Raw genomic sequence first — 72,089 nt, 5'->3', positions numbered from 1 at the left:
TTTTTTTATCGGATCCGGATCACGTGCTCAACCCGGGAACTGAAGAGCCATGTCAGCAGCTTGGTGGTGGTACGGTGGTTCGCGGAGAAGATTTGTGGGAGGGGGCGTCTACAAAGATACATTCACCTGCCTGCATGTGGGACCCATCGGCCCACCTCGCCGAGAACGCCACCGGCATGTCTCACGTGTTCATTCTTCGTAAAGCTCTGGATTTTATGCCAACTTTGAGAGAGTTTCTGTTTCCTGTTCTGCTTGACAACATGTTCATATGTACCCGAGGAGTGGAGAGAGAAGCTAACCAGCAGGCCAGCAATAAATTAACAAGCTAGAGATAATAAAAATCGGAAAAAAAGGTTATTTGCTTCTCTAGAATATCTCCAATTTAACCAAATAAATTTAACAACTACAGATCAAAATAATTATCTGATGTCTTTGCACATGCATATGTACTTTGCTTAATATATGGAACCTTTTATTCAAAATAACAAGAAAAAGAGACTGCTTTGTAAGATTTTGCAACAACTAAGAAGCAGGGAATCGACATATGGAGTAGAAATTTTAACTCCTCTCCAAGTTTTTTGGTTTGTAGATGTAAGGTACATTTGGATGTTAAGAAAATTGTTTGAAAAAATTATTTTTATGGATAAATGTAGTTTCCCGTTTGCTTGTTTCATTAGAAAAGTAGCAAATTCGAAAAAAAATCAATAACTAATTGTGAAAAAGTTTTTTGGTTATCATGAATCCAGATAATCAACAATGATGTGGTGTTCTCAGAAAAAAAGTAAATGCTTAAAAGAAAAGTTTAGAGATAATAATTATGTTTAATCTAGTCGGTTAGCATCAAGCCACGAGCTTGTATTGGAGTAAAATAATTTATTCGTAGAATTTTTAAATGAGATTCTCTGTTGACGTACAATGTTCTCTCATTCCATGTCATGTGAAGAGATTGTTCACGTGCGCAAAGCTGCATGGTTGTTGGACATACATTATGCAGCCAGGCCACTCAGTAACACTTTTTGAGGCCCTCTATCAAAAAAAAACAAAAAACAACGACGACAACCACAACAACATTTTTTGAGGCCCCGAGGCAATGCGATCAAATAAATCATTAAAATGATGAAAAAAATGATTTTTTTTTTTTTTTTTTTTTTCATTTAGTAGAAGATGGAGCAAAGCTTATATTGCTGAAATATAGTATAGAGTTTACAGCAGAGTCACATAGCAGAGGACAAACTATCGTAGCAAACAATACAGATAAAATAATCTGTGTCCAGCACTCAGAATAACCTTCCCATATACAAACAAGCAAACAACATGCACAGAGGCCCTTTAATAGTTTATTCAGATCCCTATCCATGTAGTTCTGAACTAGCCCAATATATTTTTTGACATACTTACATCATAAGAAAGGCGTTCAGCATCCAAATAGAATCCCCCATCTTCCAATAGAAGTCACCCTGCAATGCCGTCTCGGCCATATGGTCAGCAGCATAATTAGCTTCACAAAAAATATGTGACACTAAAAATTGACGACACCCAGCTCGCCAAATAAGAATATCCTAGATCAACGGGTTATGCAGGTGCTCATTCAAAGAAGAATGATTAATAGCATCTCCCTCAAGCCAAATGTCCGTAGCTTGCATATCAAGAACAGCAATTCGAAGATCCATCCATGCAGCATAAAGTTCAACAAAGTGAACCGGTTCTTCACTTAACCTTTGGGCCATTGGCTCAAAGCATATTACCATTACAATCCCGAATGATCGCACCAACTGCAGCTCTACCCCCATTGCAGGCTGCATCAAAATTGATTTTGTTATAGCCCAAACCAAGCCCACTAAAGCCCATTAAAAAAAAAAAAAAAAAAAAAAAAAAAAAAAAAAAAAAAAAAAAAAAACAGAGCAGGAAGACTCCCGATCGGAGTCTTCCTTTTCTCCGATCAAGAATCGGAGTCCTAGGGCCATTGAAAGACCCTAGGACGAGCTCTATAAGAACCCTTCCCCTCTCCTCTATGGGTAGACCCTTCCGTCGCCGTCGATTTGCCGGAGATTTTTCTCCGATTTTCCCGTTTGAAGCCGTGACTCCTCGATCCGTGTTCGCCGCGATTTCTCGCCGGTGGTGGTCACCGGAGGTTGTGGTAAGGTCTCCTTCCTCTCCCTCTCTTCTCTCCCTTCTTTCCCGTGCCTGTGTGCACGATGGCCGGCGACGGGTGTCGCCGGATTTAGTTGGAGAAAGAAACCCCCCTGTAAGCCGCCTCTTTCCTCTGATTTTCCGGCGCCGACGGTCACGCCGACCGCCGGCCCTGGTCTCTCCGAACCCGGGAGAGTCGGCCGTTGCCGTCGGCCACCTCCGGCCATAAGATGGCCGTGATCGGCCGATCAAGGCACGGGGACCTCTAGGTCTCCTGTTTCGGCCCAATGAAAGCCCGGGAAGAAAAGAAGAAGAAGAAGGAAAAGAAAAAGAAAAAGAAAAGAAAAAAAAAAGAAAAGAAAAAAAGAAAAAAAAGAAAAGAAAAAGAAGAAAAAGAAAAAGAAGAAAAAAAAAAGAAAAAAAAAAGGAAAAAGGAAAAAAAAAAAGAAGAAAAATAAAATAATAATAATATAATAATAATAAATAGGATTTTCTCTTCTCTCTCTTCCATGAAGAAAAAGAAAAAAAAAAAAAGAGAGAAAGAAAAAAAAAGAGAGAGAAAAATAAAATTAATTAATAAATCATGAGATAAATAATAAAATATGAGAAAGAGAGTTTCTCTCTTCCCTCTCTCTCTTCAGCTTGAATTAGTATTTTTCTCTCTCTAAAATTGGATTTTCTCTCTCTACTTTCTCTCTCTAAAATTCTCTCTTTAGATTATCTCTCCTAAGATTTCTAGAATTTTGAGAAGAATGATGATGAATTTAAATGATCCTCGTGATGGATTTTTGATCCGTGATCGTCGGACGGTACACCGACATCCACTTTGATCAGATCAAGTATTTTTAGATTTTATTTCTCATGATCTTATTTAATTATCCACATGATAATTTTAACATGATTTGATATGATCAATCAGAATTTGTTGAATCATATTGTCTGAAGAATTCAAGATGGATTTTCTCTCTCTAGAATTTTCTCTCTCTAGAATTTTCTCTCTCTAAAATATTCTCTCTCTTGATTGATTCTCTCTCTAAAAAAAGGTTAGTGAATGAAGAAATTTCTTTTAATAAGTCTGATCTGATTCTAATGAAGAACATTGATCCATGATTGTCAGACAACGTACTGGCACCCACTCTAATCAGACCATGAATCTTTAGATTTGATCATCCATGATTTCCGATCTAGCCATGACTTGATTTGATCACATTGATTTCACCAATCGAGATATTGGACCCATCGTAATGTTGGATTGTGTCACCTGATCAATTCGAATTGTACCTCATGAATTCTCTCTCCTCTGATTTTCTCTCTCCACTTGATTTTATGAAATCGATGAAGAAATCTTGGTCCTATCACTTCGAATCCGATTTGATCTGATAGTCAAACTTTGGATCGTTTAGGTCTTAATTAGATTTTGATTAGATGAAATTAGATGATCGGACCCAATCTAAACCGTTGAAATATAGAATTCGTATTCTTTCTAATTATTCAAATTGATTCTGTATAGGATTGTGGATGTTTGATCATGGGATATCGCGATATGATCTACGAACAGAATTTTTGGAAGAAAATTTATAGAATTTTATGGATTTATTGGAATGCGTTCGAGGTAAGTAATGTTTCACTTTTTCTAGATTTATCAGCAAATTATAATGTTTTCTTCTGACATGATTTGTGAAACGATGCATGAATTGGATGACTGGTATTTTTGTTATGAAAATATCTTATTTGAAATGTTATGATGAAGCATGATTGAATATATTGATTTCATGATACATTATATTGATTGATTTCGATACTACATGATTATATGTTTTAATTATCGAAATTAGAATATGAAACATGATTTATGAAGAATTATGATATAAGAAACAATAAGAATTGACAACCTGACTGTGTTGAGGACCCCGCCAACGGGGGCATATACGTTGGCAATTGACTGTCCTGAGGATTTATGTCGCCAGTAAGACCAGCGACATGTCGCCAGATAGACCAGCGACAAAACCGCCAGTTAGACCAGCGGTTCCAAAGGACTTGGCTGCCAGATGATTCGCAGCCCACCGCAAGCAGATACGCGGTATTATGACCCTGCCACAGGGATAATGTGGTCATAGCTCATGGTTGACGAAAAGAAATTGAAGAACAAAAGAAATTGAAATCCCGAAAGAAACTTGAAATTTCGAAAAAGAAATAAATTTGGCATGAATTATATTGCATAATTGAAATTGATTTCGAATTGATGAACTCTATATGCTTATTTTCTATAAATGATTATTTACTTATATGCCTGATGAAATCTGTTGAGAAGTGATCGTTGCTTACCGGGCTGTCTAGCTCATTACCTCTTATTTTACTGTTTTTACAGATGTTGAAGAATTAAGATGATACAAGATATGAATGGAAGAGTGATCAGAAGCAGAATCATTATACTTTTATTTAGGTTGAAAGTCTTATTGAATTTGGTGTAAGACCTATGAATCATTGTTGAATTTATTAAGAATTGAAATTTAAAAATTTAGATCGTTATATTTTGGATTTAAATTATTGACTAATTATTCCGCTGTTGTTTTAGGTTAGTATGATAAGATGCCTTGTATGCTTATGGGAAGAGTTTTCTATGAGTATGCGGCGGTTGCCATGACCCTCGATTCACAATTTGGGTCGGGGGCGTGACAGATTTTCACCATCCCAGAGGGAGGGGGCTGCCAAAAAGTATGTATGGATGAAGAACCACATTGAGTTAGGCAGTTTAAAGCAACCCCGGTACCTTGATGGGCCAGTGGAATTTTCAATGCAACTAGTAGTTGTAGTTGGAATGAGATAGGAGAATACGTTTCTAACAACCTGTGATGGAGAATAAGAGTTTCGCTGCAACACTCTGTCATTCCGAAATGTCTGCAATAACTAAGCCATGATGGCAAGAACCGGCTTCTTCCTCCTCTTTACCCCAGTAGCATATATAACATCCACCAGATTCGGCAAAGAGGAAGCTCTGAAATCAATTCCCACCACCTGATTTAACCAGAGCCAGCAAGCTATGGCAAAGGGACATTGACATAGCACATGGTTGATATCCTCAACAGTTTCGGCACAATAATCACAACCCGTTTGGTCCGGGGTTAACACTCCCCCATTGCATAAAAAAATTTTATAGGGCAGCCTATTCCGCATAATTTTTCACCAAAAAAATTTTATTCGCAACGGTACTTCCGGCTTCCATATCCAACCAAATGGTTTGATAGGCTGCTGGTGGTATCTTTGAGACAGAAGAGGATACATCTCCTTAATGGGAATTTTTATGCTCCTATTAGATTCCCAAACATGGAAAAAATTGAATTGAGCCACCTAGTTAAGCTATAGAAAATTTTTTGCCTATGACTCTTGAAGAAAAAAAATACACCATTTTATGTGATTGGATCATGTAGTATAATTAATAATGGGATAGACATTCAATGTAGTTCAATTTTTTTTGATCAAAATATTCTTTCTCTCCTTTTATTTTATTTAGCTCATACTTGGCCAGTATGTGATAGATAATAAGTACAGAATATCATAGCAATCAACGGGATGTCATAGAAAATAATATGATATCATAACAATGGTATGATATCCTATGACATCCTTTTGTATCTTATAAATAATTATTAGAAAGTAATATTACTGATACAAGATATCATATCATGCATAAGATATCATAATATTATTTGAAATCTCATAGAATTCAGAGAAAATTATATAAGACATCAGAAAGTAATAATAGTTTTTTTTCTTTATTCTATGATATCCTGAACAATATATATAACTTTCTGTATTTTATTATTAGAATTTGATACTTCGATATTCGATCCACATTGAGCCACAGCGAAGTCCACGACGAAAAATGGAGTCCAACGAGAGCAAGATCACCCCAAACGGAGCTCAGATGGAGAAATACGATCTTTTGAAGTCGGCACGAGATCGAGGCGGTGGAGGACCGCCGGCGGCCGGCGGTGCGGCCGCAGGCGGCGGAGTGCGGCCCAGGTGGGGCCACGCACGGGGCGCGTGGCCCAGGCAGGCGTGTGGCCCAGTGCGGGCGCGCGGCCCAGGCGGGCGTGCAACCCAGCCCACGCGCGGGCCTGTGGGGCGCGGCTGGGCCCAAGCACTCGGCGTGGGCGCGGCCCAGGCCCAGGCGGCGCTGGGGCCTGGTTTTTCCAGTCCATAGCCGGGTTTGTGCATCGCCTGGGCATTTTCCAAGCGTTTCTCGCGGTTCACAGCACTATTCCATGGACCGGAGCGTGATTGGATGGTGTGGGTGGCTCTTGATCTTGATCCGACGGTCCAGAGGGTTATTTGGCTTTATTTAGGACTCCTAATCCCTCTCTAACATGTGATTAAGGCTTTTAAAAGGCATGTGCGTCAACGGTAGTGCTGTGGTCTGGTTTTCTGCTGTGGACGAGCCATACGGAACCCGAGAGAAGAGAGAGAGACCACGCCATTGGAGAGAAGGAGCAGGAGGCTCCTAGATAGCGGACGCCGATCACTTCAGGAGTTCAGGGGGGTCTTCCAAGAGAGAGAGCTTTTGTGAGGGAGAACTTTCTGTGAGATAGAAATTGGGTATACGAGGGTTGAGGGTAAGATCTCTTCTTGTAAAATTTCTTTTTCATAGTGAAGTTTGCATGTCCCGGGAGGTGAGCTCTTTTGTGGCTGATCCACGTATTTTGATTTTTTTTATTTTATTTCTTCTTTCTTCCTGCTGCATCGTGTGATATTAAAAAGATTCTGAAGGTGATATCCTGACCAGACATCCACCCAATAAGTGGTATCAGAGCGAGGTGGTATAAGAACGCAGATTGTAGCGGTGGTGAGCAAGACTGAAGATGGAGAAGATAGGATCAATCAAGATGGAGATCAACAAATTTAGTGGTAAGAGTAATTTTTTCTTGTGGCAGGCATAGGTGAAGGACGTGCTCATCCAACAAGGATTGATCGATGCTCTCTTGTGCGATGAGAAACCAACCATCATGGAGGTGCGGGATTGGAAACGGCTACAGATGCAGCGGTGAGTACCATCCGTATGTACCTAGCGGATGAGGTGGTGATCCATGTGCTGAGGGAGACTTCTCTGACGGTACTATGGTCGAAGCTCGAGGAGTTGTACATGATGAAGTTTCTCTCCAACACTCTTTTCCTCTAGAGACAGTTTTACCAATTACGGATGGCTGAGGGATAGAGTGTGCAGGAGCATCTAAGCCACTTCCAGAATATCCTCATCGACCTCCTCAGCATTGGTGAGAATATTGAAGAGAAGACCAGGGCGCTAATTTTGCTAGCGTCGCTTCACCTTTGTACGAATCTTTGGTGACACTCTTCTAGTGGAGAAGAGCACCATTAAGATGGACGAGGTCACCGCGGTGATACTCCAGAACGAGATTCTCAGAAGGGAGAATCCAACTTTGAGCTCAGGTGGCGGTAGCTCAGTTTTGATGGCTTCTGGAGGAGTAGAGGCGGTAGACGGAGCGACAGAAGATCGCGACGAGGACGGTCCAAGTCCAGGAGGGATTTGAGCAAAATCAGGTGTTACCAGTGTGAAGAGTTAGGGCATCTAGCTAGAGATTGCCCTCAACTCAAAAATCAGACGATGGCTACTGTGACGACGACCGACAGTGATTCAGATGGAGATATCTGATGATGTATCTACTTCTTTCCAGTAGTGGATATTAGATTCTGCATGTCTCTATTATATGCGTTGCATAGAGGAGCAGTTTGACTCCCTAGAGAACAGTGAGGGTACTGTATATCTATCGAATGGATCGAGCTGTGTGATCAAAGACATTGGGATGGTCAGCTGGAGGACACATGATGGTGCGTGAGGAGATTGGAGAGGTCCGATACATATCCGATTTCAAACGGAATCTTATTTCATTTAGCAGACTGGATTCGAGAGGCTACAGGACGGTATCTTGTGGAGGAATCCTGAGGGTGCTATGCGGTGATAGGATTGTGCTGGAAGGGAAGAAGGAGAGCAGAGGATATTATTATATGATGGGAAGCCCAGTGTGAGGTGGAGCTTCGGGAGTCAGGTAGAGTCCAGAGCGAGGTGGAGCTCCAGATGGAGGTGGATCGGACACGAGACAGGAGACTCGAGAGGACGAGAGACGACGTCGCAAGGTGAGATTTCTATTTCGCAGGATGATGCCCCGAGCAGGTCTCAGGTCAGGAGGAGCACAACATACGACGGAGATGAGATCGAGCAGCCTGGCTCGACTCCCATGTTTGTCCATCCATGATCAGTAGGCGATTGCCCCAGGGCATGGGGGCGAGGAGATCCAGAAGCTTTCAGAGTTAGAAAGAGGCCGAATATCGAGTCGAGGTGGAGATTGTTAGGATTTGACGTCTCGAGATTCGATCTCCATTGAGCCCACAGCGAAGTCCGCGGTAAAAAATGAAGTTCAACGAGATCAAGATCACCCCAACAAACTCAGATGGAAGAGATACGAGCTTTTGAAGTCGACACGAGACCCGAGGTGGTGGAGGACTGCCGACGGCCGGCAGCGGGCCAATAGAGCGGCGGCGGCGCTGCCGCAGGCGGCAGAGAGCGGCCCAGGTGGGGCCAACACGCGGGGAGCGCGGCCCAGCCGGGCCCAGGCGCTCGGTGCGGGCGCGGCCTAGGCCCAGGCGCATTGGGGCCTGGTTTTCCTGGTCCATGGTCGGGTCTGTGGATCGTCTAGGCATTTTTTAGGTATTTCTCGCAGTCCACGGCACTATTCCGCGGATCGGAGTGCAAATGGATTGCGTGGGTGGCTTCCGATCTTGATCCGATGGTCCAGAGGGTTATTTGGCTTTATTTAGGACTCCTAATCCCTCTCTAACATGTGTTTAAGGCCTTTAAAAGGCCTGTGCATCAACAGTAGATACTGTGATCTGGTTTTCTGCTATGGACGAGCGTACGAAATCCGAGAGAAGAGAGAGAGATCGCACCGCTGAGAGAGAAGGAGCAGGAGGCTCCTGGACAGCGGACGCTGGTCACTTCAGGAGTTCAGGGGGGTCTTCCAAGAGAGAGAATTTTGTGAGGGAGAACTTTCTGTGAGAGAGAAATTATGTATACGGGGGTTGAGGGTGAGATCTCTTCTTGTAAATTTTTTTTTTCCTAGTGAAGTTTGCATGTCCCGTAAAGGCGAGTCTTTTTGTGGCTGATCCACGTATTTTGATTTTTTTTGTTTTATTTCTTCTTTCTTCCTACTGCATTGTGTGGTACTGAAAAGATTCTGAGAGGTGGTGTCCTGGCCAGACATCCCTCAATATTTATATGATATCTATTGATTATTATGATTTTATATGTTTTGGAGAGAGAGTATTTTTGTTAGATTTTTTTTTTTAATCTGAATTGTATTAAATGTCTACCTCCTTATTAATTGCATTATGTCATCCAATCGGACGAAGTTGTGCACTTTTTTTCTATCATAGGTTAGATAAATCTTTGATAATTTACTTTGGGATGGATTGCATTATGTCACCTAAGCGGATGAAGCTATGTACTTTTTCTCTATCATAGGTTAGATAAATTTTGACAATTTACTTTGGGATGGATTACAATCAGAACCGAAATCAGAATTTGAATGACTATATTTTAGACATATTTAATTTTTAATTGAAAGCAAATCATAATATAATTTAAATATTAAAAAAAAAGTAGAGAATTTTTCCAACCAAGCATGCCCTGGATGTAAATTCCCATGGGTCATCATATTCGAAGTCTTGAACAATGTCCGGACCTCCATCTTGATCGTGTTCCTTAACAATAATGTACAGAGTTTAAGAAAAAAAGATCCAAACTAAAACATGGGACTATATTTAAAATGACATCCATGTTGTTGGGAAATACCGACCGACCCCGCCCGTACCGACTTATAATCGAACCGACGGCCGACTGACCGACCGACCGTCCGACCGTCCGATCGGACGCCATCACCGGCCAATTAACGGCCCTTAACCGACTGAGGATGTGTCGGTCGGGCATACTTTTTCTGTTCTTCCGACCGACTGAACCTTGAAGTCTGATGGCCGAATCTCGCAACACGCCCGGCTGGCCTTCGGAGGAACCCCAATCTCCATCCGACGCCACACAGCTGGCCGCCGACCTAGGGTCGGTCGACTCTTTCCATCGCCGTACGACTGCCAGTCCTGACAACGGCATGCGGCACTGCCGCCTAGGGGCATTGTCAACCCTAATGATTTGACAGTCCCACGGCGATGTGACACTTTTACGGCGACTCTGACAGTCTACAGTGAGTTGACAATTCCTCAATTATCCGCGCCATTAATGACGGCGCCATACCGCTCCACTATATAAATCGGGGAAGCAACAGTGCAGGGACTTCGGCTTCGAAACCACAGCTTGCTCCTCTCTCTTTCTCGATTGAGCTCTCTGTCTTCATTTCACTGTTGCCCAGTCACCTCTCTGACTTGACCGTCGGAGGGTCCCGCGGAGCCACCTTCGGTCAGTGTGGACTTTTCTTTTTGCAGGCGCTCATTTTTCGACGATCAGGCGACGGAAGATTGGCCGCAATACATGTGTAGCTCACACTTCGTTCGTTAATCTCGTGGGGATCGAGTTGAGTAACCAAAAAAGCACTGCTACTCCATTGAATGTGACTCAGCGGACAAGCGTGGCAGCTCCAGTATACCAGACCAATCCCCTGCAAGTTGGCAAATAACAACTATATTTAACCCCGCAGATAGATCATAGGTGGTCTAAAAAACTCAGAACAAAAGATAAAAGGAACTTTTTAGATCTGAGGCCTCTTGTCAGCTATCAGTCTTTTTTTCCTTGATTCGAGATTTTTAATTAAATAGACACCCCACCAATTGGACCTCTGGAATGATAACCGACAGTGATATCCATGGAAATCCTCGCCTCAATTAGTTCTTTTAATCTTCTAGTTTGTTTATGCTAGATTAATAGTCCCAATTTCGTAATCTAACTTATTCCCAGCTTTCCAATTGCTCTGCCGTGATGTACGGAGATTGACTAATATCCTCTTCCTGGCTTTTGCCGCGCTAGCTTCCAAACATTATTGACTGAACGGGTGACTTGCAGTCAAAATAGTTCTGTTGCGTCTCTGTTCATGGTCGATGCGGGAACCACGGTCTTTTGGAACTTATCGGCAATGCCAAATGGTGGCTAGATCACATCAAAATAAATTTATTTCAATAATTATAATACACTTCTATATGAATTCCATGATTAAAATATAAGGTATATATATACTTTAAGAGTCTGTGATATGTCTGGTTTAAATTGATTGTACGCTGGGTACATCTTAAATATCTATTTAGACCAATAAATATAAACAGTACTTTTGTGGCGCTAAAGTATGCACAATATTAACCATACTATTTATTCTCAAATAAAGATGACTTCAAGTGTTACTAATTAAAATTAAAATTTAACCAAAGAAAGGTGTTACTATTTAAAATTGATATGTTTAAACTTTTTGCAAGATCAACAATCAACATATCCTTATTTGCTGATGTTGCCTGTGATCTTTATAAAAAAAAAAAGAAGATTATATAGACACAAATGGATGTGTCCAATATGTATTGATTCATGTTACTTTATATTTTTTTTTTGGTAAAATATTCATCTTACTTTAGACACTATATAACATTTATTTCGAAGACCTCAATGCATACTTTGTATAATGCTAAATCTTGTTACTTTAGCTATCATATAATATTAGCCTTTATGGTATGTAATGTAAATGTCCGATAAGATCTTTTGGAAAAAAGTTGCCAAAACATTGTTTTTTAAAAAATTGCTTTGCATCATTGCAATGCGAGGGGCCAATTTTTTGTTGTTGTTAAAATGCCAAATTTTATCAAAAAATAACAAATTATTTATATCAACATATTCAAGATGAATACCCAATTATTATTTATATCAGGTCATTCAAGATTGAAGTGGCTTGGTATCCAAAACAAGGAATTCAATTAAGCTCTGGCCTGTATTCCTATCCATGCTTGTATTTGAACAACAGATTACCATTGACATATTAATTTTCCATGGGCATCTCAAAAGAGTAGCCTTATGTACCCCAAAAAAAAAAGTACAAAAAAAAAAAAAAAAAAAACTTGAACCCTGATGAGGTGGGCTCCATATGCATGTGATGCTTCTTTAATTCAAATAGTATTTTGGTGATTTACTAACTCATATTATGTTATATTATCAGCAACTACTCACAAATGGAACTTATAAATACATTCCTTTGGCATCCATAATTTCACCATCCCTCTTCTTATGTCCCTCTCCTTACGGTTCAATGCATCCAGGGTGGTGCATCCATCCAAAAAAGTGACAGCCTTTTTAATCCCGTAGTTAATTTAGCAGCCTTGTGGGCTTTTTTTTTTTTTTTTTAATAATTATTTGCCGTTGCGGGGATCCAGTTGGGTAATGGAATCTAGCCTCCCAAGCGAGTGAAGGCAGTAGAAAAACGGGGCGGGAGAAGAACGCGTATTCTTCCTCTCTTGCCATCTCTCTCATAGAAGAAGAGAAAAGAGAAGGAAATCATAGAGATTCGAGGGCACAGGTGAGACTTTGAATTGAAACAGAAACTATGATGCAATGCCGCTTTGGTTTTATTCAACTCCTGACATTCTCACCGTGAGAAAGCTGGGATTTGTGGGTTATGTTTTCGATCTTTCTCATCGCCCATATGCGTTCCCTTTTCCTTTTTCTTCTAAAACTCTCATCTTGGTCTTCTAATTTTCATGATCTACTGGTAGGTCCGGTTATGCTTCATAGAATAATAAGAAATCTAGCCTCCAATGCCATGTTCTGTACTTTACTGAACTGGAACTGAGCCACAAAGATCCCCCTTCGGAAAAAGTTCCCTCCTTTTTTTCTCTTTCATTACCGTGGCATTGATATCTGTGGGGACCCTTTCGTGACTAAGTTGAAGGCCTACCCCTCTTTTTCTAAGAACCGTCTTCTCCTTCCATACTTGTTTGTCTTGAGAGCAAGAAAGCTGTCTCCCTTTAATTTGCTTAGATTTGATTTAAAGGTGTTTGATTTGGTTGTCTGGTGAATTACCATTGGGGCAGGCACTGTGGGCGATGTCGAAGCCACTTTCCCGGTGGTCCACCGACGGTGGGCGGATCATTGGCATCTCCGACAGAGACCCTTTCGATCATAATTACTCGAAGAATTCTGCTGAGAATGGTGTCGGGCACGAGGCCGGAGCTTGTCAGAGCCGGCAGGGGACAGCGCTTCCTTTCGTCAAGCTAGGCTTGGCCCTTGTCATGGCGCTTGCCCTCTTCGGCTCCCTTTATTGGACCATATCCATCTCCACCTTGTCTCAGGTTCACATCTTCCGGGGCTACCGCCGTCTACAAGAGCTTCTCGTCTCAGACCTCTCGGAGATTGGTGAGCTTTCACTTGGTTCCACCAAGTTGAGGGAGCTTAAATTCTGCTCATCTGAGTATGAGGATTATGTCCCATGTTACAACAATGTTTCGGAGAGTCTGGATTCCGGCGATCCAGATAGAACAATTGAGTATGAGCGCAAGTGTGTTCGGGAGTCTGCCGAGGAGCATGGCTGTTTAGTTCTGCCACCGAGGAATTATAGAATTCCCATTAGGTGGTCCAGTGGGAGAGACTTCATTTGGAAGGAGAATGTGAAGATCACCGGGTTCGAGTTCTCCTCTGGGAGCTTGACAAAGAGGTCCAGTGGCTCCATTGTTTTCTTAATTGGCTTATTTCTATGTTATATTTGACAGTTTTGGCATATGAGCTGTTGGATTGCAGGATGATGGTGGAAGAGGAGCAGATCTCATTTCGCTCGGATTCCCTCATGGTTGATGGAGTGGAAGATTATTCACATCAGATAGCGGAGATGATTGGGCTGAAAAATGGGTCTAATTTTAATGAAGCAGGGGTGAGTACAATTTTTCTTATCACAGGTCACTGTTTGGTCCTTAAAAATAATCAAGATATTCAGTTTGTAGATGGTTATAACAGAAAGTAAAGAGCAGAATAAATATTTGGATTTATCAAAAAGCTAATTTACTGAAACTACTTTGAATGTATGATAATGGTACTTTCTAAATGGTGCTTGTTTAACTTTAAGTGCTATATGAATGTTATGCAACAATTCTTTTTTTTGAGTCTAATAATGTTACTCTGATGATATTACATTCTGTGGGAAAATATCAAAATTATATGAGAAAGAATGATCTGATGGGTTATACTTCGGACTGAATTTTAGTTTGTGGTTTACGTTTTATGCTTTCAGATTGTTTTGAAGTACAGTGTGAATTTGCACTTCCTTTATAGATCACACGAGCTCCTTCTATTTTTGTTAAACTCATTTTACATTTATTGTTTGTTCTTTTCTTGATTTTGAAAGCAGTCAGGTATTTGATCTTGTAATCTTATATTCATAGCTCCTTGGGATCAAACTATCACTATAACAATTCCTCCATGCATCCTATCTGCATGTGATGATTATTACAACTTCAATTGCCATGAGCTAATGAAATTATTTGCCATCAAAAACCTAAGACCTTGTTTTAGCCACCTTGATTTTTATTGGTGATTAATTATGACTCGACCCATTTGTGAAGAAAATGAGGACCTATTTAATTTTCCTTTCAACTACTACTTTTTTCTTCTTAGATGATATCTTTTTATAAGATTTCTAGGGAAAAATATACATATTTACTGGATATGCAAACTTTCATGATTTTTCTTAGAATGATCACTGCCTTGTGTTCTTGTTCTCTGGATTGTTCTTCTATTCCTGTATTTTTTTCTATCCATTTATTTTCCAAAGCCTCCTACATCTCCCAATTCTCTCCTTATCATTTTATATTTTTGGTTACAAAATTATGCCTTTTCATGAATTTGCAGCTTTTTTAAGTTTCAAAGATGAGGTAGGTCTTGGTGCAGCAATAAAGTTGCTCCACTATGACTTGGGTGTCATGGATTTGAAATATGGAAACAGTCTTTTTGCATATGGGGGTAAATTTGGATATATCTGACCCTTCCCAGACAGAGTGGGGGGAGCCTCGTGCACTGGTACACCATTTTTAAGTTTCAAAGATGACATTTACATGATATGCAAATAATATATTTACTGTTAATGATTTAATCATCTATCATATCATCTTAATTTTAGATACATTCATCATTTGATATTGTATGTTTTGTGAATGTGTATAATATCTGTGGCAAAATTTCCTTTAGAATGAAAACTCGTCCAGTCTATTTCAGTGTTCAATACTGCAAAAATATTTATGGTTTTGTGCTTGGTGTAATGGTTTCATGTGACCAACCTCACATTATATTTCCAAAATCTTGACTATGCTACATTTGACTTTAATCAATTCTGAGACGATCTCTGTTAAGGTTGAAACTGGTTCTAGACCTCAACAAGAAACTTCTATGTAAATTGAACTGGACACTATTTCTTAAACCCAGATCAGTTAATCGAACAAGATTCTTACATGTTTCTGTTTTATGCTTAACATGAAACATTTCTTCATATTTGATTCTTGCTGTAGCTGCTTAAATTTAGGTGTAGTTTTGGATTCCAGGAAGGTTCATCACTTCATCCTCAAACGTATGAACCATCAATCTTTGGAAAATTATCTAATTTTCTTTATTACATTCACCTATATATACAATATCAACTGGATTACTTTTAATTATAACGTTGCAGATTAGAACTGTCTTAGATATAGGGTGTGGCTTTGGTAGCTTTGGAGCACACCTCATCTCCAGACAGTTGCTGACTATGTGTATTGCCAACTATGAGCGCTTTGGAAGTCAAGTCCAAATTACTCTTGAAAGAGGCATGCCTGCTATGATTGGTTCTTTTGCATCAAAACAGTTGCCATATCCATACCTCTCTTTTGATATTGTGCATTGTGCAAGATGTGAGATTGACTGGGAGAAGAAAGGTTTGTATTAACTTATATAATTGCTCTGAATTTACTATTCTTGGTTGATTGTATGAATCTCCTATTTACTCTTTCTGCAATGTATCTGGGCCACAATAATCCTAGTCAACCAAGCTTGACTGAATGTTTTTTTAATATAATCAGCTACATAGTTATGAAAATGTAAGTGATTGAAAATACTCTGTGAGCAAAATAGCCATTTAGTTTATTAGAGGACAAATTCTGATGTCAAATCGTATTTAGAAGCATTCCTGTTAGAGTATAGGAATTAGTTTCCAGAGTATTGATGTTTAAGTTGAGCAAGTATAGAGTCAAGAATAATGTCACCCATGATGTGGGAAAATTTGCTAATATGATCAGTAGCAGTGAAGGACGCTTGGTTTTGTTTAATTATCTCATTTGACTACTATTTTCTGTAAATGCTGGATTGTGTGTGTGTGTGTGTGTGGTGATCATTGTTTTAGTTTTGAATTGTCTACCTGTTTCACTTCTCTTGCAGCTGCTGTCCAATTAATTATTCTGACTGTTGTGATTAAATTATTTATATCAGAGAGCCATCCACTGTCAAAAACTAGACATGTTCACATCTTCTCCATTTTTTGGGGCCTGTTGGTTTTTTTTTTTTGGGCCGGGGGTGGGGGGGCCAGGGGTGGTTGGGGAAGATGGGTGGTGAGTTAAGCTGGACTTCCCATTATTGGCATACACTTGACACTTAAGTGAGGGGATTTGCAAAGTTTCTTTTCACTGTTTGGCTGGTCCATCTAGTTGCTAACTTGCTGCTATAAAGATGTTACAGATGGTATTTTCTTGATCGAAGTTGACAGACTCTTGAGGCCTGGAGGTTACTTTGTCTGGACCTCACCTATAAATACTCAAAGACCACTGCATGATAAAGCTAATCAGAAGAAATGGTCACTTATTCGTGATTGTGCTGAGAAACTCTGCTGGGATATGTTGTCACAGCAAGATGAGACAATTGTATGGAAAAAGACTACCAATAAGAAATGTTATAGTTCTCGGTATGCAATCACCTTCTTTTTGGATTAGATTTTTCTCTCTGCTGTCAGATCATAGCTTAGACAATAAAGGCAGTCATCTGTCTCGATATATGTCGTTTGAATGTTGCCTAATTTATCTTGATTTGATGAAAACATATCTAGGAAATCTGGACCTCCCGTGTGTGACAGAATTCACGATCTTGAGTCTTTATATTACCAACCACTCAAGCCTTGCATGGCAGGAGCTGGAAGTCAGCGGTGGCTTCCTATTGAATACCGGACACCATGGCCTTCTCAAGCTACATTAAACTCCAGTGAACTTGGCATCTATGGTATAGTCATATTCACCAAAATAATATGCAAACCTGCATAAGCACTAATTATTGTACCGTTACACCTGCGTTATGAATAATCATTGTTAGAAATGGAATTTCCTTTGCACTGTTTAGTCTGTTAACCCATGGTTTTCCTTCATCAGGCTTACAGTCAAGGGACTTTGCAGAGGATGCATTGAACTGGAAATCTGTGGTTCATAATTATTGGTCTCTTCTTTCACCTCTAATATTCTCAGATCATCCAAAGCGACCTGGTGATGATGATCCTTCCCCACCCTTCAACATGCTTAGAAATGTACTAGACATGAATGCTCGGTTTGGCGGCTTTAATGCTGCTTTATTGGATGCTGGGAAGACTGCATGGGTTATGAATGTAGTTCCCACAAGTGGTCCCAACTACCTTCCTCTTATCTTTGATAGGGGATTCATTGGTGTTCATCATGATTGGTATGTATGACTGCTTTTATTTGCCAACAACTTTGCAGTATATTTTTTCCTTTTATTCTGGCTGACTGATGGTCAAGCAATGGTTTGCATAAGCATTTCATTTCTTCTATCTCCACCTAAATGTTGACCTTGCTGGGGTAAAAATCATTCTTTTCCCCTTAGGTTGGCTCTGGGGGTTTCTAATATTAAAAGCATGATTCTACCATTTTACATGACTTGAAAGTTTAATTTTTAATCGTTGAGATTTTTAGGAGATGTTTTGGTTGCTAAAAAGGGGAGGCTTAAAAGGAAAAACAATATTAGATGGTATAGAGGGAGAATCAAGGACTCTGAATATTATACTTAAAATAGAATATTATGTTATTTTAGATTATTTTGGATTTTTTTCTGCAGAATTAAACACCTAAATGTATAAAATCATTAGTTGTTCTTTTTAGAAAGATGCAAATTCGTGGAATTCATGATTTTGTTAGTAAATCCAAATGCATGCTCAGTGATCCACTCTGCTGATTAAAATATTTTAGCTACCAGACCTCCTCCTGCTTTTTCTGCAGTTTAGCCACTACCTCAACTTTTTTCCTCATTTTTTTTAATCATACATTGATCTTCCCTTTTCTCTTTGCAAGTCAGCCAGCTTCTTAGCTTTTAACCCTCGAGTGTTCATAATGATGGTTCATGCGGCTGTACTTAGGCTTTTCAACACTGAGATGTTTTTACTAGAATATGGATATTAATATTATGGAGTTACTATTTTAACTTTTTGATGTTTACTTGGCATTTGTTTTTTTTTTTTTTGATAATGACCTGTTTTACCATTCTTTGCTCAGTTTAGAAATATACATAAGAAATTTACTTATGAATTCTTGTCTTTGATAGGTGTGAAGCATTTCCAACATATCCAAGAACATATGATATGGTGCATGCTGAAGGATTGCTAACACTCGAGACCCATCAACAAGACAGGTGTTCGATGCTTGATATATTCCTGGAGATAGATCGGATTCTTAGACCTGAGGTATGTTATTCTTTAACAAAGTTTCATACAGACCTCTTATATGTTGGTGACAATGTTTTAAAGTGCAACTGATCTTCATACAGCCAGCCATGGAGAAGAAAACGATACTGTGCATTGCATCTAGACATTCACTGAGCTGCAGAATTATGGTTGTATTCACAACAAATGAGGAAGTTTTATTTGTGAATACAAGTACTAAGAAATCATGGTATGCCGTATCAGTCAGTATTAGTGCATATCGATTGTACCATACCAAACTGGTATTGGGCTGGTATGTACTATGGGAGGGTATCGAAAGTCCGTATGCCAAACTGACTGCGTACCGAGCATACTGACACTGTACCAGGATGGTACTGGCATGGGTTCCAATACCCACATGGGAAACCTTGCCAAAAAAAAAAAAAAACCATTACTTATCTTCAAAGTTTATTCATTCTACTTTTTTGTTGGAATTAACATTCAATGTGAATATGAAAATAAAGGTGAAAATCCAAAGCCCATTAGTGGATTCGAGCCTGCCCTATCGAGTATGAGAATTGTAATGTATGCCAGGTCTCGACGCAAGTTAAGATCCTGGGTTAGTATTTTGGTTGGCAAGATTAAATTCTTAACTTGGAGGGGGCTGGTCCAAATTTGTTCTCTTAATGCCACCTATATCCATGGGCTCACTGCCATATTGTCCTCTGTGCCTTCTGGAGAAATTTCTGTTCAATGGTCAAAAGTATTTCACGTATCTCCTAAATATCTTCAAATCACTCAAGACAGTGTATTGACCATCTCCAATTCTGTTGAAGTTTATCTTATATCATTTTGTGGCATTGAATACTCGAGAAGCTTATGTTTTAAATATGAAATATATTGGAGAGTCATAATTATATGATGGTTTCATCTAGTAGTAAGTTTTACCAAATACAGATTAGTACAGAGTAACATTATCAGCCTAATTCATAGTTAAGGCTGGAGTTATTGTTGAACTTGAATGCATGGAGAAAAGGTTTTTAGAATGGATTTAACAAGATCTTGTGTTGAATTAGCATGACTGCAACAGCATTTCAGAGACCTTGTTTCAGATCTTATTAGGTTATTTATGTTGTGGGGCTTCTGATAAGATGAGTTTGAACAATTTCCCATTTAAAAGCACCGGAAGATGCAGTTTGCATCAAGCAAAGATCTGAATGATAAGCTTGCCAGTTCATCCCATCAAAATCAGTGTTCAGTTCTAGATTGGGAGGAGGATGCTACTTTTTTAGGGATTTTACATTCATTGCAGAAACTGGATTATTATTTGAGTGTTGCTGAGTTTTGCCTGTATTAGGTGGATATGGCTCGATAGTTTCAGACAGGTTTTTATCGAGATTTTGCCTCGTTCTGCAGACATTATAATTCATTTTAGGGCTCAACAGCCATCTTTAGGAATTGGCTATTGGTATTGAAGTTTGGAAGAGTTTTGCTTTAATTCATTCTGCAAGTATAGTTTTATGAAGTTTTCTGTGGGAGGAGCCAAAACTTCATGTTTTATTATTCAATAGAGTCCCCATTTCTGTTCAAATGTGCTTAGTGATTGCTTTGAATCCTTATAAGGCAGCAACTACTTTAGCGAAGATACCATAAGACACAGCTATTGAAGTTTGTCTTGGCCTGTCTGCTACAATAAGCAAATTATATTTGTATGATTTTTCATTTTTCAAGGCATTTTAATAGCTATCTGTAAGATCTAGACTACAGTGTTATCACAAAATTTCACTAACTCTTCTTCATCGAACATGCTTTGGGTGATTCCCTGCACCTTGTGTTGGCCTATAGCGCAATCTAACACTCAATGGGCATCAACCATGTTATACATGGACATGGTTGCTTGGCTGATTTGGACTTTTGTACTCTACGGTATCCTTTTACAAGAGATTTGGCTCATGCCTTTGCTCTGTGTACTTTTTCTTTTTCCCTTTGTTTTTCTAGTTCAAGAGGTCAGGAAATACTCTCTTTTCCACAGAAAAAGAAAAAAAATCAGTTGGATCCATATTCTATTAAAGAATCAAAGTTCATTGAATTTTAAAGTACCTATAGAATGCAAATATCTTAATCCTTCAAGTTTGAACTGCTCAGCATCTCCAATATAGTTGCCTATACCTTGACATGAAGCACTATAGTACAACACAAATCCAGTAGGATGTATCATTGCTCTTGTGCTACTTTGATTCGAAAGCTAATGCTTGCTTGCTTGCTTGTATGCAGGGTTGGGTAATACTTCGTGATACAGCTCCTCTCATTGAAGCAGCCCGATCTGTTAGAACACAGTTAAGATGGGATGCACGCATGTTGGAGCTCAACAATAACGGCGATGAGAAACTGCTAATTTGTCAGAAGCCTTTCTTCAAGAAACAACAGTAATAGAGAGGATTCACCATATTTCGTTTTTCCCATGATATATGGTATTCGATTATATCGTGGATGGTAATTGTCATAAACTCACATCATAAAGGGTATCCACTACAGTTAACAAGGAAGAAGGGAGAAGAATTTGTTGGCGGATTTGACCTCATTCAAATGTGGAACCGCAAGGTGTCCATGGATCATGTAAGTAAGAAAAAGCAGGTTGGAGAGTAAAGGGTACATTCATTTTTGTTGGTGAAAAGGATATGATGACGAAGGTTTGCAAGTGATTATTAGATTGTTAAAATGATGAAGGTTTGCAAATGATGAAGGTTGGCATGTCTCACGGATCACAGCTAGACCAGGGCCTTCTTAGGCCGTTGGCTATTTATCCGGGATAACTCGGGAATAAACCCCACCTAAAACCGAAACAAAGGAGGAATAAAGATAAGTGCATATCATGATACATGCACTTAAAAATTAGGATGTCTTACAAGGGAGATGAACTACGGGTGCTTGATTGGGGTGAGTGGGGTTTAGAATCGGAATCAGAAGGATAATTTTTATTTCAATTGTTTGGTTGGGAGGAGTATATTTTGATTTCGGAGTGGAATGGGAATGACTCAATCTATATAGAATTTAATCTTTATTTTTTTTATGGATTCAAATTTTCATTCGATTTCGATTTCGATTTCAGTACGAACCAAGCACTTGGGAGATTTGATAATTTCGATTTCAAACCATTTCGATTTCGATCGCGAACCAACACTTTTATTTTTTTGCTGATGGTGTTCTTAACAAGATTCACATGAGGCATGTGCGTTCCAATGGGGTAATTTTAATTGGAGGATATCAAAGCATCAGTGTTCGATATTTGTAGCATGAGAATTTGAAAGTTTTTTTACCCCCGAAGAATCCAACATCCAATAATTGTACCAAAATTTCTAATTACTAAAGAAACAGTTCACTAAGTATTTGAAGCCTTATGGCATGGACTGACCCGACACTGTTATATATTTAACATGCTCGAACTGTTGAAGCAGAGATATGTCACAGAATCTGATGCTAGCGTTTTCAGATCTATGGTATGGATAACATGAATTTACATTACTCCTGTTTGTGACGTGCATCATGTTATCTCTGCAAACATTTTCGAGGGGCAGTTGTCATGTCCGTGTTGTTGTGGAAAGTGAAAGTTCTGATTAGATAATAGGCGCGAACTTTGTCAAACCGACCTTAGCTCAGTTGGTAGAGCGGAGGACTGTAGTTGGGTTGTAAACGACTGAAATCCTTAGGTCGCTGGTTCGAATCCGGCAGGTCGGATGTTTTTGTAATTTTTTTTTATTCCGGAGATTTCTTACAATTTTCTCATCATTTTTTCCACAAAATGAAATTCTTTTTAGGACATTTTTATGGGTAAATTTAAATTTTTGTTATTGAAATTTACTATAATTTTCTAATCCTTTTTCTCCAAAAAAATGAAATTATTTTTAGGACATTTTTATTGGTCATGTGCTTCTCTATCCTTCTCCTTACCGTAAAGAAAAAACGTGCACCGTTTTTTTAGTTTCCGCACAAATTTTCTATGATTATTTATCATATTTCCCTGAAAAAAATGGTAATGGATATTTTTCTTGGACATTTCTATGGATATCTATAGCATTCCTCAATAGACATGAATGCAAATTCTCTTTTTCGTGTGAGTATTGTAGTCAAAATATGAAGAGTTAATGTGAAACAACATTTTTCATCGTAATGACGCCAACAAGATACAAAATATAAATATGCTAAACACATGGGGGGATTGTATGCATTGTATAGTACATGATGCATCAATTTGGGTATCGTAAAATATTCACCCAGAGATTTATGTTAACTCCAATTGTACAATAAAAATTTGTTTAACAATCATAGCTCAATGCATCAAATTTGTAGTGAGTTGCCTCTTTTCATCCAAATTGGAATTAGAAAAGATAGTAGAAGTATAATACTTTAATGATGACAAACAATATATTCCTTCTTGCGAGAGTTCACAAGTAACATTTTGAAATAAAGAAGGCATGCGTGTGATAAATAAATCATTTGGTGTTTCTCCCCTTGTTACTGGACTCTGTGACATCTAGTATATACTTGGAAAGGCAAAATGGATCATGCATTTATTGCATGAAAATGTAAAAATGTCAAATATCATCTCATTATTTTAATGAAAGAAAAATTATTTACTATTAACAAAACTTATTGCCTCAAGCATGACTTACCCTGGCATTTATTAATGGGGGCTTGAGCTAAGCGGATCCAAGCTTCGCTCTGAGCTCAGCATGACAACTTGCTATTAGCCCTAATGAAGGATTGTGCACCATCCACCGTGCATATACTTTGGGATTTGCCCTGGTTCGTTTGAATCTGATGCATGCAATAATTTTTCAATATCTTCCGATCTTTTGAAAAAAATTATTGGTTAAGTAGATTCATTATGTCATTTTTGGATCAATTTAACCAAGACTTGATATGCAGGCTCGATGAAGCGAAAAAAAAATCATCAGTTTTACGAAATCAATCACGATCCATGAAGCCGTTCCTATTCTTCTACCATTCTTCTCTTTCTTCGTCTCCTCCTCTGCTGCCGAGCACACCGACATCAGGTACTCTTGACAAACGCTCCATTCGCTTCTTCATCGGTTCTAAATTTTTTCTATGGCCAGACCATTTTCTTTTTTTTTGATTTTTTGGGTAATGTATATAGAGAGATGATTAGGGCTAGCATTTAGTTGCATATTATCCAAATGGAGGACGGGTTGAAGGTTAATATAATAGGTAGGAAATAAGATAGAGCCATGAGTTTGGGGATGGAGGAGGAGAGTGGGGCGGCAACGGTTGCAGAGATCCATCTTCCATGGTGGTGCTAAATACCCGGTCCAGGTGATGCGCCCACCACCATCGTGGATCTATCTAGGCTGTGGCATCAATCCTCTAGTATGAGAATCTCCGAGGATTCTACAAAAGGTTCGCAAAGCCACTCATGAGAACCATCCCCACTCGGGCTCTATATATGAGAGCACTGGGGCTGACCAAGGGCATCGGCGACACCACCATAATCCAACTCAGGGTTCTTGATTTGACAATGATGGCAGCCGCCTCAGTGGTTGCCGGGCTCAATATAGCAGTGGCTGCCCAGGTGTTGTGGGTCTCCATTGACATCTTAAGCTAGTGATAGGATCGCGATGTTGTCGTTAGAATACTGTGATTATCAAATTAATTTTGATTTCAATAAAAATTAAAAACACATAGAGAGTAGCGAGTCGGATCAATCCACAGAGAAGACAGTATTTTGAATTGAAATCTTTAATTTTATAAAAAAATAAAATTTTGAGAAAAATAATTTAAGTCGAAAAATAAAAATTAAAAGTATGAAAAATAAATCAAGTACTAAGATCTACTATTTAGATCCTAACTTCTACTTACAATAAAGATAAATAAAAAAATTTAAAGAGCATAAAAATAAATTGATACTAAGATATTAACTAGATCCTAGCATCTACTTGCAACAAAAATAAATAATAAAAATTTAAAGTGCAAGAAAATAAATTTTTACATTAATTGAAAGTAAAATTTAATTACAAAAAATTTTAAATAAATAATAAAATAAAAAAAATAAATCTGTAACAAGGATCTGAAGTTGATCGGTGCAGCCTCGTTGAGAAGATGGTTGATGACTTCTCCTTCTTTCTTTGTACTCTGTGGAGTGATCTGACTTCTCTTCTTCTTCTTGGATCCCTAAATCTCTTCTATTTTTTTTAATTTTTTTTATTAATTTTTTTTCTTATTTTCGGATTCCTTATTTATAGGTGAATTTTTTATCTTTTTCTGTTAGCCAAAGGAGTCTTAAAACCTCTAAAAATTGTGTTAAACCCATGTTCTTTAACTCTGGCCGTTGGATCTTGTTTGGACCATCCAGATCGCATCAAAAATCACTGTTTATCTTCTTCTCTCAATCGGGATCAATGCTGGCCATTAGATCAATCACCGGATCGATTCTGGACCGTCGGATTGTGCAAAGAGTCTCCTATTCATAGTTGGGAATGCTTCTGATCGTCGGATTAAGCTTCAGATCGATTTTCAGTCGTCGAATGGCGCATCAGATTTTCTTCTTCGTTTAGTTTTCAGCTGGCAACCAACCACAGCCGTTGGATCTCGATCAGGATTGATTTGGACCATCGGATCGTGCATTAGGTGTGGGCCACCACCGTTGGATATGGTAAAACACATCCTCAGCCATTCGATCTTGTGTTTGGAATGATCTCTGCCGTCTGATCACGCAAAACCTTTTCTGCCAGCCATGAGCCGCATCAAAGACCGTGAACTACTTCTGTGGACCGCGTCATTGCTTCTATGGACCGAGCGGCCGGTCCACCGTGCACCGAACGCTATAAAAATTATTTTTTTTTGATATTTTGGTTTGATTTTTGCTCCAATTTTGCATCTAAAAAATAGAAAAAAAATATAAATTAAATTGCTCATTAATTTTTTATTATTTTGGTGCTTAAATTGCTCAATTAGCTTGACATATATTTTTCATAAATACACTTTAATTTTATATTTTTTAAAATTATTTATTTTTGTAATAAAATCTAATTTATTTATGAAATTAGATTTTTTAGAAGATGTTATTATCATAAATTATCAAAAATATCTAAAATAAATGTAAAAATATATGGCTTATCAAGCCTCATGGTCCAAGGTAACATCAATGCCGTGAGGTACCTCGGTGGGGTGGACACCTTCAAGAAGATCCTTGAATCAGACGGCCTACGTAATCTTTAACGAGGCTTCGGCATGTTGATCATCATCTACGCCCCCTCCAGTGCCGCTTGGTGGGCATCCTACTCCATCTTGCAGTGGCTCATTTGGGGCGATATCGGCTACCACAACGGCGGCCTCCATTGCCTCTCTACACCCGTCTATGGCTTCTGTGCCAATAAAAGTAAAAGGGCAAAAGTCATGATTGGTTTAGTGGAAATCGGTGATTTTTTTGCTCCATCTAGCATGCGACGTGTTAAGCATTGGCTGAATTGATCCAAAAATGATGTGGTGGATTCAATCAATAATTTTTTCACTTATGAGACTTGCTTTAGGGCTTCATGTAAGAGGACTTTGAATACGCCACCTAAGCTGCCCATTTGGAAACGGTCCCATCCTTTTAGGCCTCCGTATTGCATGCACCGGGTGTAATTGGACTGTGTCAAACCCACGATAGATAATATGCCATGCTACCCTTGTATTTCACCTATTCCCTGATTGCGTGCTATCGACTACTCCAAGATTTGCCTTGATTCACTTGCATCTGGTGCATGTAATAATTTCTCTCCTTTTAGACGTCTTGGATAGAATGAGGGAGGAGGGCAAACGCCCCGGCCTTCGTGATTGCAACCTTTGGGACAGGCATATATCCTCTTCTGATTTGTCCTCTCTTGGGCTCACATAATGTTAGTCTTTCAAGGTTTTCTCACTTCCTTTTAAGGTCCCCAATCAGCTCAAACTAGCTTAATTCCCCTCAACTGCCTATAAACGATCAGAGCTACAAATTGTTTAGATCTTGCCAGCAAAAGTCTCTCCTCGGTCTGGGTTTTCATTCTAGAACAAAGAAAATTCTGCAATTGGTTTGGTTTGAATTAGATCATATCCAATTTTGAATCATGTTTCAATCGAAGTAAATTAGAGCTTATCCAAATGGTGACTTCCTAACGTTTAACAATCAAAGATTTGGATTTGAGATTTAGATTGTGTATCTCAAGTAACTGGATTTGGATGATTGAGTCTCCTTGTCTCCTAAAAAAAAATCATCTTGGACTAAATAAAAGAGACGATAAACTCCATGCATTGTTTTATTTATTTTTTTATTTAATTCCATAGTTTTGATCCTAGCTTACTTCTTCATCAACAATCAATTTGGTTGGCATCTGAACTCAGATTTGACTATAACCAAATTAGTGTAGGTTAGAATCATTATTGAGGTATGGTAAAAGTGTGTGGAATTACCTATTAACTCATTGTAAACTTGATTTACTCATTAGCTTGTTTATATTAGGACCAACAGCATCTTGACTTCTGATCTTCCATCCATAGTAACATCACTTAAATCGAGTCGGGATTCTCAACAGTGCCTGTTCATAGACAGCTATGTATGCTTCGGTAGCTACAATATCATCCATCTCAAGAGACAGATGGCTATTGCTTTTCCGAACAACCCACCATATTTGGCACCTCAATGCAATCATCTTTACTCCTAAGATAAACATAGCCATCAATCTCCTAAGATAGGTGACATAACGACCATCGAGCATATATAGCTCTCTGCAATGCAAAACAAGCACCATAGAGGATCGACCCAGATTCCACTTAAATGTGTTACCAATACAATCAGCCCCAACTCTTCTTTTCTAAATTTCTAGACTTGTAAGCCAAAGCCATCCCAAAAAGGCGTCAATCCCATGTAGTGGGGGTGGCAGGGTTGTATTCTAATATCATGAATCAAGCGCTTTCAAGGAGTGTAATATGAGGATGGTCTTTGTTTCTTGTGTGGGACTTTTTCATCCTTTCATGCACACAACTAGCCAAAGGGCTCATGCTTTCACAAATGCCCTTTTCCATTATCCGTGCGGCTTCTTTTTTTCACGGATAGTTTCATTTGAAAGAAATTTGGTTTTTGGATTATATAAATAATAGTTCGGAGTAATTAATTAATAATTATGTGTGGTGGTTCCAGAATACAATGCATCTTGTGGACCAATTTAGATGCAAGTTTGGGGTCAGATAATGGACCGGTTCGAGTTCGACTTGCAAGGCCTACACAATTTGAATGCAATGAATCTGGTCGCCCCAATCAACACAGTTATGGAGGTCCTTCCAAGGTCAAATAACAAATGGATTCTAAATAGATATTATTATCTCATAAGACGTATAAACTTTATCAAATCACATCCTACACTTAAATTAGTAGAGATATTAGGATCTTTAAGCGGAAGTGCTGCGATCTTTTCTATAAACGTATCCAACCCTTTGATAAATTGTGAAAACACCGTCTCTGCGCATTGGCCACTGACGGTTTTCTCTGGTAGCTGGAAGTAAGTGACATTGTTCTTTCCTTTCCTGATAAGCCTAAATGAGACCTGGCTGATTTCAATTTCTTTTGAAAAACCATGGGAATATAACTAATTACGAAGGATTCGTTTGGTTGAGATACGTCGGATGAGAGAATAATCTATTAATTTTTAAAAATTATTTATTTAAAAAAATAATTATAAAAAAATAATTTTTATTATATTTGGTTGGTGGAAAATTAATCTGAAAAATGATATTGAAAAAATACTCTACATTTGGTTTGAGGTAAATCTACATAAGAATATAGTCAAATTTATAAATATATCTTTAGACATAAAAATAAATTTTTAATATAAAGATAGTATTGTCATCTCCAATGAATTTTAATGTAACGATTATAATTACATAATGCTTTATATAATACCATATCTAAATTTTTTATAAAATTTTTTATTGAATAAATTTGTAAAGACACGAGAATAAATCCAATAATTACATATGCATCTTTATTGGGATATTTTTGTCAACTATGGATTACTGCCATTCCGAAATTTATCAAATACCAACCTTCCATGATATTTGTTTTACTTTCTCTCTCCAAAAAATAAGTATGGGCCCATCAATTTTTTTATCATCTCTTTCTTTCCTCTTGCATACCAAACATGATCGTTGATATGAAAATTATTTTTCTATGCCAGATTACCTCCAACCAAATGGCCGCAAAATCTATGATGCTTATTCACCCTCAATCACTTTGATATGAAAATTAGATCACATAAAGATCATATTTAAGGCTGGCAATTGGATTGGATCAGACAAGAGATCGAATCAGATACATGATAGATCAAAAATCTGTCAATTTAAATTTAATCTATTTATTAAATAGATCAAACTTGTAGATTTGAACTTGATCATTTTGCTAAATAAGTATTCTAGCTATATCTATAATAGGTTGAAATAAATTGAATGGAGTGCACGGTTACCCATTGCCATCCCTAATCACATTCTAAGTCCGGTAATAAGAAAGGCTATATGGTAGGCTATAATTGACTGAGTTGGACACAAAGGTTAGCAATGCCACTTGCCCAACCTAAAAATTTCCCAAAAGTTCCAATTGTCATTTTCTCAAGGTCAGAATGATTCTAGAATCCTTGATTTTACCCAACTATTATTGAGGAATAAAGACAGTTAGCATATCTACTTTAAATCAGATTAACATTTTCCAACCTACACTCACCAACCTCGCCCTCCCAGGTCCCTGAAGCCTTCTACTTGAATCAAATTAATAATTTTCCAACCCAACCTGGACCAACCTCAGTCTCCCACATTTAGGCCTAATAACGTGGTCCTCCTCCCGATTGCTCTAGAGCCAGACCAACCCAACTTATATCCAGGTCCGCGTCCACGCCGGGCTGGGCCTCGTCTTCGCTCTCCACTTGGTTGGAAGACGAGAGACATTAAAAAAAGGAAGCAGAAAAAAAATCCTTCGCTTTCGCTCTCCACCGCCATGAATGGCGATGAGAGCTCCAAAATCTAGCGCGTGCGTTCCTCCTCCTCTCCTTTCTTTTCTCTCATCCAAACCCTCGATCGAAGGTTTCCTTCTCTCCTGCTCGCCCTCTGTGCGCTGCTACGTTAGGAACCATGGGAACGGGGGTTTGGACGGGGGGGATTCTTCTCCTGCTGGCCCTCGGAGCGGCGTTGCTGCCGGGAGGCCACGCCTGCGGGCCGCTGCCGGCAGTGGGCCTCTGCCCCAGGGTCTCAGCCGGCGACTCGATCCTCGGGCATCGGAATTCGTGTGCAGCCGTGGATTTTCCGGCCCATAATGAGCATTCGAGCAGCGTCATCGAGGTGACATCTCAGATTTTAACTTCTGCTTCAGTTTCATGCGTCCTTTCTATCTTCCGGAGAGAAATTAGATCCAATTTGCTGCATAATTTTCGAAGGATTGAGATTTTATGCATATAGTTACATCCCTCGTCCATGGATGCAATCTCGTCTTATTGCTTCCTTCTGCAAATAATTTGAATTGTTGGGGTGATTAAATATGTTTTAAAGGATAAAAAAATGATATTTTAATCGCCAGGTGGCTTGAGGGAAGGAGTAACCAGTGAGAGGAGGAACTTTTCTCGAAGGAAAAAAGGTGTAAGATAAAAGCCAAATAGTAGGAGAGTTTAACGGCGAAGATGGGGCTTATGTATGGAGAAAATGATGGATTGGTTACGATTCGTGGGTATGGTTGTGGTGATTATGTGGAGTCGCAGCCATTTTAGTATAGAAATGTATGCTTGATGTTTCACAGTCTTGCATAAATTTTAGGGTAATATGGTGCGATCTTTCTTATAAGAGCATGGTTTTTTTTGTCTTATTATTTTGTTTTTTTTTTGGTTGGCATGGGGGATAAGACAAAGAACTAACAATTCTGCATGGTTCAAGATCTTGAGTAATAAAGAGCATCAGATTACTCAAAATCTGAGAATCTGAGGTAGGTTGATACATGGTAAAGTAGGAATGCCGGGATAAGATTATAAAATCTGAGAATAAGGGATATTTGTGCGTTAGAGGAAGTGCAGTCATTGTGTGGTTTAAGAACAGTTGGCCAAGAAACTGCCAGAATGGTATGGTCCGTATGGACATCTGCAACAAAAAGAAAATGCAATTTGTTTTAGTAATAACTGTTTTAACCTTTAAAGAAATAATTGATGTAGAAGGGCTCATAAAGCTGGTCAAGAGTAGTCAGTAATTATGATTACAAGAAAGAATTTCTATTCACTTTCAAGGAAAAGGTGATATTCGGATAACAGGTATCTGATGCTGTTAGTAGTCCACTGTTTGAATCTTACTATCTGGATCAAAATGATCATAAATGATGTAATCTCATCCTTGGATTGGGATCAGCTAGGATCACAAGTTCTACCCACATTTTGCATCGTAGAATCCCTTGGGTCATAGGATCAACTTGATCATGTTATTTACATATTAAATCTCATGGAAACTCTTTGAATATAATTTAGTAAATTTTATGGCTTTAGGAATTACTTAATTACTTCTGATTAGCTCTAGCACGTCAAATTAGCTTGTTCATTAGGTTTTCTGGCTTCTAAAATGTGAAGAAACAGAAGGTTTGAAGTTTATGGGAGGAAATTTTTTCATATTTCTACAACTTTTTTCCTAGAGATATTCTATGTAAAAGGATAATTGAATTAACAGGGCGTATGTAAGTGCCCCGACTAACTACACATGGCAATTGTTTCATTGGACATGATAAATATCTGTTTATGATGGTTGAAACTAGGTATATTTTATGACCTTTTATTTTTCATCCATCTAATTTATAACTAACTCTTTCATGTTTCTTTTATATTTTAAATTTTTGAAGAAATTAGAGAATGTCTTACAATCATCTATGATCCAATCCAATCAAACCCCCTCTAGGACATATGACTTGATCCCAATCTAACCCTAGACATTGAAATATATATCATTGAAGTAATCTTGCAATCCTTGTAAAAGGAGTCTCGTTTTTAACTTAAAAATAAGATATAGAAAATGGAGAATTCTAGTAGAACAAAAAGAAAAATAGAGAGCCCATAATTAAGAATTAACTTGGACATCATGTATAGGGCGAAGGGAGGGCTCGAATTGGTAGAAAAAAAACCACACGCCCTTGGAGTTATCTTGCACCTGGAAGAAGAAGTTGGAAAAAGAAAAAAATATAGTGATAGGTTTATTCTTTGTTGCCATAAATAGCAATATTGATTTTTTTTTTTTTTTGGAATTTGAAATAATGTGATGGACGAACAAGAGAGTGTTCTTGTCCTTCCTTGAAGGGTGTACTAATATTTTGAAATCTGGTACCAACAGGTATCATCCCCCTGAACAATGTTCTCTTTCAGGCCTTTCAACCAATCAATATGACCTGTTAGAGCAGCAAAGCTGCTGAAAGTCAAAAGAAGACAGGATGTGCTGGTGCTTTAAGCTCTCATATTTGTAACCTCTGTTGATGTAATCAGTGATGCACCGATGCTTGTCTATAAAATGCCTGCAAACATATAACATAGTTCAAACCAAGATTAACAGGTGTGTCGGGATTTATTTTGGTTTCTTTTGTGCAACAAATAAACATATCAACTGGGGAAGAAAAACTCTGAGCCTAGTCCTCCTTTTTTTTCTTGAAAGAAGCATAGAGCATTATATGTCCGCCGTTAATGTCAAGCTAGTCTTCCTGTTAAGCCATTTACCTTTTATGTCTTCCCTATACATTTATTCAGATTATGCTCACTCTTCAAGAAAACTCTTTGAATTTTAATTATCTCTAAATCTTTTCACTTCTCATCATATGTCTGGTCTTTCCTTCATGGCTTACTCTGGTGGGAGATGTAAGAAGTATTATAGTAAAAGGAGTTGACGTCGGCTTAGGTTCAGTAATGTGTTAGTCTGACAATCATGTTTAAGGAGACACACATTACCTAATTTTACTGGACTTAAGTTTTTCCATTCTATGAATTTTGATTAAATATCTAATGCTTTTGCTTCTATTCTCTTTTACTTTGTCTGGTTGCTTCACTTCATAACATGATGAAGTAGATGTTTTGAATTTCTGATGCCCAGTGCATTGTAGTTGCTTTATTCCTTTCTTTTCCTTGAAGGTTCTTACTGTGACATCAAGACCAAAGTTTTATTTATTTTTATTTTTATTTTTTGGTCTTTTTTATGTAATGTAGTTGATTCTCTCTTTGTGCTCATCTTTCTGTTATCCACCTTCTCTACCCTTCTCGCCAGGGACACTGGGATGCACTACTGGTACCACATTCATGATTGCACAGTGTTCCTCATGATCTCTTTCATGTCACTCATCGCAGAATGTGTTCTCAGTTAATCTGTTCTCAAGCATTCAACTCTATTACTTGTTTTCCACGAATTTCTGCTCGCATGCTACTCATATTGTAACTGTAAAGCCAGCCACATTTAGCTTTATTTAGTAGGTTTGGCAAGCTAGTTTTGGCTAGATTCTGTGTTTAAAGAACTTGCCATTTCAAATATTTAGAAAATCTAACATCTCTATTAGAGTTGCTTTGTAGTGTGTAATAGTACCTATCACCATGTGATCTAACAGGCTGACAGATTGCATGAGCTCACATGTAATAAAATGCTATTTGCATTTCCTTCTAGGATCTTATATCAGTGGCCATCCATATTCTTTAATACATGCCTCTTTAGCAACAGCTCTGTGTGCACTTGGAAAAGGATAAAAATGGGTGGAAGATATATTTCACTGATATCATTGGGGGTTTGCATTTTTGCTTTATTAGAAGTCCCACCTCCCTCCAGAAGGGATAGTCAATGAAGATATAGTCATAATCCTCAATTTAGTAACGACTTGAGGAGACAATTGAATCAATTTTTAAATTAGTTTGGGCTAATCTGATCTGGCCAGAGAGAAAAACTATAATAAGATTCAATGTTTTAGTTCATGACTAATTTGTTTCCAAATGCAAAATTACGGTTAGATGTCTCATATTCTTCCAAATACATTTACATAACCATAATCGTTAGACAAGTAATAAGCATATGGTGTTCAGTATATGGACTATTGGGAGCATCAAAATCAGTTACAATATTCTGGATTGCTGGGAGGATGATGTGGTTTTAATGATCCATATTATGCATTTTCTTATCTCCAAGGTTTACTAATTCAGGATAGTTACAGACTATGGGTGTTCATGTTGCGACACCGTAGTTTGTCTGCAGGTTTTTTTGTCTCCTTTGTTCTCCATATAATTTGATTTGGTGGTCTTTTTATTAGTAGGGTTAAAAGATGCTTTGGTATATTGGTAGATAGCAGAGTGCTTTCACTCTATATGGAACTCTGATGCATTGCTTATGGGGTGAACGTCTCAAGGGGGACGAGCATGCATTGTCGAGAGCATTACAGCTAATTTACAGAAAGCAAGGGGCATCCGTGGCTGTGCTTTTTTATGCTTCTTGGTGTTCTTTCTCAAAAGTATTCCGACCAAGCTTCGATGTTCTGTCTTCCTTGTACCCCACTGTTCATCATTTTGCAGTTGAAGAATCTTTAATCAGGCAAAGGTTTGCACTGGAATCTATCTGTAGGCTTAGATTTACAGGGATGTAGAATCCTCGTAGATGACTGATATATGTAATTGCAGCATACTCTCAAGGTATGGTGTCCGTGGGTTTCCAACCCTCTTTATTATGAATTGTACCAATCGGGTGCGGTATCATGGATCGCGAAGCACCAATTCTCTTGTAGCTTCTACAGTGATAGTACAGGTAATTTACATTCTGACTATTTCTGAATTTTTGTATCTATTGTTCAGTTTACATTCTGATTACTTTTAAAATTTTTGCATCTATTTTTGATTTGGTATCTATTATAAGGTCAGTGTTGAAAGGAACTTTATCCTAGGTTTTCCATTCAACTTGTTTGCTGTTGAAATTTAACATGTATGTTAGGTCCTGATCATGATTGTGTTCATATGACATTTATGTTTTCGATCTTTGCCTTTGGCTATTTTTCAGTAAACTAGATATCTTCCCTTATCATGTGCAACACACCATTGTAATTGATGTTTTGAGAGCAAAAGAAATGTAAGGAGTCCCTGATTGCAGCATTTTTTTCCGAAAATCCTGATAAGCACTGAGTAAGGCAAAACTTACAGGCTAGACCATTGGTGTGCTTTGGAGGTTAAAACTGGATTTCCATTTAAGTACATGTCTCCGCAGGTATCTGTTATCACTTGCTATTTATGAACCTTTTTGATAGTTTGCAATGCCAGAGTTTTCACTTCTGTTGATTGTTTCACAACTGGAGGATTTGAGACCACCATCAGAATCTTCTTTTATTGATCTCTAATCACACTGATAAATGCCAGCAACTTCATGCTGGGAAGAGGGTAACTGTTAAAATAAAGCTTCACAACAGCTTTGCAGGAAATCAAGACAACCTTTTTCCCCATCTTCAAGGTGAAGGTCACAACTGTAACTCCATTTGCATCCCTATTGACCATGGTTCAATTGGCCTCTTTGTTCAGTTAGAAATCTAGACAATGATATTCTACTCAAGCTTCTTGATGATGTTTTACTAGTAGATATCAGAAACTTTAGAAACTGACACAAAAGGGTTATAAAAAAGAAGAAGAAAGAAAGACGTACAGAAAAAAGAAAATTAGGCTATGCGCAGCAGCTGGGAGATAATAAAACAGACAGTCTACATTATCTAACACAAAAAGAAACCAGCTTGCCTTACCTAGAAAATAGTCAAAAAACATCAAGCGACACAAACTAGATGACCAGCAAAGTGCAGCCTAACATTTTTGAGACCATTCTTTTAAGCATACTTTCCTAATTCAGTCATGCATGAATGAACAATCCTCAAAATTTGCAATGCTTTTTAAAGTTACAATTGTTATCTTGATTATTGATACATATTCAGACAACAGGAGCTATCCAGAACCATTTTATTCAAATGGAAGACTGGATAACTGCAAGTTGATAATGCAATATTTCATCAAAAAAAAATTGATAATGCAGTAGGATACAAAAGTATGACATACATTTCGAGCTTGATTTTCCTTCTTTAGAATGATGATACATTTAATGTGCATTTGACTTGTTCTAGGCATTAAGCCTGAACCACTGTATCCAAGCTCACTGGAAGTAACTGTTGGCTCATCAAGCCTTGTTGAGTTTGAGGAAGAAACTAATCAGAAAACCTGTCCCTATTCTTGGTCAAGGACACCAGAAAAGTTGCTACAGCAAAATACATACCTAACTCTGGCTACCTTTTTTCTGCTTTTGAGGTTACTCTACTTTCTTCTTCCGAAGCTTAATGCATGTGTGAACCGTGCACGGAGGAGGTGCATGAGGTATGCAAGCTTAATGAGTTTGTGGGACTGTTCCCAGGCATATCTTGAGCAAGCCAAGCAGGTTTTCTGCAGGCTGAATCCATGCAAAAGAAACAAAGGCGCAATGAATGCAAAGACATGGGCTACCAAGTCACTAGCATCAGTATCCATTGGCGAGCCGAGCTCAGGAAGAGCACACTTTGGAAGTGAAGGGAGATGAGAATCTTCTTATAGATCTCGACGCCGTGTCTGTACAATTTATCACAAACAATAATCAATTTGTTTTTTTTCTTTTTTTGTTATAGTTGTTACAGGCTCCAATAATTATTGCATCAGCCTCCCCGTTTTCAAAGCAGATGATTCATTGTTCACCTTTTTACTCTAGTTGTTGCATGATTTACTAACCTCAATGTATTCGTCTCATGTAATCGAATACCACTTGAATCCTCCTAGTGAACAGAGTAAATGGTAGAAATTACCAGCAATGTCCTCAGTATACTTGTTTAGGATGCTAGAGATATGTCTTGTGCTGTATAATCCAGTGACTGTTTGGGTGCTGGATTAATTTTGAAATATATCATTGTCATGAACAATCCTCTTAATCAGGTGTGCGTCCATAATCAGGATGGACTCACTCTATTGTGTTCCAGCAAAGGGAATCAACTCCTACGCTTGCCATCAGGTGGGTGAGACAAATCCCCAAGTACAGGGCATTGCTTGAACCAAGGCCTGGGGTTTGGGCTGGTGCTCTAGAAAACAAAGGTTAGAAGAGAAAGGAGGCTTGAACTTTATACAGACTTGAATATTTCTCTGCAACTACTGTATCTAAAGAGAGGTTCTATCTCTTGGAGCCTTCCGTTCTTAGAACTGAGTTTTGTGCTGCTTAGACGAGTATTCTATATGCGAGAAAGAAGCTGTGGATGAAGAGATTTTCATCGAGAGAGATTTTACGACTGTCATTAATTGGATTCGAGACGATATGAAGTAGTTGAAGACTCATCTATCCTCCATGATATTGATAGAGAATTTTTATTAAAAAAATTCTGCTACTGTCATTGATGGATTCGAAATGACACGAAGTAGTCAGAGATTCATCCGCTCCTCTATGATATTTGGTCCTTCATTATTTCATCACAGTATCTGTTCGGCAAGTCTTCTAGGAAGCACTCCATGATATTTGATTCTTCATTATTTCATCACAGTGTCTGTTCGGCAAGTCTTCTAGGAAGCCATCGGATCAGACTTGTGGATGTTTGTATATTACAATAACGTGACCATCCTTTTGGAAAAAAAAAAAAAAAGCTCGTATATGGTGGTGGAGACGGAAGAACAAAAGAAATTCTACGGAGGAAGAACTGTCAGGTGGAGCGTGCCATTGCAAGTAAGAGTTAGTACTGGGACAGATCGAAGATCCGCCTACCTCTTGCCTATTATTATTTTTATCCTTTTGATTCTTCAGTCCAATATTATATTATAAAAGTTAGCACTCCAAATCTGTTCCATTCTTTAGCTGACACCTATAGTTCCATTTTCCAAACCATATCTTTTTTGATTAAAATATGTAAATAAGTATTTTGGTAAAAAGGGTGGATAAAGTGTCAATCTCATTACGTCTTCGTCTTGTCCTATAATGTTCAAAACCCGTTACGCTCTTCGATCTTAACAAACGGTGGCTATTCGGTACGTAGAATATACAGCGTAAGAAATTTGGGGGAAATCTATCTTTTCCATTCCAGAAAGCAGTATTCCTCTTAGAAGCTCAACGACAAACTGCGCTCTTTCAAGTGACTTGCATGATCATCTGGGAGGATGATCTGCCTATGTCTGGCTTCACCATTGAAGGATCACCATTGAAATTTGATCTGATCTCATGTGTAGATGACTTTTAATCAAAATGTGATATCTAGCAATGTCACCTCCCTGCTAATGTGGATTTTTTTTTTTTTTTCTTCATTTGGTGGAACATGGGTTGTAATGCACATCCTCATGTTGCGTTGGATACCAAGGTCTCCTTTGGTCTAGTAAATAAAAGGAAATGAAAGATGAGCAAATGGGAGTAGATCGTCCCCGAACACACATTTTTACCCAGTTTGTGCAAATCTTAAACCTTCCTAATTCATTTCCTTGCCTTAACCATCCTAGCATCAAAGCACAGGTCATGTCCGTATGACAATATTTATGCGTGTATGATTGGTATCCTTTGGTGTATTTACAATTGAAGGCTAGTCCATGGAATGGCAATAACTGTAACACAACCAAGAGATGAAACCCCTCCCAACCTTTGGCCATAATTCACTTCCATCAGTGCAGAAATGGACTATAATATTTTTTTGTATTCTGTCTCGAGTTCATGGGGACTGATAAGGTCCATTCTTCTAGCTCCTCTAAGCCATGTGTATGCATTGCTTGCTTGTTCTTGTCCTTTAGGTTAATATTTTGAGAATAAAGATTGGACACCTTCCTTTAGAAAGTTAATATTATACCACAAACTTGTATATGATTATACTGAGTGTTGGTTTTTAGCAGGAATAGTTGGTCAGTGCAGAGGGATGGTGCTTGGTTGAGGCCCTTGGACTGCAGTTAATGAAGGAGATTGGTAGCTCCAGCATGCTGGCGCTTAAGAGTAAAAGATGTCTTCCTTTTCTTTTGGATTTAGTTGATGTATATATACAGCTTGCTTACAAGGTTGGGACTGTGAATTCCAGCTTTCAGGCATTCCTTAACCCAAAATGTTTAGACTGTTCACGTAAAGATGAGATGTGAATTGCGTTTATTGGAGCCTCTTGCAGTGATTCTGGTTTTTGAAAAGTTGCAGTCTTGGAATGTGCTTTGTCTTTATTGGTTTGAGATTGTTTTCAGATTGGCCCACCCATGCTTCGTTTTGATAGCCCCTTTCTATCGAGTCGATGAAACTGATTTCCTTCGAGCAATTCTTTGCGCACAAAGAATTTTTGCTTCCTGAGCAATTCTTTGTGCACCGCGCTCGGTGATTTGCGCATGCACGGATCCAGAGACATCGGTGAAAAAAATTTTTTTTTTTTTTTTTTGCCGGTGCCGTGCGAGAGCGAATCACCACGCATGGTGCGTGGTTTTCTGCACTGCGTGTGGTGCACAAAGAATTTCGCTTCCTTCGATTGTTTCTGGCAGCAGTAGGTTAAATGGCTTGTGTTGCAAACTGGAGCTGGATTTAACCATAGCTTAAATGTGCTGGATTGTTGGAAAGATTGCTCATTTGGACTCTGCTCCTGAGACCTAAGGTCCTCAGAAAGCTGCAAATATTAACCAATCATTGGATTGTCCAGCTTCCGTAATCAGGATATGGGATGAAGTTTATCTGATAGTCTAGGATGGTAGTTGTTGATGCTCGCTGCTTCAGCGACATCTTTGAGTAGGGGGAGATGGGATTAGGAATACGAATGGGAATGGAATTAAGTGTCTCTCCCTCTGGCTGTTTGTTTGGAGTTTCATTCTCATTTGTACGGAGGAATGGAAAATATTACAATAGCCTAAAATCCAATCCTAGCTCTCTCATTACCATTCAAATCCCATTCCACTAGATTTTTCAATAGTCTCTATTGAATTGATTTTTCAAAAATCTCTCTATTTGATTAATTTTTCGATTCTGATTCTTGTTATATCAAATGTGTCAAATGCGCCGGGGAATATCATCATTTCGATTCTCATTCCAAATTATTCCTAATCCCAAACACACCCTAAATGTAAGTAGTAAATTTGATTAAATCCAGAGTCCAATCCACGACAATTAGTGCCTATGCTCTAGCCCATGGTTGTCTTACTGATTTCAATCTCTCATGGTACATTCAACCTGCAAACCTAAATCCAAGCTAAAATGACTGTATTCCAAATCCATCGGAGTAAATTAAAAAAAAATAGAAATAAGGTTAGAAACTTTATGGGTGAAGAAATGTAATTAGAGATTTTGTCATTAAGAAGACCTTCATGTTTGGGCATACCAAAGAATTTCCTAGCATCAAGAGGCTTTCCCTGGCCTGATCTAGACCAACTACGAAAGAAGGGGTGCATGGTGTTATCTTATCTTCATCATTTATTATGGCATCCTTGGGCAATGGTTACGCTGCTTGGGGTATGGTAGTCGATTTCTTCCAGCATACAGGCTTCAGATGTGTGATCCATTTAAAGCAATCTTACCAAAAAAGATGTTTTATTATCAATCAAGCTGAATTCATCCACCACAGATTTCATCCGTTGTCCTCAATTTCTCTAGCTTGAACATCTTGCCGCTCAGTATAGGGCTTGGACTTCACATCCAAGTTCTCCACTCCTTAATGGTTTCTTAGGGATTGATGAATCAATATTATCAGATGAACTCTGGAGGGTGGAAACCCATTGCCAATGATTTCCACCTCCTTTGTTGTGTAGCAGCAAATGGCCGAATTCACTCGCTGAAAGACACATCACCTAAGGTCACACTCATAGACGAAAGAAGAGAAAATATGCTGGTGATGGACCTCTAACACAAACTCAAGTTTCAAATGGCAATGGTAATAAGAATTGAGATGGCATTACAAAAATTCCAGAGATAATCAGATTCAATCTGCACCATTCAATGTAGAATATGAGCCTTCGACCATTTTTTTTTTGGGGTGGGACCCTGATAAGGAGAAGGCTAAAAAAATCATCAATGACTTTATAAAACTTCCAGCAATTCTTCTGAATGAACAATCTGTCTTCACAAATGATATTCTTCTGGATTTATGTGCAACAGCTCCGTACTCTTTTAGGAATGCAGCTCTCCCGCTTGCATAAGCATATAGTCATGAAAAAGGGCAATCAGTTATTAATTATGTTACACCTGCAGCAAAAACACAGGCAAAAAACTCAAACATAAAAAATGGCAAAAACTAGTTCCAATTTGAATTTTGAGATCTTCAATCAACTATTTACTTTGTCCACATGTATACACGGTCATACAAACCCAAAAAAAATATCAACAATATTGACTGAAAATACTGAAAGAATAAACTACATAACATCAACCACACCAATTTGCTAAACAGATTTCAACAATAGAAACTTTTCAGTTCATCTGTAGAGACCCATTTTTGTAAATATCAGAATTATATGTTTGATGAATCTAATCTGCTTGGGTTAAGTCTCCATCATGCAGGCATATCAACATATAACAACATAATGCATATAATTGTGTAATAATCTAAAAGAAGCATGATGCTAGCTTGTTAGTCCAAGTGTCCAAATGCATTCCTAGATGCCAAGATGATGCTTGAGGCTGTGGCACCATATTCCATCTTCCTAACTTGGAATGGTCAATGTTGCACATGGACCTAGGGCCATGAAAAAGCTGAGCTGAGCCGAGCTAAGAATCAGGCTGCTTGTGCTTGGCTGGATACGTACAGGTGTTGTTCAAGGTTGGGTTTGAGCTGAGCTTTACTGAGCCTGCTAAATTTCAATATATTTTTGCAAGCAGCTCGCATTTGTGTAAGCTATAAAAACTGCTTGAGCTCAGTTCATTTTCTACCTGAGCGGAGCCTAAATGAGCCAAACTCGAGCTCCTAGTTAGCAGCTTGATTCATTTGCAACCCTACATGAACCCCATCAAATATGGTTCAAGTAAAAGAGCTAACCTTACAAAATTTTAGGCATAGATGTTGCTTCTTGATGTCCTTGGCAAGCTCATCTACTAGGAAATAATCAAACAAACAAATTATTAAATTCCAACAGAAGCAAAACATGTTTAATGTTGATTAATACTAATGATGTCTGGAACATTTTAATTTTTATCTGCAATTCCATCAATAATAATTTTTCCTGGTATGCCACCTTCAACAAAAGAAAAATCCACTTATCGAAGTTTGGAAAAAGCAGAATAACTTTGCTGATCAATACAATGATTTCTAGAACTTTTAACCAAAGATTGCATTTTTATCTGAAATCCGATCAACAGTTAATTTTGATGGTACAACAACTTTTGGTTTAGACAAATTTATAAAATTATTATTAAAAAAAAAAATCACCAACTAGGGGTGCACAAGGATGGCATGCTCAAATTAAGAAATTATTCAAAATTTTTGTTTGTTCCAAAAAAAAAAAAGAAGTTTCACCAATAATTTGAAAAAATGCGTATATGCTATATTAATTGTGTTTGTGGATCAATATTTTCACTGGGCATACATCTGATCACATTTACACCATGATTTTGCCACAGCAGAATAATTTACCTAGTCAATTTGGGGCTGCAAGTTGCTACTCTTCATCATATTGTTATTTTCTTAAAAGCATAAAATAAACATTATAACCAAGCTCTGGATGTATTTTACTTGGTAACGTTTCTAAATATAGATAACTTGCCTGTTCTATTTGCTCCTCTTTGAGCTAATTTTCCCACCTTTTATTTTGAATTATCTTTCTAAAAATAATTCATCAAAACATTATTATCTAATGTCTCAAATTATATCGGGGATCCAAGTAGGTAGTTAACTTTAATAAGATAATTCAACGTATTAATTTCTCCAGTTGTTTACTAATGCATTAAAAAAAAAAACTACAATTCAAAAAAAAAAAAAAGAAAAAGCTAAATTGTACTAGTAGTTGCACGAATGCTTTCCCACATTTATCATAATATTTACTGCAACATTTGAAATTTCTAATGACTTCACATATGACTTCATTTTTTCCCTCAATCTTAAGCAACATTAAACACATGCACAACACATTTAAACAGACATATCTTTCTTTATTATTTCCAAGCATCTCCATTTATGAGCCTTGATGACATGAACAATGTTTCTGGAACTGATCTTTTCAATTGCTAGGAGAATAATGAAATAACACTCATTTAACATATGCTCCTCAAATATAAAAGTCCTGTTGATCAACTGTGGAAGCACCTAATTTGTATGAGAAAATGTAATTGACTTGTTTCCATGTTAAACTTACAACTATCTACTATTAAAGTATAATGCATTAACCTCATCAGTTTTACACCTGCTGCTAGGAACTAATTGAATAGGTATAGACAGGAATCAAGATACACTTATTTTTTTTTAAGAAAAAAAGGTTAAATGCCAATGGAAGCTTACAACCATAGCTCAAGATTGTGGCTACAATCTCTTCACTAGAACCACGACCATCATTTTGAATGCCTATTATTTATTAAATCTAGGATTAGCTTTGTATTATACTAACTGAGTATACAAGACAAGTGTTCCAACACAGTACTCCTATAGTCATTTTAATCTATCTTCAAGGTATAAAGTAGACATAATTATAAGAAAATATTGAGGTGCCAAACTCTTTCTTAATGGGTCAAACAAACAGTCACTTAATGTGAAAGAGCAACTGGTGGTTGAAGCCGAAATAGAGAGTTCAATAAGATGTGTTAAACCTGATTATCTTGACAGCTTGCTCTTGGACATTGAGAAATATACAGAATCATAATAAGAATTGGTAAATTCATACACAGTCCTTACAGGAAGCTAACAGGAATTAAGAGATTATGATACAAAAGAGTTGATGAACAAGAATTCTTAGTGAAATCTTTCCACTACTTTTAAACATTCAAAAATGGTAAAGTTTAATCTATTTTACAAATGTAAAGAAATTGTGTGAGAAAGAATGCAGGTATCCCAGAAAAGTTTGATTGTTTAACTTTTAGGTGAATACCTTTAAAATGGCACATTAACCTAACAGGATGTGGTAAATGAAACTTTAGGCCTTCATAGCAGGACTTTGTTCACTAGAATACAACACATATTCTAGATTGTTGCTCTCCCATTTGAAAGAACTTGCAAACAACACTGACTAGGTTAACTGTCAAGCTTCCTTTTTCTTCTTTCCAACGTTTAGGTTAAGGAAATTTATGATTTGTCATTTCTAAAATTCATCTATATGTTTGTGAAAGAAATCGACCAAGCAAACAGAAAATTGTAATGCATGCTGCTGGTTTATATTCAAACACTTAATAAGAAATACTTTGGTTCATTGGGAAAAATAAATACTTTGGTTCATTGGGAAACCTCACGTTCTTGCTATTGCACCAACTCAATCCCAACTTGCACATTTTATCTTAAAAGCCCAGCTAACGTATTTGATCTCTAACTAGGAAATCTGTCCTTTTATGTTTCATTTGGTGGATAATTTGCAATTACCAATGCATAGCTCAAGTTAGAACATAAATGCCACAAATACGATTTGAAACTTGAGATTTATGCAAAAGGTTCTAAAACACCATTTATCTGTCAAGAGAGAGCACATAAGACTTTGTATGTTTATTATCTTTACGTTCTTAAATCAATTTGTCATATATATAAAATCTCACTTCTCTCACCTATGCATTATTTGGTTATGTTAAGGTTTCAAGCACAACAATATTTGGAATCTTTAATTGAAAAAGGGAAAAAAAAAATCCAGTACCTCATGTAAACAAGAACTTCTAAATTAAATATCAAAAGCGAGTAATCATTATGAATCACAGGTAACAATATATTGGCATCTCCAGAGGTCATAGTTTTTCAAACTTCTTTCTCTGCAATAAAAATTAAAATGTTGCTCATTCATGTAAATATTCGACAGGATTAGCTTCCTTTAAATTTATTGCCACCTTCCCAAACTTTGATAACTCAATAGAATAATAATGAAAATAAGAGTTTCTCTTACATTGGCCTGATTTATCCATGTCTTTTTCTGTAATAGCAGTGGAAGTTTAGAAGCAAGCCTCCTCATGCTCAACCCAGCAAATCTAACTATTACTTTCCACCTCGTTCCATAACTCTATGTTTATCCAAAGAAACACCATAAGCAACCTCTCTAAAAAGAATTTTAGGAAACTCAATCTGTTTAGATCATATCTGATGAACTTGCTACAGTTGAAGCTATTTTCTAGTATTGCATTTAGAATTCTAAATTCTTAAATTGAAGCACTCACTTCTCAAAAAATGATTTTATTAAGGCCTTAAGCATCAAAGAAAAATAAGAACACAAAGTTAGAAGCTGTCTTTCTATTTACTTTTTCACTGGAGCATTAACTTTATTTAATTAAATATAATTTTTAGAAGATGTCACCATACCATCTGATCTTTGTGACTGTAGGGAGAAAAACTAAGAAAAAATGCCTGTATATGCTCGCAGAGCTCTTTGGACTTCTCTAGATTAACGGCATGGCCAGCATTCTTGATAACTACTAGTTGAGAATTCTCCTGTAAATGCCTGCAGTTTTCAAATAGTTCATTCCTTTTAGAAAAATAATTGTCAAAAAAGTTCCAACAGAAGTTTCTTTCTAGTAAACAGTCATATCCATTATATGCCTAGCATACCTTTGTAATCGGTGACCCAGTTCCAATGGAAATATTTTATCTTGTTCTCCCCATATTATCAATGTTGGCTGCACAAAGAGAAAGACACGATTTTAGGAACCCATATGATAAAAAAGTGAAACCAATAAGGGTGAAAAACTTCTACACAGCCATGGAAAAGATAAAAGCAGCTTATGCTTTTGCGGAGGCTACAGAAGGAAAACATTGAGTTTTCCCTTGAGATCACATTAAAAGTCATAAGTACAAGAAGATAAAATCACCTGCATTATTTTAGGAAGATCCGAAAGTTTTCTGTCCTTGATTAGAGTATTGATCAACTCTGTTTTCTCAGTAACATAATCTGTGCACATCACCTATCATTAGAGATAAATTCAACTGTGAGGGTTTGCCTTTCACAGCAAATTGCTAGCAATCATTCGTGAAAAGAAAAAAAATCTTTTTTTAATCTTTGGGAAAAACTCTTTGAGTTGAATGATACATATATTTTGTTATTGAATTAACTAGATGATTGGTCAACCAAAAACAGATAAAATACACAAAAAGGGAATTAAATTTGCATGCCAGCATAATCAACACTAAAATATTTAAATAGCCTTAGTATAAAGGGTATGAAATAGATGAACAAAATGGTCAAGAAAGTCATTGTGAGACCATATACACCTGCTTCCTTAATTGACTGTCATTTGATGTTTAGTCCCAATTGTCTGAAAGTTAACCCGACCCCATGATGTAAATGACCGTTTGATGTTTTGTCCCTGGCCGCTGCTCAAAACGGTATTAATGTGAGCAATACTGACACAAGAGTGTATGCAATAATCGATCGACATAAGTGTTTGCAACGTCCAATACGAGCATAAACGTGTACAAAGTACTGGTGCAAAAGTACCAGTTTTCTCCAGTTTAACTGCGTGCGGAAGTAAATACTAATAAATGCTAAATGTAGAATGACCAGGTGTAAAATGACAGTGAACTCAAAAAACCGGATGTTAAGTTTCCCGAATTTAGGAGTCCACATTGACATCAATATCTACCTATAAGTTCACAAACCCATCATGAACATCTTGTTTTTTTTTTTTTTTCCTTTTCAAAATCAAAAGTCTAAAGTTTCATATCACTAATTCTACGAGATTCCCATCAACTCCATGTAATTATTCGAGCATGTGGCAACCGAACCAATTTGTCGGTAATCATCCTTTGCACCCCATTCCGTAGTCTGAGCCATTGACTCCTCACACGTGGTGTCACATAAAGAAACGAGATTACTAAAAAGAAAAAAAATCTAAAAATACTGAACCATAGGAATGGTTGTATCTTTCTGGGTCTCCATTCAGGTCCATCTTACATTCTCTGCTTTTCGAGAGGCTGAAGGAAAGAATTAATTTAAAAAAATAAAAAGAAAGCAAGAAAAAAATTGGACGACGGAAAAGGAGAGAGATTGTGTGTGTGGGTGCGTGTGTTTTGACCTGGATGTAGTCCCGGAAACAACAAGAGGGCATGATGCGTGGCGGATTGCAGAAGGAGAGACGGACGAGCTGGCGGAGCTTGTCCGGCCGCTGGGGCAGGAGGATGCTGGCGGCGTCGTCGGGGTTGTTGACGACGAAGAGGCCGGCGGCGAGGTCCCGCTCCTCGATGCACACCCCGGCGCAGATGAGCACCGCCCGCTCCACCGCCTCCGGGAACATGGCCGCCATCCTGTACGCCACGAACCCCCCGTAGCTCACCCCGACCACCCCGAACCGCCGGACCCCGGCCACCTCCATGGCCGCCGCCAGGCACCGAGCCTGGTACGTCTCCGATCGGTCCGGCCCGGGCGCCTCCGAGCCGCCGAAGAAGAGAAGGTCGGGGACGTATAGGTCGAACCCGGATCGGAGAAGCGGGCGGAGGTAGCCGGCCCACTGCCACTTGGCGTTGGCTCCAAAGCCGTGGATGAGGAGGAGCGGGGGGCGGGCGGGGTTGGGGGACCTTGGGGCCCAGAAGTGGACGGTGGCGCCGTCACCGAGGACGGTGTTGGTGGGGCGTAGCCCGGCGGCGTAGAACGTGTGGTCGTAGCACCGGTCCCTAAAGGCGGTGAAGCTGACGCACCGGGTCATCTCCCCGGCGGCACCCGGAAATCGGATCTCTGATGCGATGCGCGCGATCGGATCCGGGGTGCGCGGGAGGAGGCGGCCAATGCGCAAGGGGAATTAGGGGGCTATTCCATTTCATTTTATGATTGGGGGTTAAATGGAACTCGAACTCCGCCGTTTACTGGCTCAGGCGGGCGTCTAACGACCGTTGGATCTCCGGGTTAGGAGGGGAGGACAACAGCCACTCGGAAGAATCCGGCCTTTTTTTTTACAAAACCACCCTCCAAAAATAGGTTGAAATTATAAATACATTCAATTTTTTTAAATAAAGATCGAAATTATAAATATATCCAATAATTTTAAAATTTATAATTATATTTTTGATATTTTAATCAACCCTACAATTTAATCCACACCATTAGACAATCCTTTAACATTAAGGAGGACCTTATTGCCATATCATTATAATATATTGAAATGATCAAAATAATCTCGAATAAATGATTAAAAAAAAAAAAAATGAGAAACTTCCTTCTATTAAATTGAGTCTCCCCTCTCCAAGCCCCTCATGCTCCAGACCCTCAGCCACCACCCCAACCCTGCTGTCGTCATGCCCTCCACCGTGCTCCCCATCTCTCCCTCTTCCTGCCACTTCTTCCTCTTCAGCTCGAATACTACCACGCCACATCCCTTCTTCCACGAGATTCGTCGTCAGCTATGCCATCGCCCGTTAGGCAAGCCCTCGCCATCCTCTGGCCAAGGACGGAGAGATTGAGTAGGGCCAGTCCACCATAGCTTCTGCCAAATCCTCTAAACATGCCACCATAATTGCCAATAGCACCGTCCCTTCCTCGAACCCCCACTTGTCCTCCGGATTCAGGATCAAAGGGAGGGAGGTGGAGGACCCCGCCACCAAGGCCGAGATGAAGACCATGGCGGTGAAGGCACGATAGCAGTTTGCCAAAAACAACTCGACTATCTGCAACAGCATTACCTATTCTCGAGCCCTCCTCTGCTTCGCTATCCTCCTTGAGAAGGGCTCCGGTGACGTGTGTTACTACTCTACCATGGCCCTCTTTGGAGATCACCCAAGTTTTCGAGCACAACCTTGACCTCTGCTGCTTCACCTTCAAGCCCACCTCACCGACCACCAAGCAGTCGTCGACCAGCTCTTTCGGATCACCGATAAGGGTGTCTTAGATGAGCTTCTGATTTTTAGCATCACAGCTGTTGGGCGCCTGTTGAGGATCTTTAAGATGATGGAGATGAGGATCATCGGACCGTTGATGCGGTTGCTGGACGAGAGGGAACCATCGTGCTGAGGGAGGCGGTGATTGCCCAGACCAAATTCGCATGCAAGGAGAATTTCCTTCGCTGTAAGCTGTGATGGAGTTGGAGGAACTGGAGCTGCTGTTTCTGACATTGTACGCCTTCACTCGGCCATCCCCGTAGTCGGTGATAATGAGGAGGTGGTCCCCGATGACGGTGCTTCCCTTCACTCATCTCCTCCCATGCATCCCGATCCATATCACAAACCCTATCCTCGGCGATGCGTAGAAGGGCCATCGCCACCCCTCCGTCATGTATATCTGCTGCCCCACCACCGCCACATCGTACCGCACCATCTTGTAGTGCATCCCGATCGTTGGCAACCTCCGATCCACTATCAGGTTGTAGCAATCTATCGTCGAGATCCCCCCATCGCCACCCTTGACTGCAAAGATCCGACCATTGATCGCCCCCACCGTGAAGAAGGATCGTGGGGCTGGCATCGGCATCGTGGCAGACCATGAATTCGTGGCAGCGTGGTAGGTAACAAGGGTTTGGAGCGGAGACTCATGGTGTCAGTGAGGGTGTAGGAGGAGAAGGAGCCCGAAAATGGCCATGATGCCATGATCGTCGAGATCGGAGACTCATGGTTTAACCACTAGAAACTCAAATTGCTAGAGGGCCATGGGTAATTTGGTCATTTCACAAGTCTGAAATTTTTTCAGTAACGTCATTATTTCTTAGGGGTGTAAGTGTAGGTTTTTCAAAATACTGGATGAAAGTATAATAAACATAAACCTCTGGGAGAAATTTTGTAATTTACTTTTTTTTTTGGATAGATAGTCTCTCTCCTTTAAATGTTGCTCTTTATTTGTCATTTTTCTTTTTATAATTTTGATAAAAAAATATAATATAAAATAATAATAAAAAGATAATAAAGTAACTGAATTTTGGTTTGGATCAAGATTTTAAGTGTCATCGAACAAAGGATGTCTCAGCCATTTCATCTTGAGTTGAGATTTCAAAATCTATCCATGCCAAAAGAGAAAAAAAAAAAAAAAGATAAAAAAATTTAAAAAAGAGAAAGGAATATTGAGAGAAAATAATAAAGAGAAAATGAAAGAAAGAAAAAAAAAAAGGAAAAAGAAGGAAAGATAAAGAAATGAAAAAAAAAGAGAAAGTAATGTTGGGAGAAAATAAGAAGGAAAAAAAAAGAAAAGAAAGATGTAGAAAGAAAAAAAAAAGGAAAGAAAAAGAGAAGAAGCAAAAAAGCAAAAAAGGGAAGGGAAAAGAAGAAAGAAAGAAAGAAAAGAGAAACAAAAAGAATATGAAAAAAATAAAAAAAATAGAAGAAATTCATGATATTTTACTTTTTGACTTTTTGGTTGTATTTATATGAGTGCTCCATTTTATCAAAAAAAATGGAAAAAAAAATGAAAAAAAGAAAAGAAGAAAATGATGAAGGATATTTATTAGAATACATGATTGAAATATGGAGCAAGACATCATGGCATCTCTTTCTTTAATTTGGAAAATACCATCTCTCGCCATTTTGATTTTACTTTTTATAATTTGATAAAAATGTAAAGTAATAATAGAAGGATAATACACTAACTTAATTTTGATTTCTCTTACCAGTTTTGCTAAAATAAAGTCATTTGCTTCGAACCTGTCTTATAACCTAAAAATTATTATACGTAATGCATGCACGATCATGCTGGTGCATATCAGCAATCATTATGTATTACTATGGACCAATCATTGAAATGAGTGCGAATGAGACTTACACTAGCACATCTTGATAATTGGTGGTTTGCACCAACATAACTATGCATACAATGCACACAATAATTTTTTGGGCAACAACTTGGCAAGTCTTATGCTAAGTCAATTTTTTGGGCAACAACTTGGTATGTCTAGAGACATGTGCTTTGGCCTTAAGAGGCGAGATGGGTCAAGATCAATGAGTGAAAATGGTCTCTCATGATTTTTTTCAAAAAAGTATATATAATAAACATGTCTAGTTTGGTAATAATTATATGTCCTGATGGTTAATAACATAAATTATCTTTTAAAGATATGTTCATACTTTATTTAAATTTTCTTATTTTTTAAAGTAAATAAGAAAAATAAAAGAATTGAAACTTACAACAAAATAAAAAATAATGAGCATGAAAGTCATGACCCATAAATTTTAGAATATATCTTTGTATGAAGGACCAATGTAGATGTACACATATAGTTTTACCAGCTTACTCAAAAGATCGATCATGGATTTTTGTCAAAGATATGTAACATAATTTATCTAATAGAAAGCTATATATAAAATAATAGAATATGTGAGCTTCTTGTCATGGAAAAAAATATCATATGGGGCAGGCACCATGGATCATATGGGACAGGGCTCTTTTTATGCTATATTTTCTCTTTCTCCCATCTTATAGAGAAAACTCAAAAGTCAAATGAGGATAGAACTCCTCTTACTAATGAAGTCCATCTATCCCATAAAAAAATAAAAAAGAAAAAACTTTATGTAGCAAGAAAGAACATCTACAAAGAGAGATCATTTATATCTTTTCTTCTTTCTCAAGTTTTTTTGGAGTAAAAGTATGGGCCTTTTTTTAACAATAAATTAGTCAATATATACCTATGAACTTATATATATCAAAGAAGCTTATAGTATATATCAGTAAGCTATTTATTGTGTATCATTTGGCCATATATCTTTATTGGTAACTATCATATTTTAAAAATTATATATCAATTTATTTAGATATATATTAGAATATTAGATAAATATTATACTAAGTATGTATCAATTAGTCATATACTATGTACTAGTGAACATCATATTTGAAAAACTACGTATCGATTTATCTGTAGGTATATATTTGGTCGTTGCTAGGTATGTATTAAAAAAACTTATAGTATATACCAATAACCCATCAAATATATATCATTTGTCCATATACTATGTACCGGTGAGTATCATGTTTTAGAAATTATGTGTTGATTTATCTAGAGGTGTGTATTGGGACACCATATAAATATTTTGCTAAGTATGTATCAATGACCATATACTGGGTATCGGTAAATACTATATTCGAAAAACTCTATATTGATTTACGTATAGTTATATTGGGTCGCGACTAAGTGTGTATCAAAAAAAATTTTAGTATGCATTAGTAATCTATCAAGTGTGGATTATTGGTTATGTACTGTATACTGGTACGTGCCATATTCTAGAAACTATGTATTGATTTACCTAGAGATGTCTATTAGAACATCAGATGAATATTTTTTAGGTGTATATCAATTGATCATGTACTATATATTGATAAATATCATATTTAAAAAATTATATATCAATTTATCTGTAGGTATGTATTGGATTGCTGCTGGATATGTATAAAAAAGCTTACAATATGTATCAGTAAGCCGTCAAATATATATTGTTTAGCCATGTATTGTGTATTGGTGAGCACTATATATATTTTAAAAATTATATATTGATTTATCTAGAGATATGTATTAGGCCATCAGATGAACTTTTTGTTAAGAATGCACCAACTAGCTATATATTGTATATTAATGAACATCATATTCAAAAAACTGTGTATCGCCTATAGATATATATTGGGTTTTTTTTTTTTTGATAAATGAAAGAGCTGAAAGCTTTCATTACTAAGAAAGATTACAGAAGCAATACCAACTAGCTTAGTCCAATACATAGCAAACTAAAATAGAAACAGATAAGGATATAATCCACACTATAGAGCATAAAAATAAAAGACAACCATCAAACAGAGCATCATCCTGCAGATACAGAGCTCTACAGAGAATAGAAATGAAAGACAACCATCAAAACAAAGCATCATCCTGCAAATACTAATCTGAAAAAATTAAAATAGGTTGAGCCATCAGAACAGAGGCAAAAGCACTAGATTGACCAACTTCCCACTCCCTTTGCCCATAAAGCATAGCATCATCCTGCAAAATGAAGTGAAGCTGTTCATGTATAGGATCACCAGGGTCCCAAATGAAAGGGCCATGTATAGCTTCCTTGAGAATGAAGTCAGTTGCCCTATTTGCATTCCTTCGAGCATGCGACAAAGTAAAATTCAGACAGTGTAATTTTCAATGTAGACTATCTTGCAACATAGGGATATTTGTGATTTTATGCAGAGAAGAATTGGCAATGTCTGAGATGACTGCCAATGCATCACCTTCCAACCAAACTGAAGTGGCATTTTGTTCTTTGCAAATAGCATGTAAGTCCAACCAGGCGCCAACAATTCAACAAAATAAACAATTGAAACATAAGTAGTCTTATCCCCAGCTTTGATCATTTTACCTACAGAATCTCTAATAATGTAGGAAGCAGCAGCATTATTTTTAGAAAAAGCAGCATCAAAATTAACTTTCAGAACTCCTATGGAAAGGGGCAATCAAGAGCAAGGATTGAAAGAAAAGCTGTCCACATTTGATAGCATACAATTGCCCTAGCACCTGGATAGAGAAGTGAAAGGCCTATCTGGAGCAGTTATGTGTTGAGGAATAAAATAATAGAAAGGTTTTCTAATCAACTGGTTTGGGATAATTACAGCAGTTTGAAAGATTCTCTCATTCTAAGCAGTCTATATTAACTAAGCCACTATAGCCATGAGAGCCTGATTGTTATTAATGGACCCATTGATAGCTATGCAATTAGCAGATCAGATACAGAAGAAGGGGTGGAAGGAGCAACAATATATTGAGTAAGGTATTGCCAGCAACTTAAGGCAAAGAGACAGTCAATAAGAATATGGCTAAGATCCTCAATAGTATTTTGGCAAAGATCACACATGCTTGCAGATGGATCAATAATTTCCCATCTAGAAAGAAGAAACTTGCAAGGTAATTTGTTCCACTAGACCTTCCATAGGAATAGTTTAATTCTAAGTGGGACCTTCAAATTTCAAGTCCATTTAAAGGAAACTTAAGGCAAATGATAATTTGTAAAGTCAAAAAGATAATAAAAATCTTTAACAGAGACATGCTTTGACATGCTGAGGCCCCAAGTAAGTTGATCAGATCAGAAATTTAGTGCAATTGGTACATTAGATAGCTGGTTCATCATTTTAGCATTGAATATGGTCTCCAAGATACTAAAATTCCATCCTTGAGAAGAGTTCAAAGATCACTAACCGAAAAATCAGCCATCTGCAAATCCATATTAATGAATGTAGACCAAGCAGAAAGAGGAATGGTAGATAGCCATGGGTCATGTAGCACATTAACTGAACATCCATAACCAATATGCCAAATAAAGTTATACTGGATGCGAGAACCATAACCATAAGTTTTTCCCAAATTTGGGAACGATGACGAGGTTTAGAGTAAAAAACCCAAGAGCCAGTAAAAGCATATTTAGCATAAGAGACTCTGGCTCACAATGGTGAGGATGCAAGATAAGTTGAGTAGCTAACTTACATAATTGAGCTTTCTAAATGCTGTAAATAGATTTTATACCTAAACCGTCTTGATTTTGAGGAGCACAAATATTTTCTCAAGCTACTAGATATAAGCCATGATGATTGGCATCATGTCTCCAAAGAAAAGATCTATACTCTTTATCAATCTTATTCATTAAACTAAGAGAAATATGAATGCAAGACATGTGAATAGATATAGAGGTCAACACAGATTTAAGCAATGTAACTCTACCTGCCATAGATAGAGCTTTTCAGTGCCAGTGGGTAATTTTTTTCGACACCTTATCATGTATAAAGGAGAGATCGCTAGCTAAAAGGGCACCACTAGAAAGAGAAACATCCAAATACTTTCAAGTCCTATTGACCTCAGGAATTGAGACAATACTTTGAATCTGAGCTTTGATAGTAGCAGAGATTGAAGGACTAATTGTGATTTGAGATTTAGAAAGATTAATTGCTTGACCTAATAAAGAGCAATAGGTATTAATGATATCCTTAAGACCACACAAATCACGCATTGTAGCCTTTGCAACCAGCAAGCAATCATCCGCAAAGAAAACATGAGTTATATTGGGCCCTCCTCTTGGAACTTTAAAACCTTTAAGAAGACTACAATTTACAGTATAAGTGAGAAATCTGGATAAAATCTCTGAATAAATAATAAAAAGATAAGGAGAGAAAAGACATCCTTGTCGAAGACCTCTTGAAGTTTGAAACCATCTAGTGGCTGAACCATTAATCAAGAGAGCAAATTCGAGATTGACGATGCATGATTTCAACCAATTAATAAAAAGAGAATGAAATCCAAGCTGATACAAAATCTGAAAAAGAAATGATCAGTAAATATAGTCAAAAGCTTTTTTCACATCCAACTTCATAGGGAGCAGCCCTCTAGAGGGAGGGGCCCTTTGAAGGGAATGTATAATTTCTTAGGCCAACAAAATATTTTCAGTGATATTACATCCAGGAACAAAAGCTCCTTGTTCAGGGGATATAAAATAAGAAAGAAGGAGCTTTAATCTGTTAACCAAAATTTTTGCCACCATTTTGTAAACAGTGTTGCACAAGCTAATAGGATGATAATCTGTGACAGCAGTTGGATGATTATTCTTGAGAATAAGGGCCATGAAAGTGCATTTCCAAGCAGTGGGTATCATGGAGTGGGCAAAGAAATATTGAATAGCCTGAATGACTTTATTTTTTATAAGAGCCCAAAAATATTTAAAGAATAAAGGAGGGTAGCCATCTGGACTAGGAGCTTTGTCATTTTGCATGCATTGCAAAGCATCCTCATTTTTCTTGTTGGAAACCATAAACACCAATTGAAAGTTATGATCAGTAGATAATTCAGAAGAAATAATCGGAATGGTCATGTCATTAACATCTTGTTGGGCCGTCCACCTTTGTTGAAAGTGATGGAGAAGAACATTAGTCTCAAGAGGGTTGTCAACCAAATCATCCATAGAAGTTTGAAGAGATGAGATCCTATTTTGCCTTTTGCGAAGAATGGTAGATCTATGAAAGAACTTGGTGTTAGCATCTCCTTCCCTTAACCATAAGATACAGAATTTTTGCCTCCATAAAACCTTCTGAAGATTCTTGTGGAAAGCTTACAACAGCTGCAACATATGAAAATATTACTGATAAAAAAAATCCTATTTGAGATTCAAGCATTTGAAGATGATGAATCTCATCATATAGCTGCTGCCCTTTAGAAAAGATATTTTTAATTTGACATTTCTATTTTTGAATGGCCTTTCGAGTGTTATACAGAAAAATAGTTAATTTGATCCCCAGGGAGTGATGATCATTGCACCTCCAGGCTCGCCACACTACCTCTTAGATTCCATCATAATATAACTATATTTTTTTGAAACGAAAAGGAATGAAAAATCAAAAAATACTAGAAGAAAGACACAGAAGTAGAGGATAGTGATCAGATGCAAATTTGTTGAGATGGGAGACTGTAAAATTTGGAAATAGATCAATCCAAACATCCGAAGCAAAGACTCGATCAATTCGCTCCTAAACTCTCATCATACCAAGTCTATTATTACACCAAGTGAAGTGAGAGCCTTGAAATCCTTGATCCACAAGCCCAGTTTGCCTAAGAAAAGATCAGAATTCACGAATGTCATGGTCCACTTTAAAGTGTTTACCTCCTATTTTATCTTCATCATTAATGATGCAATTGAAGTCTCCCACTAAAGCAAGAGGTAATCTAAGTGACATCACCGCTTCAATCTGCCTCCATAAATATCTTCGATCTAACCACTTATGCTAGAATACACAACTCTCAGAATCTAAGATGGTTTCTGATTTTGAGAGATCATACCAAAAGCTACTTGCTTATCAACATTCATAAAACTTATGTGGTCTTCGCCTTTCCGCCAAGGTATAACAATGCCTCCCGACAAGCCAACGACAGGAATAGAGTGAAAATTCCAGTGAGAACCCATAAATCTTTACAGTCTTAATATAGTATGCTCTGATAATTTTGTCTCCAAAAAACAACATATATCTGATTTATATTGATTGATAAGTGACCTGCTATAATTTAAGAAGGAGAGCTTAGCAGCTCTCCTATAGTTCCACGAAAGTATCTTCATTGGGTAGGGCTTGTGGATGCAATCGATCGTACATTAGTTACATCATAGAGCAAACAAGGACTATCACTTGATTCATCACTTTCGCCCTCTCCTTGATCAGTCGCTTGCATAGATGCGTCAGTCAAGTGAGAGGTGCCTTCAAGCTTATGCTGTAATTGTAAAACAGAGACATGATGAGAAGTAGGAGGGATACTATGGCCAACTGAGGAAGTAGATGGTATCTTGTGAGCTTGCTCCTCTGCACCTTGGCTAGAAGTAGTTTCTTGGATTGGCCGCCAAACTTCCTTACACACAAACCTGTTCATTGGAATAATAGCTACAGAGGCCGACTGTATTTGATCCTCCTTTGTGTTTGATTCTTCAAGAATTAATACTTTTGATAAGGAAGGAGATGTGGAGGATCTTTTCCCATCTAAGTTCTTTGATGGAGAATATTTCTTTTTTTCCTTAGATTGCCCAGATTCAGCATGAAAAGGTTGTGAAATGATAATGTCCATGGAAGTAGTTGTTTTTGGTTCTGAAGAATTAGATAAAAGTGGAGAGAAGCGAGATCTAGGAACTTCCGGTCCAGCAGACACAGACTTGGGAGGAGATTTCTTGAAAGTTTTCTTTGGCTGCATCTATGTGCATGTGGATTGACCACTAGTAGGGACTGAAGTAGGAGATTTACTCTCCTCCTATGTAACAGCTTAAGAGATTGGTACCTTGGCTGCACATATCTAGAGATCATACGCATTCGCTTCTTTTTTAGTGCAAGCACAGGATTCCAGAGTCTTCTCAAGTCTGCCACAAGAGTAACATATATCTGGCAACTCTTCATAACTAAATTGCTGTCAAATAAAGCTGCCTTTAATCCTGATCTGGCTCTCTGAACAAATAAACTTTGCCACATCCATAAGAACACAGATATGAGCAAACCTTCTTCTGGATGATGATTCCATCCATTCATTCAGAAAAAGGGGGGAGCCCACCTCAGAGACTATTTTGTAGATTTTTTCTTTGTCCCATAGCTCCAAGGGAAGATCAAGAAGACGGACCCAAATCCTGACTCGGCGAACCGTATCTCTACAGAGATTAAATTTTGGATGCCAGCTCTCGAGAGCTAGCAGTTGCCCTGCCAAAGACCAAGGGCCCTTGGCAAGAATTCAGGATTGAGCTTCCACCGACGAGAGGTCAAAGAGTAAAACCCCTTTCGAAAGAGATGAGACCTAAAAGCATCCTTCCAAATTCCATCTCACTCGCATTTCTTTTTCAACAAAATCGATAGGAAAACCCTTACCTAAGAATCGGCCAATTAGAGCAGAACTCCATCAGGCACAAGATTTGTCGATGTCGTCATCAGAGAAGGACATCACCTTCGTGTTGCTACCTCATCAACAGAAGCTTTTAAGGTCTCCCATTTGAATTTTCAGAGGCTCTAGACCGCTTAAGACCAAGATTTGGTGGTCTCTGATACCCATGTCCCTTCTTACCTTGCCATACTTCGAGGGGGCAAAGCTTTCGCCCCCTTTGATCGAGGATCTCCACTTGCCGAAGTATTTGTCGAAGAAACCCTCTCAGGATTAACCATATGCTTCAAACCAGAGCCCTCCTTGCTCTCCATTGAAGAGCCAGGAGAAACCCTCGCCGTTGTTTTCCCCTTATTGCTCGTATCGCTCTATTGGTTTTGGTGCTCTTATCTTTACTACTTGGATCTAATTATTAGAAAAGGGACCAATGCTTTCACATTTGTAAGAGGAGACAAGGACTTAAAGACGAGAAAGACTCGAGGAAGAAAAAGAAATACGTATGGTCTCTCTTCATAGACATTCTTTCTCCATATGTGAAATTTTTTTTTTATTTTTTTAAGTTATGGTAGTGATGGACTCCATTAGTAAGAGGAGTTCAATCACTATTTATCTTTTGGATTTTCTCTTTAAGCTGAAAGAAAAAAAAAAACATAGTAAAAAAAGAGCTCCATCCCATATGATCCATTATGGTGCTCGCCCCATATGATTTTTGTTCCTCATTGTGGAAGCATCACGTAAACCAATGAAAAAAACCTATTATGCAACTGTAGCCTAACACGATTTTTTTTTTATTTTTTGCAGCTTGCCACAAAAAAATTTCAAAAATCAGACTTTTATAATTCAATTACACCTATTAAATTATACATACCATCTAATTAAGCTTAGACAAGATGTGATGACTCTTTTTATATTGGTCAGGAAGAAGAATGCATTTCTTTTAAGCCACTCAAATTGAGTCTCTTGGAATAGGATAACAGCAGATAAGGAAATTACAATAGCAAAGTTGTAGTTCACTTCTATTTCCTTAATTCAATAAATAAAATTATTCGAAAAATTTTCATTTACATTAGTGAGGCTAAAGTTTCGAAATCTAGGTCACATTCTCCTTGTAACTAAGAAGCATACGGTAAAATGTAGGGTCAAGCTCTTTTTTTAACTTTCTCCTAATCAATCAATCCATATAAAACTATGGTATAGGGTCCCTAGTTCTATTCTTATGGAATCCGGAACAAAATTCTCTCTTAATTGGAATCAATTTTTTTCAAAATAAAATTATTATAAAATATTTTAAAATTTGGATAAAAGTTGGATCTCAAATGATACATCAACTTCATTTTCTGTTTGTGTCATCAAATACTTCTTAGATAAGAACTTGTGACTTTCCAAAATTTCAATCAAATCTTGAATATAGTGGATCCTACTTGTAAATGTAATCTTAGTTCTAGCTGATCTTTGTTGTGGCAGAAACAAGCAACTTGGCTAAATAATTATGATATTGACCCAAAGAAAAATATTTTAGAATTTTTAATAGTTCATGTAGCCGTGGTCAGTGGGCCTAAAATGCATATTGTTTCGAATCAAGGGTAGATCCAAACACATTGTTTCAGATCACGGATATGTCCTGACAACAGAGTCTCGTGAAACCTTAACGGTATAATAAAAAAAATCAACAAAACCTCCAATGAAGTTATTGGATAAATAACACTTGTTTCGAACTATCAATGTGGTCATCACGAGCTATTATAATGAAACATAATTGATTAGATGTTATTTTGTTGTCATTTAGTTAGTGAATAAAATACTCTGAATAAATACAAAAAAGTGAATTTAAAATATGATAACAAGGTAACTAGTGAAAAAAGGGCCAAAACAATGATCATTACGTAGGACTAGAAGTCTAGATCTAATGTAAATATGCTTGTATCCTTAATCTTCTTTGTTTGGTAGATATGAATATTTTGGGCATATAAATTGTATCCTATTCGTTTTAAACAATTAGGGGTGTGAATTAAAGTTTAGCTTAATCTAGATTTTGAAAATAAAAATGGATTTGAAATATCTAAACTTGTATCTCACGAGTGCATATACATAGATAATTTCATTATCACATAATATCTTAGTTATTCAAAATATATATGGAACTTTGCGGGCTAAATTTGATGCTTCACCAACTCAAACTACATAAGCATATCACCTAACTTTTGGAGCTCGTTCTTTCGGAGGTATATAAGTATCATCCAAGCAACACTAAGACCGAAAAATAATTTATCTAGGTTCTTATATGCATTGAAAAATGGTTTTGAAATTTACCATCTATGTTCTCTTATATTACGACTTTTCAGGTAAATTACTAAAATCTATTCATCTTTCTTACCATACCTTTTATACTTTCAGATTTAATTTGCATACTTATCATGCAATGCCCCTTTGTGATTAAAGCCTAATTTCCTTATACCAAACTAGGCTTCCAGTCTATACAAATTAGGAGAGCTAGATGATACAAAAGCATGACAAAATGCCCAAAATGCATTCTATTAAACATGGGTAAGAGGGAAAAAGAAAAAAAAATGCTTGAATCTATAACGAGCTAGCAAATTAAGAAGTTAGTGTTTATTAGTGCATTAACATAAGAAAGTGCAATTTAGGAACAAAAAACAGGGATACTTTTAATCTGGGTAATGGGAAACCAATTTACCTATATCTTGGGTTGATTAATATTTCCGCTTATTTGATGGGTAAATACCAGCTATGGAAAATTAACTTGGTAGCTCCACTTTTTTTTTTTTTTTTGGTAGAAATTAGCTTCACTTTTTTGATTGTGAGAAAATAGGCACATTGGTAAACATACAAAAGTTGGCCAATTTATCCATAATACTTTATCGCCAAAGTATGGAGCATTAGAGAAAAGTATATATTTCTATATTTATCTCTTGTCACACTTCATTTTTACCATGCACCTATTGTAAAGATCCGTACAGATGTGTATTTAGTCCTACATTAATTATTCACTAGGAAGATCTTAGGTATTTATATAGGACTAAGGAATTTAAATAATATCTTCTAATTAGCATTTTTGAATGAGGTCTTGGATTGTTGCACATAGTATCAAAGCACATCTGGCCCATAAATCATATGGGCTAGGCGATATTGTAGCACAAGTTCATTATGTTGATTATGAGCCAATCATGGTGTTTATGAATGGATGCATAGATGTGACTCTTGGTTAGATGAGGATGCTAAAGCTTAAATAGGGAAGTATGTGAGGATCCGTGCGAGCATATATTTATTCCTACATCGATTATTCACTAGAAAGATCTTGGATATTTATACATAACCAAACAATTTAAATAATACCTTCCGACTAATATTTTTGAGTGAGATCTTAAGTTGTTGCAAATAGTACAGAGCCAATTAGTCTATTGTCTATGTGGACTAAGGGATACTGCAGTACGAGTTCATTGGGTCTAACCATGAGCAAATCATGGTATTTATGAATGGATATATAGATTTGAATCCTTAGCTTAGCGAGGATGTTAAGATTTAAATAAGAGGATTATGTGAAGATTCGTACATGTGTATTTTTAGTCCCACATCGATTATTCATTGAAAAGATCTTGGATACTTAAATAAGACTAAAGAATCCAAAAAATACTTTTCAGCTAGCCTTTTTGGATGATGTCTGGAGTTATTTATAATGGTATGAGAGTCGATTCAGCCTATAACTTATATGGATTAGGAGATACTGCAACATAAATTCATTCTGACTAACCACGAGCTAATCGTGATGTTTATGAATAGATGCATAGACTTAAATCTTTAGCCTATCAATGATCCCGTGGCATAAATAAGGAAAGTATATAAGAATTTATGCGGGTGTGCATTTAGTCCTACATCAATAATTCACTGAAAAGATCTTGAATATTTATACAAAGTCAACCCAAATAATATCTTTCGGCTAGCTTTTTTAGATGAGATCTTAAATTGTTATAAATGGAATCAAAGCCAACCAGTCCATAGCCGATGTATACTAGGAGATAATATAGCATGAATTCATTGTACTGACCATGGGTCGATTGTGCTGTTTATGAATGGATGCATAGATTTAGACTTTTAATCTGATGAGGACGCTAAGGCTTAAATAGAAAGAGTATATGAGATCCGTACGGATATATATTTAGTCCTCAATTAATTATTCATTGAGAAAATCTTGGATACTTATATAGGAACATGGATTCCAAATAAAACTTTCCATCTAATTTTTTAAGTGAGACCCTAAGTTGTTATAAATGGTATCAAAACAGATCTGACTCATAACTAATGTGAACTAAAGGATACTTAGCATGAATTCATTAGACTGACCATAGATCAATCATGATGTTTATAAATGGATATATGAATTTGACCTTTAATATGGTGCGGATGCTAAAACTTAAACGGAAGAGTATATGAGAATTCATATATATATGTATTTAATTCCACAACAATTATTTGTTGAAATTTTTTTGAATATTTATATAAAATAAAAAAATTCAAATAATATCTTTCAACTAACCTCTTTTTAAATGAAAATTTTCTTGCTTCTATTCGTGGTGATAGTTTTGTGCCGTTGCTTCTGAGAGGAAGAATATGAGACGACGTGTGTCCCATAGAGCGGGAAAGTCGAATAATTTAAAACAGAGCCAACACAAGCTTTACCTATGGTTTAAGCTAGCCGGCTACCTACTCGCTCCAAATGAAGAGGTAATTAGAAGATAAAGAAACCGGAATCAGCTGCATCATTGAGAAATCATCAACAAAATAAGCAGTTCCATTTCATTAACACAATCTGGCCTTCACTGTAGCTTATAACAAAATAAATAATAATAATAATAATAATAAAGACAAAACAAAAGCAAGCGATACCCCAACAATTATGCTAAATAAATCTTTCAATCCCAGAATGCTTCTTGCCACCACACAGTTGAAGGCACGGGACACTTTGATTAACTAATCCATTAAAGGAATCAAACAATATCACACTCAGCTACTAACTAATTAAGGATGAAAGCATTTACAAGATAAGCGAGAAGGGGTGCGAGGACTAAAATTTGTGCTTCAGCATTTGGTATTCCACTGCCAGCTTCATTGGACAATAACCAACTCAACTTTATGCTGTTAATAGCCATCTACAGATGACTTCTCTTGAACAATGGAGATCTCAGGGAGAGCATCATCTGAAAGAAGAATCAACTATTTTCTATGCCTTGAGCCGGACAACGATGCACGAAATATCATCTTTGCTGTCTCTATTCACTGCTTCAGTGGTTAATTGCCTTGCTGCTGCTTGTGGGTCCTTAATCTTTTGAGCGATATCAACAGCCTCTTCATTTTTCATGACCTAATAGAATTAAATTTATAAAGAAATGCAGTTTATATTGATACAATGAGTAACTAGAGGACTCGGGTTTTCGGAAGTAAACCTTCCAGAGGCCATCACTTGCAAGGATGAGTAATTCAGTATCAGCAGTAATATCTTCAGAGCATAGGTCTGGATCTGACCGCAGGTGTGACTTGAGGCTCTTGTCCCCAAAAGCACGGGAAACAGCTAATTGGCCATTAACTCTTGGGACATCTCCTGATAAAGCAATCATGATCAGCCTATGTATGGATATTAACATGAATTTTCGTGAAATGATAACAAAGGTAAGAAGCAAAAGATACACTTCGAGGAGGAAAAGAGATAAGCTATATTTTTATGAAATAAGTACTTCATTACATGGATAAAGCTTTTATTTCATGTAAAGATTTAACAACACGAATTAAGGAATGAAACATTAAGCTTTCCACAAAGAAGCCAAACAGCATGTAGTGTGCAATTTTTTGAGGAAGCTAGTTTACATGCAGAGTAAATACGAAATATTAGAAGGATATTAGAACAGAAAATGTATATCCGCAAAGGCAGTTGGTCAATTTGTAAAGACATCTTTCCAGTTACACTCCTTATAACCGAAACCAAAAAGATCGAGGCTTGTTTGAACATGTGAAAAACCAACTTCACCTTAACCGGCAGAGTGTTCAATGCCTAGAATCCACCAGCCATAAGGGGGCAACCTACACATTTCAGCAAATGTTGCGCTCTGAAACACCAACTTGCAAGAGAAGATTATAGATTTAGAGACCTGCCCTTATCTGGTTAATTCAGCAGTTCAGACATATAAGAAAACAATATTGTTGGAGCACTTCCTCAGAAACCATGCCTTCCAAATGGTTACAGTTTGCACAATGAGCACCCCAGATTATCAATTTTAATTTGGACATCACAGTCAGGGACTGCTATTTACAATCAATAGGTTAAAATTTCACGTCTCACCAATATGTGTTATTCCAATGTCCACCCCCAAGGGCCCTGTGGCGGAAACATGAAAAAGAAAAAGAAAAAAAAAAGGAAAAAAAGAGAAAGTCTTCCGGAGTAACCAAAGTTCTGGCTAATAATATCATCAAGCTAAAGAGCAGAATGTTCATGATCGTGTTGATAAGACAACAGTAATGCTTGTAAAGTAAAGATAACATTGGTTTTAATAAATTAAATAGGACTTCAAAAGGGAGAACCACTGTATTTGTGAGGGATGGTAAACACTAAAGATGCATGAAAATTATCAAAACAATCCATCTGAGCAAAGTGCCATGCATCGTTTCTTCTGCCACATCATCTGATAAAGCATCGTTCTCAAGCACATTATGCAGAACTAACATTTTTCTATAGCCTAAAAAAGGCCCTATGCAACCAGGCACATAGATTTTTCAAAGCTACATGGTATCTATCCTACGTTGCAGTGGTATACAAACTTCTAAGTTCTAACCACTGAAAAATCAGAAGGTGAGAATTCAAAATGCCCTTCCTGATGCATGCACGCTTGGGAGTCTTCCATGAGACAGTCTATGGAAGCAAAGAAAAGCAGTAGATATGTATTAGATCCTAGTAGTAGTTTATAAAGACCCATCCACAGGTACTCAAGTAATTAGGTGCAATAAGAGAATTGCAGTAAACATATACTACCAACATATCTTAGAAATGAAGAGCAGAACAAGATTCAAAGGAGGAAACAATGAACTTCTGCGTGTTGAGTTTTTACAGTTCAAAGCGGCCTGGATGGGAGTTGGATCATGTTTCAAGAATCTATAGCCTAAAAAAGGCCCTATGCAACCAGGCACATAGATTTTTCAAAGCTACATGGTATCTATCCTACGTTGCAGTGGTATACAAACTTCTAAGTTCTAACCACTGAAAAATCAGAAGGTGAGAATTCAAAATGCCCTTCCTGATGCATGCACGCTTGGGAGTCTTCCATGAGACAGTCTATGGAAGCAAAGAAAAGCAGTAGATATGTATTAGATCCTAGTAGTAGTTTATAAAGGCCCATCCACAGGTACTCAAGTAATTAGGTGCAATAAGAGAATTGCAGTAAACATATACTACCAACATATCTTAGAAATGAAGAGCAGAACAAGATTCAAAGGAGGAAACAATGAACTTCTGCGTGTTGAGTTTTTACAGTTCAAAGCGGCCTGGATGGGAGTTGGATCATGTTTCAAGAACGGATTCCATGTCATCATTTATCAATCTCTAATTTTAAGCATTGATGCATGTAAAGTATTTGATTTCTGTTGTTTTTAGACATCATCAAGTCCTTCACCAAACATAAGCCGTTAATTTAGCAAAACACTTTGTATTCAAGTGTGCCTTGAAAAGGATATAATACAGATCGCATAGTGGCAGTGCAACCTGTGTAAATTGCTGTGTTGTGGCATAAAGGACCCAGTACTAGAGCAGTGCCTATGATACTGCACCTGGTCAAGAAGCACTCAAGAATGTCCATGTGCCAGAAGCAGGGTCTCAATGGTGCAAGCAAGCGAACACCCATCAAGTTGGCATAGTCATGTATAAATGCTAAGGAAAACATAATTAGTTGTTAAAACTAGTAAGTTATCCAGGGAAAGTCTTACTTTAGCTCAATGGGAGGTTTGCTGCATTTATAAGGCCAAATAAGCTGCCAGATGGGATGTACAATGCTTGAAAAATGGGCGTAAACATAAACTAGTTAAGGTACCAGTTCCATGGGCATGATTGAAGTCAGCACCTCAATGACTAGGTGGCATGAAAGCTGCATTAGGGGATCAAAGAGTTAAATTAGATTGATGCTCCAGAGCCTTGCATTCAATGACAATCTAGAATATCTTTTCAGAGAAGTTAAATTTCATGGGATCACCCAAAAGGTGGAGCGTCATAACTTGGTGATGCATGGTGGCAAGATTACAACCTCATGCAGGGATGTTGTTTGGGAGGGGAGGCACCATGGAACAGAAGTTTGATGTGGTTAAAGAAGATTGAGAACAAGGAAGCTGTAACATTCAAGCACTGTTAGTGTGGTGTTATGCAGATACGCAACCTCCACTCAGATGGAAGTATTAAGAGAATGAAGTAGAAGCATAAGAGGTGATGAAAAATTAATGAGGGATTAGGACCTACTCAAAAGTAGCTTGGGATTAAGTGAGAAACTACAGTAACATTATGGCAAGGAAGTGGCAACCACATTTGAAGAACTAGTCTCATGTTTAAGGCATCAATTTGGCGATGCAACTTCAGCATGCTTTGAGGTTTGATGGCCTAGCCAGAAGCCTATATGTAAAACCACTAGTGCTAATGGATGAGGTGCAAGCCGATATACAAGATTTTTGTTTTCAAGACTAGAGCATAGATTTAAAAAGAATGAATGAATGAGTGACTTTGTGGGTCAAGGAAATAGTGTTTTATGTTCAAGGAACTAATCCATCAGTTCCTTTACCAAAAACTTCAACAATGCATATTAGACATGCTAGCGAGCAAAGATTGCTAGTACAGAACAAAACTGAACACAATTTTAAAAATGTTGCAATTTGTTTCTAGTGAAGGAATGACAAATTAAGAAATTATGATAAGAATTTGCTTACCACTTGGGAGGTCAAAACAATTATCATGTTGCTCACTCAAGAAAAATGTTAACACAGAAGACACATCACATGCAAAGCATGAGCACTGAGCAGATCAGCAGAAGCTCATAAACAGATTATTTTGCTTATAGAGAGTGGAACATAACAAATTGAGCAGTAAAGTGGAAGCAATTCTTTTGACAATGTGAAGGCCTCATGAGGTAGCACTACAGAAAAATGTATAGGATAGAGATGATGAAGTGTGGGATGTAATGTGGGGATTCTTTGTCAAGGAAAGGTGGCTTCATGCACAAACATATGTCAGCCATGCTCAATGTTATGCGGTGCATTGTAGAGTAAAAGTTACAACAGAAGGCAACAAGGCATAATGAAGATTTCTTAAGTGCATGATTAGACTACTAGTACAGTTTGGTTTTGGAAACATTAGAGAACAACCTTATAAATCATGTAAGCTTGCATGTTACTTGGAGATGGAAGAGAAATTTTGGAGAAATGATAAGCCTAAAGCATACAGAAAAGTGTTTTCCTTTTAGCCAGGGTTCAGAAAATTTTAAGATTGTTCATGAAATTTGGAAGTATTCTTCCCTTGAAGCCTTCTAGACCACAAAAGCAAATCTCAAAAGAAAAAGGAAATGAAAATGATTCTGAAGAGTCCAACGAGTTCCTGAAATTTATTAAATAAACTATTATTCCCTCTTAAATAAAAGAAAAGAAAAAAAAGTATACTAAGTTGTGGTATATTGTTAACAAAATTCAAAGATATCATCAAGATCACATAGGCATATGCAAGAAATTGGTTTACAAAGCTATTCAAAACAATAATGCCAAGTAGGCTTGGGAGAACGAGGGCATCAGTGCATGTTATAAGGAAAAAAAGGATGAATTTCAGTCTCTTTACGTGCCTCAGGTTCCTCTGTAGAGTATGCTGAGCTAGCTATTTACCAATTATTCACTCATTAACCCAAAATCCTCTTTCCTGCAATACAGTAACTCAAAAACACTTTTCTTCAATGCTATCCTCTCAAAAACTTGACTGGTGATCTCTAGATAACACATAACAGTATCTTTCAATAGTAATTTTTCATGTACGCAAACAGTAATTATTACATGCAAAAGCTATACATCTAATTTGCTATAAGCAAGCAAACCTAATCTAGCTAACATTCATGAGAAGAAAAAGGAATCCAAAGCCAACTGCTAAAGTACTCTGAAGCATCACCACTCAAGTTCAAAAACCTAAAAACAAAACTTTAAACTTAACATGTTAATGGATCCTTTTTCCACAATAAACAGTAAAAGTGCCTCTATTGCATTAGTGGCATTTGACAGGGTCTGTGTTTTCAGAAAGCATTATCTATCAATTTGGTGTTAGCATTTTGGATCCTTCTTTTCCTTAGCTCATACAAAACAGCAAATCCATCAAATAGTATGTCTTTAATCACTTCTTATGACTCCTACCTAAGGCTTACGTCAAGCTATTGATGCATCAATTGATGTCAAATTTAAATAATGTAGTCTTCCCTTCCACAAGACGATCTCCTGTTCAGAAACAAAATGATACATGGGTATTGATGCAAGATTCAGCTCTTCATGCTTCCTGTAGGGCTGACTATCAATGCTTCAAGGTTCACCATCAGTTTTATCAGTTTCTATTGTGCCTGCATCCCCAGTTTGAGATACTCAAGTGGCATTTTCATTGTCTAAATCTATTTTTTATGAGCAATTATTGAGTAACACCCTTTCTTTGCTGGCCATTCACCAACGTCATCTCACCTTGGATGTTCAGACTATTCTTTTTGCCACTTCTTAGTCTTCTTCTCAATTTCAGGCTTCCTTCACCATATGGCTGTTGATGGTGAATTTATCAAGAACACCAGAGCCATCTTATGGAAGCCTATCAAAACTGAATAAAACAATAGGCTCAAAATTTGGATCCCTCCACTACTTTGCTGCTCATGAGCTGGCCTTCCACGAACTCCATTGCTCCATTCCCAAGCCATCTTACCTAATTCATGAAGCAGCATTGACAAACCTAACAGGTTTTTCAGTGGCAGAACTGTAGAAGTGATGTTTGTTGTCTCAGATATTTATAGGCCCTTGACACATATTTTTTTCTTCTTCCATCATAGTTACACTACCCTTCACCTCCCAATTTCGCATTGCTAATGGATCTTCATCACCATCGTAAAGCACCAACCTATCCATCACTGCACATCTAAAGTGGTAACTTGGCTCTTTTAGATGACTTGCATGTTCCTTGGCTTTCTCTTCATAAAAGACTTGTTAGCTTGTTACATCTTGCTTCCCAATCTGCTATTTCCTCCTCCGGTGCTGCACAAAATTCTCAAAGCCAGATGACCAGAGCCGAATGTGTAGTTGAAATATACATTGTCAGATGAGCCATCCTTATTTCCTCCCCACTATCTCCCCAACCCAGCCTCAAATGTGTGGTTCTATGCTTCAAAAATTACATAATAATTTTCTTTGTTGAGTTTGCTGCACCATAAAGTTGGTCAAATTTTGCAGAGGTTGTCTTAGGATTTATTACGTTGAAGTGTTCTGGTAAATGGTCTTTCCTTTTGTCTTTTTCTCCCCTTCTCGCTATACAGGTTATGGGTTCGCAGAGTGCTTGACCTTATATTTTTCACACAGTAAATTAAAGTCTTTGGGTCCATTTGACCAGGTGAATTCCGATAACTGCATATTTACTGTGATACAAGTGAATGCATCACTTTGTTTTATAAGAGATCCATCAATCATTCATTTAGAATATGGGTTTAAGCATCCCTCACACAAGGTTAGTGATGTTAGCTTCTTCATGGCATAAATATTATGTCCTTGCACATCTATGTAGAATGGTGCACAAGTTTCTTTTTTTTTTTTCTTTTTTCATTCTTTCCATTTTGTGTGCAGCTCATGCACACAACTGTATGCTAGCAAAACATGTCACAATCCAAGCCTCGTGTCTATGTTCCAGCAATAGTGATAAACACATTACGGAACTCCAAGGTACAAAAGGCCCATCATACTGGATTCAATAGTGTTTGCTATTTTCATTTGGTAAAACACCAATTGAGAATCTTTTGGGAAAGGGGGTAGTTGAACTATGCTTTTAAATTTAGTATGCAAAAAAAAAAAAAAAAAAAAACTCTATGGTGATTTCTAGTAAATTAATCTTATCTCACTACTCATTGTATACGAGGCAAAGAATTTAAGTTTAATCCAAAGCATACCACAAGGCAACCATTTATCTGTAGATGAGAGTTATTACTGCTTAAATATGAAAATGCTTGGTGCATGCAGGCTGGGGTAGAATCAAACTACAGAAATTAATTTAAATTGCTGAAATAATTTTTAGATCTGATTGTGTTTGATTTGTTAAAACAACCAAATCAGCAGAAGAGAATAATTGGAAGGAGAAAAGTGGAGAAAGGAGAGCATGGAAGAAGAACAGACATTTAAGAGAAATTTAGGTAGAGGAGATAGAACAGTGCTCATTATAGAGTAAAAGAACTTCAATCTATTTACATTTATCACCAAAATTGAATTTGACACCATATAACTCCTTAATTGATTAGAACCCTTATAGACTATTTCTCTACAGTTCCTAGCAAAAGAACAACCAAATAATTTTCTAAATTAGCAAAACCACATCTCCACAAGATCCTACATAAAAGCCTATCAAAAACTTGTCAAATCAAAATCCTTGACTCTTTCATAGTCCAACCTAGATCCAATGTGGTCCATTCACATGATACTCCTACTCAAAATAGTAGTTGAAAATACTCTAAAATAAAAGCCACAAATCACCTATGAAAATCCTTTGAAAATAGAAAAGTTCAAACCTTCTCCCAAAATACTTTTTAGCTTTTACAAGACTCCTATGACCCAATGTACAAGCAAATTAACTCAAAATAAACTAAAAACCAGATTAGCTAAATCTAAACCTTATTCAAACCCAAACTTTGCATTAGTGCTTAACCTTATTCAAACCTTCATTCTTAGATTAACCTTTTTTCTTATATATTCCATTCCAAAAACAAAAAAAAGTCTTTAGCCTTCTGTACATGACACCATTTGCATTCAAGGAACATTTAGCATTGTTTCAAATTTAGTTCCCTTTCATTAGAAAGAGTCCCTTGTCCATAAACTATTATGGTTACATCATAAACAGAAAATGTATTAGAGAGTACTATAAGAGGCTCCTTGGTGGTGGTCATGGTGATGGTGGTAAAGAATGTAAGTGAGCAAGTTGGATACAAGATGGAACAATTAGAATCAGGTCAATTTTAGGAACTGTTGATGAAATGAAAGCTCACCACTCACCATGCCCGATTCTAAATGGAGTGTTAAGCGTACAACTCTTGTATCCACCAACTGATTGGGACCTTGATGGAGAGAAAGATGAGCAAATATTAGTGATTAATAGGATTTAAACTTTAAAGATTTTATCAGTATGCTGTCCAGAAAATAATTTAAGGACAGAATGGAATAGATACTCAGACCTAAGAGAAATGAGAAGGTAAAAGGGTTACTTTAGAGATTTAAGGAAGGGGGTTTAATATTGGAAATGAGAAAGTAGGGTTAAAAGGCACTGGGTCGGGGTTAAAAGGGCCTCTGCTGGTTTTTGTTGAGAAATGTAGGGTGCGCAGGTTTTTATAAAGCAGACAAGTTGTAGGGTTTTAGTAGTTGCAAGAGGGAAAAATAAAGGTTTTGGGGCTCCTGCACGCATTTAGGAGTTTATAGAATATTGGGGAATCAGTTGGGCATAAAGTAGACAAGCAGAAGTGAAAACGAGGGTCCGATTCTGAGTATCTTTTGAGATTAGTTTTGCAGTTGCAGTCAATGCCAGTGAAAATTGAATAATTTTTTTTCAGAGAAGGAAGAGAATTATAGAGAGGAAGA

General features: G+C 37.4%; 3 protein-coding genes, 1 non-coding gene and 2 pseudogenes across 15 annotated transcripts in view; 4 read left to right on the top strand and 2 right to left on the bottom strand.

Annotated features, from left to right (window-relative positions):
* Window positions 1-12,519: 12,519 nt before the first annotated feature.
* Window positions 12,520-21,395, top strand: LOC105048635 (probable pectin methyltransferase QUA2). 2 transcript variants are annotated; one of them, XM_010928015.4, is made up of 9 exons: window positions 12,520-12,698; window positions 13,213-13,832; window positions 13,916-14,045; window positions 15,831-16,071; window positions 16,868-17,090; window positions 17,232-17,401; window positions 17,548-17,851; window positions 18,728-18,866; window positions 21,099-21,395. In XM_010928015.4, exons 2-9 carry the CDS (start codon window positions 13,225-13,227, stop codon window positions 21,252-21,254), a joined length of 1,971 nt encoding a protein of 656 aa, XP_010926317.2. In that variant the 5' UTR covers window positions 12,520-12,698; window positions 13,213-13,224; the 3' UTR covers window positions 21,255-21,395. The 2 variants fall into 2 exon arrangements, with proteins under 2 accessions (XP_010926317.2, XP_010926316.2); XM_010928014.4 differs by having other exon boundaries at window positions 16,859-17,090.
* A 1,071-nt stretch (window positions 21,396-22,466) lies between these two features.
* Window positions 22,467-22,559, top strand: TRNAY-GUA (transfer RNA tyrosine (anticodon GUA)). The gene is made up of 2 exons: window positions 22,467-22,503; window positions 22,524-22,559. It is a non-coding gene; the product is annotated as a tRNA-Tyr (tRNA).
* Window positions 22,560-24,070: 1,511 nt separating this feature from the next.
* On the top strand, window positions 24,071-26,309 carry LOC109506077 (uncharacterized; annotated as a pseudogene).
* Window positions 26,310-29,754: 3,445 nt separating this feature from the next.
* On the top strand, window positions 29,755-36,684 carry LOC105048634 (5'-adenylylsulfate reductase-like 4; annotated as a pseudogene).
* A 4,021-nt stretch (window positions 36,685-40,705) lies between these two features.
* Window positions 40,706-47,713, bottom strand: LOC105048633 (uncharacterized). Of its 10 annotated transcripts, none has more exons than XR_012142968.1 (7): window positions 46,974-47,712; window positions 45,771-45,863; window positions 45,511-45,578; window positions 45,310-45,403; window positions 44,855-44,968; window positions 41,824-41,879; window positions 40,706-41,033 (listed from the first exon to the last, which is right to left on the bottom strand). XR_012142968.1 is itself a non-coding variant. In XM_073261328.1 (7 exons), the coding sequence occupies exons 1-6, from the start codon at window positions 47,598-47,600 to the stop codon at window positions 41,835-41,837; spliced, it is 1,038 nt and encodes a 345-aa protein (XP_073117429.1). In that variant the 5' UTR covers window positions 47,601-47,713; the 3' UTR covers window positions 40,706-41,033; window positions 41,824-41,834. The 10 variants fall into 10 exon arrangements, 7 of the variants coding, with proteins under 7 accessions (XP_073117429.1, XP_029121478.2, XP_073117430.1 ...); XR_832669.4 differs by having other exon boundaries at window positions 45,265-45,403; window positions 46,974-47,711; XM_073261328.1 differs by having other exon boundaries at window positions 41,824-41,876; window positions 46,974-47,713.
* A 15,290-nt stretch (window positions 47,714-63,003) lies between these two features.
* The window catches only part of LOC105048632 (probable protein phosphatase 2C 41), a 14,455-nt gene continuing 5,369 nt past the window's right edge, over window positions 63,004-72,089 (bottom strand). Inside the window, exons 5-6 of one of the 2 annotated variants that reach the window (XM_010928004.3) lie at window positions 63,677-63,831; window positions 63,004-63,594 (exon numbers count right to left, since the gene is read on the bottom strand). In XM_010928004.3, coding sequence (XP_010926306.1) covers window positions 63,454-63,594; window positions 63,677-63,831 — 296 coding nt within the window. In that variant the 3' untranslated portion in view covers window positions 63,004-63,453. Of the gene's footprint in view, window positions 63,595-63,676; window positions 63,832-66,232; window positions 66,359-72,089 lie in introns of those variants that run through there. The other variant, XM_073261327.1, reaches the window with a different exon arrangement.

This window comes from Elaeis guineensis, chromosome 7 (genome assembly GCF_000442705.2).
Source record: "Elaeis guineensis isolate ETL-2024a chromosome 7, EG11, whole genome shotgun sequence".
Classification (NCBI taxonomy): Eukaryota; Viridiplantae; Streptophyta; class Magnoliopsida; order Arecales; family Arecaceae; genus Elaeis; species Elaeis guineensis.
This window is presented reverse-complemented; position numbering and strand designations above follow the sequence as displayed.

Bases quoted from the DNA above. Each gene is read 5' to 3' on its own strand.
- LOC105048635 (XM_010928014.4), top strand. From the start codon at position 13,225: ATGTCGAAGCCACTTTCCCGGTGGTCCACCGACGGTGGGCGGATCATT. The intron at 17,091-17,231 runs GTATGCAATCAC...AAACATATCTAG, and splicing joins AAGAAATGTTATAGTTCTCG to GAAATCTGGACCTCCCGTGT. The intron at 18,867-21,098 runs GTATGTTATTCT...GCTTGTATGCAG, and splicing joins ATCGGATTCTTAGACCTGAG to GGTTGGGTAATACTTCGTGA.
- LOC105048633 (XM_029265645.2), bottom strand. From the start codon at position 47,600: ATGACCCGGTGCGTCAGCTTCACCGCCTTTAGGGACCGGTGCTACGAC. The intron at 45,579-45,770 runs GTGATTTTATCT...CTCTTTGTGCAG, and splicing joins ATCTTCCTAAAATAATGCAG to CCAACATTGATAATATGGGG. The intron at 45,404-45,510 runs GTATGCTAGGCA...TGAAAACTGCAG, and splicing joins CTGGGTCACCGATTACAAAG to GCATTTACAGGAGAATTCTC.